Raw genomic sequence first — 72,089 nt, 5'->3', positions numbered from 1 at the left:
CAATTTCCCTTATCCTATTTTCTACTTGGCACAGTGTTGTCGCCTCTAAGACTGGAATACAAACATCTATGCATGACTCCACACACACAGGGATTGCATTAAATGCTAAGACAATTGGAATTAATTGGTACTGGACTTTTCTTTAAGTTCCTGGAGCAGCTCAATTCACTTGAAAGATTGTGTCTTGTTCCACCCTCCCTGTAATTAAAGAATGGGGGGGTGGCTTGAAAGAAACAGGGGAGAGGATATCTCTAGATATCCCTAGACACTTATCTCCTTTCTCTCTCTGTTTCCGTCTTTTTTTTTTTTTTTTTTCTTTTAGTAACAGATCTTTATTTTATGATGGCTACTAAAATATCACAAAGAAAAGGCTTGTATTTCAGTTTCATGGTCCCACATTGGGTTCTAAAGAAGTCTACAGAATCATTTGTAATGCAAAGGGGTTTTAGCCTTTTTAGGCTAGATTTTCAGCATTCAGAATCTCTAGTCTGGCTGCCTAACTTAAACAGTTGAATTATCAGAACTCTGCAGTGCTATTCTTGGAGAAACAGGGGGACTCTGGAGAACTTTCAGAAATGTTGGAAAAACAAAGCATATCTAGCAATACTGTCTGTAAATGTGAATAACAACATGGGGGAAAAAAATCTATACCGCATTCTACATTAGGAAATACATTTTAAGAAGAGAGAGGGTAAATTCTTTAGCATACTTTTTAGAAAGCTACAGCTTCTAGTAGCCCACATTTAATTAAATACCTTTCATTCCTCCTTCCCCCCCCCTTTCAAAATAGTATCACACAACTGTTAGTCATTGAATTTTAAGGATGATTTGTTTCAGAAAAAAAATGAGCTATTTTCACATAGCAGCTAAAACTACAGTATCTAACCAACTTTGCATCATGCGTGAATTCTCAAGATCAAGGTAGATGTGCAAGAAATCCCTAGTCAATTGAGTCATTTGCCCTCTGACATTCTTCATTTGAAATATTTCATCAACAGAATAAGTTTGATTTTTTTGTCAGCATTTTTGTTTTTGGACCTGATTTTAATAGTAAAGCCATGAGAAGTTCTTGAAAAATTAGATTATCAGCAAGAAAGACAAAAATATAAGAAAAGTTCTGAACAATCTAATACTTTCCTGACAAGAATGTTTCCATATCCTGAACTTGATTGAATTCACCTGGAACACTTTCTCTATCATTCATATCATACTTTCCTGTAGAAACTATTTTTTCCTTTAAACATTTGTATTTCTACTAGACTATAATAAAATGTGCCACATGCTTTCTCCTTATGGAATATTAGAATAGATAGCTTTATTGTCTCCTATATGTTCATCTCATGCAAACAATTTAAATTGCTTTCTCAGAAAACACTTCAGTATGTTCAGTATCTGTAAGAGAAGTTTGCAGCCATTAAATTGAAGTACTATAGATATGAATTCCTAGCAGCACAATGAAATTCATGGACTTCAAGAATCTGTACTTCGGATAATAGGGATGTTATCTTCCTTGTAAGGTGTGTTGCCCTGGCAAGAAAAACATTATTATATAGATGACAAAAGAATAAGGACTTGGTGTCTGATTTTTGGCACCTATACATGAGACTTTTAGACTCAGAAATGAACATTTCTGGAGACTTATATATATCCAGACCCATTTGTGCTAAGCAACCACATGTTAACACAATATCTCAGAGTTTGTTGTAAGTATGAGTTATTTTTAAATGTCATTAAATGAGCACAGAGCATGAAATAGCGTAGCCAACCTTAGCTAACATCATACCACTTCAGATGGAGAATTGCATGTCTGAGGGCATCATCATTCAGTGAATGTTATAATGTGTGTGGCATTTTGTAGGAGAGGTCTGACATTGCAGGGAGCCTTCAACAATGTGTTTGCCAGTAGTCAAACGCTGAAGAGAAAACCTTAAACAGCTCATGAGTCACATGCTGTTCATAAGCATGGAAGATCCACAAATCAAGAGATCAAGGTCATTTATTTGTTAAATGTAAAGTCTACCAAAAAAAGACATACTCTTCCCAACTCCAAGTATGTGAACAGAAGGAACTGCTAAGATCAAACTGTGGCACTCAAACTGTTTAGGAATGCCTTTTTAGCAACCCCTTCTAAAGCACACCCTATACGCTGAAGCAATATATCACAGCTATACTGTCAGGCAGGTAAGAGGGCATCCCTGGACAAGCTAGGTAAGTGGGCCTACATGAGTAGTGGGCCTACGTTGTGAACCACATGAGGTTCAACAAGTCCAAGTGCAAGGTGCTGCACCTAGGTCAGGGCAATCCCAGACATGAGTACATAATGGGAAGAAGAACTCATCGAGAGCAGCCCTGCAGAGAAGGACTTGGGGGTTCTGGTGGACAAAAGGCTTGAGCCAGCAGTGTGCACTTGTAGCCCAGAAGGCCAACTGCATGCTGGGCTGCATCAACAGGTTGAGGGAGGTGATTGCTCTCTTCTGTTCTGCCCTTGCAAGGCCCCATTTGGAGCACTGCATCCAGGTCTGGGGCTCCCAGCACAAGAACAATGTTGATCTTTAGAACATGTGCAGAGGAGGGCCACAAAGTTGATTAGAGGGCTGGAGCACCTCTCCCAAGAAGAAAGGCTGAGAGAGCTGGGGCTGTTCAGCCTGAAAAAGAGAAGGCTGCGGGGAGACTTCATTGCAGCCTTTCAGTACTTGAAGGGGGCTTATAGAAAAGATGGAGAGCAACTTTTTACTTATGAAGATAATAGGACAAGGGGGGGTGGTTTTAAACTAAAAGAGGGGAGATTTTTAAATCAACGTCCCCTCTAATTCAGATCTAGATCCTTGTCTGAAATCTAATAAAGATGAATTCAGTTTTCAGTGTCAATCTATGGACTTCATCAACTAGATGAGAGAGACCCTCCATGGCATAAAAATAACGATCACTCATCAGCAGCACCCACAGATACCTCACATGCCAGCTTCAGCTCAAATGCACAGTTTTACCATTGTTTATGTCTCCAGGTTCTTTACCATATTCCCAAAGTTTTCTTCTTAGGATATATGAGGGTTTGTCAAACTGTCAACAGATCCTTCCTCATCTCCACTCTGTGTCATTGAATTCCTGCTAGCATCAATCTTTAAAGGCACATATTATTATTCCTTCCCATTCAGACTACTTTTAAAGCTCCATATATCAAATGTATCAAGAGATAGCTGTGAATTCTGATTCTCATTTGTCAGCATATTACAGTAAGGGGAAAAAAAGAAAAAAAAATACCAATGCATTAAGGAGGGAAAGGGAAAAAGGAACTGGGCTGCATCATGGGAGGACCAATGAATTATGATACTTCTTCAGAATTAAGTAGATTCAAATTCAACCAGAGGAAAAAAAAAAAAAAAATCTGCATCTTCCACCTTTTGACTGGTTCTAGAATCCACTTTCTAAAACTTTCTTCTCTTTATTTTTCTAAAATAAAGGCAGCTATATAAAACTACTTATCATGAATGTCAGTAAGTTTGAGAATCTTTCCAGCCCTCCTCTGTTGTTTATTCCATGTGCTTTTGGCAGCACACGGGACAGTGTTGTTAACATGGGAGCATGTCAAGAATATGGACTCACTGGCATTCGTTTACAAAATGAAAACAGAGGCTTTCTCATCCAGAAAATGCTGCAGCTGCTACCAGCACTGTGGTAACTTCTAACAGCAACAGCAATGCAGTATGTAATGTCAGCTCAAGATGAGAAGCTATAACACTGAAAAGAAATTCTTTGAATACGAATCCCTCTGTACTCCTGACAGCCCTGCCCTGACTTTGCAGCAATGAGAGTGCCAAGCAGCCCAGCCATGACACCAACTACATTTTGTCAAGGCAGTAGAAAAAAAGAGAAACAAGAAGGAGTGATCTGTGCAGAGCCCACATCTGCTGCAGCGTAAGCGTAAGGTAAGTTTAAAGTCCCCTTGCCTTCTGCAAAGCATAGTCTAAACCATTTTGACCTATCCACAACATGGTGTCAAGAGCATTTATAACCTCACTTTTCTTTCAGTATCTGTCAATGCTGACTTTAAATTTTTATCATCTGTTCTCTATCACCCCTTGAGAATTTGACATTTTATTCAAATATTTTTTCATTGAATTAAAAAAAAAAAAAAGACAAATGAATGGTGGAGAGAAGGAAAAAAAGCTGTGGAGTTGGGGAGAATAAAATACTTGTAATATTTGTCCAGGATGAAGTGGATTCAGATTGAAATCTTCTTCTCTGCTAATGGGATTTGAGTCCAAACACCAGCTCCTACAAGACTACCAGAACTACCACAAAGTGTGGTACCTGTATCTACTTGAGCACAGAATAGAAAAAGATGTTTTCCAAACAAGCGCCTTGTCAGCAGGCTATGTGATATGTTTCACTATTGGTGTCAGCTTTTGAACTGGAAAAAATAAAACTTTCAAAATTATTATTTGAAGAGAAAGGGAAATTGGCAGAAATAAAAATAATGTAAGCATGTCCTACTGACCATGTCGATGTCACACAGCCCTTGATGAAGCCTTGACCTTTTGAATCTTCGCTGCCCAACTCCGATTCTATTAAACTAAGTCGTCAGAAAAGACAATAGATCAAGAGTTTTAAAGCTCCATAGATGGTCTTTATTTCCCAGAACAGGCCTCACGGCTTTGCAACGCAGTTCTGTGAGCTCACCTTGAACAATTTATCAAGTTTAATGTAACTGATATAGTCTTTAACTTTACTATGTAACTAGCAAAGACAGTACAACAGTGTGACCTCAAAGGCTTTCTAGTCCTTCTAATTTACAGAAAGATCTCCAGAGGATCCTTAGAGCAGAAAATGCTAGAATGGAGGAACATTTCTTTCAGATATGCTCAGCATCACCACAGATTATTACATGTCTGAGACACCTGACTGTACGGGGTCACTGTCTTCATCTGTTGTTTTATAAACAAGTCACTCCCAAGGTGACAAAAGCAACAACCCATTTCAAAATAAGACATAGCCAGAAAATAAATAAATAAATAAAATTTGAAAATCAGAATCCAGTAAGAGTTTTCAGAAGCCAGAAGAGCAAATATAATGCTGTCTAGGTGCTGCTTAACACGTTTCAAAGCCCTTTACAGAGCAGTAGTCTGTGTTTTCCTCATCTGTTTCAAAACATATTTGGCAGTGTCACAGAGTTCAACAGTTTGTGAAAGTGGTTTTACTGGTGGGAAAATGGAGCTTGGAGAGGTATAATGGCCTGCCCAGTTTTATCAGTGACAGAGCTAAGAACATATCTAACCCTGCATTTCTGCCTAGTGTTCTGGCTGCCATACTTAAATTGATATCAGTAAAAATTATATGAAATAGTTGAAAAGGCAAGCCTTATTACCTTTGTAATAATCTCCAGTTCATGGGAAGGAGGGGGCTTACTGAATCTTCTAATCTCATTGTTCTATTAACACTCTTAGCACCGCTATAACACATTCAGCTGCTAATAGAAGTTAACACTGCTAGCAAAACTAACAAATCATGAAAAATATGAAAATGTAACAATTTCACCAAATATTCCAAAGGGAAACAGTGGCATAAACAATGAATTCTGCAGAGGGAACTGATTTATGGTCTCTAAGGGTTATGTTTACAATATGATATATTTATTTAGAACTATAATACTCTAAATACATCTACAGATGCAGCCAGGATATATTTCTTCAAATATTTATGTATCTCTGGGTGCCTTCCAAATCTGGGCATCCTTGGATTTAAGTCCCCCCATACATCTATAATAAGTAGTAGCTAACATACAATATCTTAGTGTTAACACAGACTGCAAAACCCAGCTAAGAAGCACAGTAAATCCCTGGAAAGTTAGTACATGCACAGCCATCTTCTCTGCAGGACAGACTGGAACCAGTAGACTTGATTTAAGCCCATGTAGCAAAACCTACCCCACACTGTAATCACAAACTAGGTAGCCTGCTACACACACACTTCTGCTGTAAAAACACACACATCTTCTCTAAGATGAGGCAAACTGGTTTATGTGAAGACCCAAAGGATCCAAGTATTTGTACAGTGAACATATCTGCCCTGAGACTTCCACATGCTACAAAGGATGAAGTACATGGTAAAATAAGCAATCTTTTCACCAGGATGTGTTGACAGTTAACTTTCTTTTTAAGTGCTGTGCTCTGAAGGACACTAAATAATCTCATTTCTGACAGTGGCACACACTAACAAGGCAAATAACAGAGGAACGGCGCCGAAAAGCTGAGTGATTTAAATAGTGATTCAGTCTGATGTGAACTGTAATGAAATAATTTTCACTCCCGGTTGCTTTCTGTGACTATTTGAGACTGAAATTTCAAAAGGTTAAAAGCTTGCACTTGGCATCAGATCCTCATATCAGCTCATGTCCCTATCCTGTGTGCTCACTGGGTAATAAGGGCGCAAAGGGCTGGTCTCCACAATTGGTGGGTGGCTATGGCTACACTGTCCTGCTGTCAGACCTTGCAGTACTCCTGTGTGCTTGCTCTTCAGTGCAGGACTATGGGCTGGTCATCAGCAATTTCCCCAATGCAACCAGAGCCTTTCCTATCATTGCTCTCTAAAGGATTTAAATAAGAGATATGAATAAGTATATTAATCCTGCTCTTTATTCCATGAATGTCAGTGTAATGAGGGTTATGTTTCATTTTTCTTTGGTTATTTAAATAATGTACCTAATTCCCTTTCTAATGGCATTTTATACAGAACATGTGTGAACTGGAAAACTATACATTTGTGTTTACTTTTCATCATATAAACAGGAAACTAATTTTGCTGTCTCCTCTAGAATGTAATTTGATGAATACCTAACTAGTTTTGAATTCTCTATCTTATTAGTATTTTTTCTACTAAAACTTCAGGAATTGAAGAAATAAAACTTTGTTTATCTTATTAATGCACATACTAAGTTAAGGCATTTTTCCCACTTGCACTAAACCATCAAGGCTGGGTTTTGGACAGTATAAGACTGTAATCATCTCTCCCAGAGAAAAGAAAGGAGATCTCCAGGGAGACCTTATAGCATCCTTCCAGTACCTAAGCTGGGGGAGAACTCTTTGTCAGAGAGTGGAATGATATGACAAGGAGTAATGGGTTTAAACTAAAAGAGAGTAGATTTAGATTAGATACAATAGGGTGGTGAGGCAGTGGAAGAGTGCTCTGTCAACATTGTGGTAGGTGTCAGCTGCAGATAATCTAATCAGAAAGAAATAGATGAGGCCTTCTTCAGGCAACTGCTGGACCTCGTATTTTCAAGAAAGGTAAAGCTGGTCAGGGATGGGAATACTAGGGTCAACCTTGGCTGCAATTACCATGAGGTAGTGGAGTTTCAGGAACCTTAGCAGGAGTAACTAAGTAAATAGCAGGATCACAACCCTGGACTTCATGAGAGCAGACTGTGGCCTTTTCAGGGCCTGCTTGGAAGAATCCCATGTATGCAGCCTGGAGAAAAAGGAGTCCAGGAGAGTGGGATGATTTTCAAAGATCACATTCTCCAAGCCCAAGACCTAGTCCACTCAAGTCAACCAAAGGAGGTAGCAGGTGGCCTGCATGGATGCACAAGGAGGTACTGACAAACACATCTGCAAACTTTGCAGAAAAAGGCCTGGGTCCTGGTGACCACAAACTTGAACATGAGCCCACATGTTCTGGACTGTTTTGTAGCCAAGAGCGTTCTGGACTGCATTAGGAAAAACATCACCAGCAAGCTGACAGATGATGCTTCCTTTCCACTCAGCACTGGTGAGACACATCTGTAGTGCTGGGTCCAGTTCAAGACAGACAAAGACATGCTGTAGTGAGCCTCACACAGCATCACAAGGATGTTTAAGGGACTGGAACATCTCTTTGACAATGGGAGAGGTAAAACTTTGGGAGAGTTGGAGCTGAGCAGCCTGGAGGAGGCACGGGGGGAATGGTATCAATCTTACTTCCTCACAAGGCAGTAATGGAGATGGAGCCAGATTTCTCAGGGATATATCCAGTGACAGGAAAAGACGTAATGGGCACAAACTGAAATACAGAAAAGTCCACTTAAATATTAGGAAACACTTTTTTTCTGGAAGCGCAATCAAACTCTGGAGCAGGTTACCCAGAGAGACTGTGGAATCTCCATCCTTGGAGATACTAAAATCCCTGCTGAACAATGCAATAAATAACCTGCTTAATCTGACACTGCTTTGAGCAGCAGGGTTGGATTAGATAATCTCCAGAGGTGCCTTCCTAAATCAGACATCCCATGATTTTGTGATCCCACTACCAGACCACTGTATTCATTTACTTGAGGTATGTGCAAAATATAAAGTTTCACTCTTTAAGGGGCATGTTATCAGTTTCACTGGGGTAGTAATTACTGAAAACAAAAGATCCCAGCCCAAGGTTACTGTACTTGCCTTCACCATTATAAAAAAAATAAAGAAATAAAGTAAAAAATCTCAAGCTTGTTCAGATTTTAGTTTAAATTGCTCCAAAGTCCAAAGTAGCATTATTAAAACGAAAATACCTCTCAATGGACTATTCTCTTGACCTGTCCCATTCTCATGATCTTTCCAGAAGGTAATAGTCTTCATTTAACCTTGACTGCACAAGCAAATTGCACTCTTTGAAGCTGAATTGTTGGAAGTACAAATAGTCCAGAGCATCCACTCCAGCCTTGCCAAATTTGTTGCAGTTTTGCTCAAAGTCTGCACTAGCTCTGCTCTGAGCTGCAGTGACCCACGCAGGCATGACAGTTTGTGTTTGCACCTGGGAACAACACGTTCTCTGAGGCTTGGCAAGATCAATAATCCCCTGAAAGATGGCTGAATGAATAACAGTAATTTATCTGTAATCATATTACTTCAATTCAGAGACTGACTGGGTTACTCAACCTACTGAAACACAGTCCATTCTAACTAGCTATTACACATTTCTTAACTCTTTTAAAGTGTAAAATTGAGACAAGCATTTAGAAAGCTTCTAACTGGACTAATAACTAATGTGCAAACCTTTAATCCATTAACTAACAGATTTTCTTACATGAATCCTGAAAGAACACTGCACAAAGGAAGCTTGTTGTTTCAGCAGGTTTTTTTTATCAGATAGGAGCCATTCTCCAGATCCTTCTAACAGATGTTAACACTAGCACTATGCACCATCAATGGTAGCAAAACTTCTCAGGTACACAGTAGTTGTAAACTCTCATCAAGAGCTGTGAAGTTGACAGAAGTCAACAAGACTGAGATCACGTTGAAGAGAGTGACCTTTCGGGAAAGGTGCAAATAATTCCTGGAGCTCTCTGCAACCAAACCTGGATTGTGTACATTGGTGACTACATGTCTGGCACTATAAGAAACTCTGTCTCATTGACATCCAAATTAACAAGCCAGTTTAGAGGAAAAGCAAACAGAAAATTGTGTTTATGTGTAAGACACATGAAAGAACAAGTTAAAGCTTAAATGGCATGGGTGATGGCAGTCAGCTCAGTGAAGGGCAAGCAGACACAGACACAGCTCCTGTTCTTTATAGTACCAAAGAGGTATATAAGATTTAGAGCCATTCATTTAGGCAGAACAGTGAAGCTGCTGCACCTGGCTCCCACCTCCTAGGGATACTTCTGAATCCGTTTAAAATAACCAGAATTTGTAGAAAAATATGTAAAACATCTTCCCACACACATACAAGTGTGATTTAAATCATTTCTTTAATTATGTAGAATTTACAAATAATTGAAGTTCCAATCCTTCATTCAATGCTGAAAGCCAATAATGAGAAGGGGGTCTATAAAGCTCAGAAAGCTCTGTAAAGACACTGTTTCTATACATTTAAGTATTTTCTTTCAACTGTATCTCAGAGGCGTGTTTCTGCGGAGTTGAGTCAGTGGCGAACAACATGAATTTTCACATTGTCCTATTAATCTACCTATTTTCTTCCTGCTAGGAATGAACTAATCCAGAGCTGGAAAGTATTATATACTTGGGGCAAAGTGATAACTCAACTAACATCTGTAGGTGTTTCAATACTATTAACACAGATTTATTAATATATTTGTTCACAAAAGTATGATATTTTTAGAACAATAAATAAAAGCAAATACGTAGGAAGACATCTTTGGTTTTCATAAAATTTTACCAGTGCCGTAAGCCTGCTTTAAATTATTAGCTGACTGCATCTTACTCATATACTTGAACATATTTCAGCAACACCAGGAAACCCTTTTCTACCTTAGTGATGCTCCTGAACTGTGAGTGTCAGACATTTCACTAAAACTGCCTCCTCCTACAAGTAATCTTCCCCATCTCAGGTGAAGGGACTAGAAAACTGACTGAGGAGCAACTGAGGGTACTGGGGTTGGTTTGTCTGGAGGAGACTGAGAAAAAATGTCATTGATCTCTACAACTACTTGAAAGAAATTTGTAGTAAGGCAGGTTCTAGTCTCCAGACTTTGTTTCTTGAAGCTCCAGAAGAAATAAATAAATGGAAAATAACTCTTCAAATGCAAATCTTAAGGGGTCTGCTGCTAACATTTAGTTTCCAATTGAGTTTGTGTGGGGTATAAATTCAGGCCAAAATTGTTAGCCTTTGGACAAGCACCCAATGATTGCATCATTCTCTATTAACTTTTTCATTTCACCTCAGACCCAACCAAAAAGTTAGTTTCCTGCGTATTTTTCAGTTGGACTTCAGTATAACCTCAGCAGCTTCTGACCTTGCAAAAGCCAAATCACACATGTATGTCTGTGATCTCACATGGCATCCACACTTTCCTTCCACATAGGACCAGACTACTTAGATACACTCCCTCAGAGCTCTAGACATCATTATTTAAACTTGGGGTTTGAGTTACTGAAATGTATCCCTTTGCCAGAAAAAGGATTTTGCAAGACAGATGCCTGAAAATTACACCTGTGCCCCGCAAAACACTCAAGGAGCCTGAGCAGGCCTTTTTGCAAAGCTCTAATTTATAAGATTTTCCAGTTAACGCCTAAGCCCTTTGTGACCACAAACTACTTGATGTAAGACAAAGACATTTTAGAAAGATTACTAAATCAATCATTTTTATTTTGCAACAGCATAAGTGATGCTGATGTAAGACGCATACATGCTACCTCCTTTCTCAGTTTCGATGCGTGAATGTTACAGATTCTTAAGAAACAGGATTTTCTTGGCGAGAAAACAGTTAGCTCTTCATGAAAGCCTTGTCTGAATGGGTGATTCTCAAGGCTTGACAGCCTGCTGATTCAGTGCAGCATGAAGTCTCAGTGGAATCTATAGCAGGGCACTGGACAGCTTTGCAATCAAAAATGCCTTTATAAACAAAATGGAGGTAACAAATTGAGATAGCTGCATACGGATTTGTCTTCTAATCTGTCATGGGTTTAAAAATAAAAGTGGATACTATTTTGTTTTACTGTCAGCATATCAGATACAAAATAACACTACTGTTAGTAATATGATGCATTTAATGGGTCTTATACTTTCTCCTGCACTGCAGAAATCTCTTTCTGCTACCTGCACATGCAGACTCCTAAGCACCGGTACAGGCCTCCAGGCAATGCCACCAGGCAAAAAAAACCTAAGAGCAATACCTCCATAATGCCTCCTTCCTGAGTGATCATCTTTTGAATCAACTCTTGAATCAATATTTACCCATTTATACAGCAAAAGGATGGACAACCAGAAGTGTCAACTCTCTATAGGCCCCACTGGGACCGTGGGGGCCTAGGATATGTGGGGGGAAAGAAGTATGTGCCGAAGTTACTGTTATCAGAGGCTTTTGAACATTTCCTGCTGCAATGGGTCCTGAACATATTTAATAAAGAAACAGGTCTTCTAGGAATTTCACACCCCCAGGGCATGTGTCAGAAGTCCAGAGTAGCCTAACACATCCGTGTCAAAGTACAAACTTCTCTACTAGCTCCCACAGGTTCAAAGCAGAAGGAAATTGAGCACTGTGAGCTCTGCTATAGTCAGCAACTCTCTCCTCAGCACTCAAAAAAAAAGACAGTGAGGACCTGTGACCATATAATATGTGCTCTGAACAACCCTAATGCAGCAGCATGGCTGATATTCTTTCAGAAGTCATGACCACCATTGCATATCTTTCACCAAAGCACAGCTACTGCACAGCCACAGCTGGTTTTGAACAATAGAGTAAGCTATCCTCAGCATTTTAAAGGTAAAGAAAATGTTTAAAAGTAAAGAAAATTTCTATTCCAATAGCACCTCTTAAAATCTACTTTCAAAGAGGAAACTTTCAAGATGTTGCTATTTAAGATTTCACAAGCAGTATGTTTTTTGTTTTTGTTTTTTCCCCCTTGAACGGATACATAAGGAGTTGTCCCTATTGCAGCTGGAAGTGTTCCTCTGCTCTGGATTTCAGGCTGACAGATAATGCCATTCACTAACATCCCAATTATATGACAGTCTCTACAGACTTCATTGAGTTCAGTCATAAATTCCCACACCTGTTTTGCTGCCTTCATGCATAGGAGAAAAAATAAGCAGGTCAAGTCATAAGGTCCAAAAATATCTCAGATGATCTTAGGTGATAGTATCTTAGATCCAGCAGCATGGGGTATTATTTCCAAAAAATAATAGTAAGTTCAATATGTCAAACTCTATACATTACACACTGGCAGCAGGGAGAAACTCTAGGTTGCATACTAAGCCCATTTGCAGCATAAACACAGCATAAACCACTTCATTCTTTGAATGTAAGCAGGGTAATTGCATCATTGGAGGATGTGTAGAACAAGCCAAGAGATGGCCTGAATTAAACTTTGAGAAGCTACAGTAAAAAGTGAATTACAGAGTGATCAAACTTAAAGGTAAAGACCTAGATAAAGATAATAATGAAGATGGAAAGAAAGAGGAGACAAATGATGAAAGAAACAGAGAAGGCTGAAGTCTTCAATACCTCCTGTACTTCTCTTCTGTCTTTTCAGAAAATGTTCAGAATGATTAGCACAATTAGCTTGAATAAGAGGAGAGAAGTACAGGCAAAAAGAGGGATAGAGCAGGGTATTTAAATGTCAGATGAATTCAAGTCAGCGGGGCCTACTGAAATTCACCCTAGAGTGCTTAAGGAACTAGCTAAAGCAATCTCCAAACCATTAATAATTATCTTCAAGAACTCATTGAAAATTAAGAGTTCCCAAAGACCTGAGGAGAGACAAGTAACTGAATAACTTTTAAAAGTGGAAAGGAGGAAGTTGGGGATTTGTAGACAAGGTGGCATTGAACTGACACCTGGAAAGATACAGGGACAAATTATTAATAATCTGTTTTTAAGATTTTCAAGCATAATAAGCAGAAAAGAAACAGACAACACAGATTTGTCAAGAGCAGATCATATAAGACCAAACTCATTAGCTTCTTTGACAGAATACGCTGGTTTTGTGGAGTGTGGAGAAGCTGTATATGTGATACAATTTGACCTCTGTAAGGCTTTTGAGATACTGTATCACAGCATTCTCCTACATGAGTCAGGAAAACAGAGTCATAATTAGACTAGTGAAAGGTGAATGCATTATCCTGTGTACTCTGAAAAGGTTTGCTATCACTTTGGGAAGGCACTTTACTAGAGGCCTAGCTGAAGCTTGCTTCTGTTTAATAACTTCACTCAAGACTTGCAAGATGAAATAACGAATCCAGCTATAAAACCTGTGCTATGGTTGAGAACTAGCTCACTGGGATTCATCTGGGATGAAAATCTTAAAGTAAGTAATGATCTTGATCAAGGGAAGAAATTGTTTGAAATCAATAGGATGTACTATAACACAGAATGCAAAGTGGATTTAGGAAGGAAGAAAAAATACACAAATACAAAATGTGCAATAACTGGCAAATAATCTGGGCTCTGTAACAGACTCTGGGCTAAGTGTGAGTAAACAACATGTCCCCAAAACAGCAAGTGTCTTTCTGAGATGTACTAACAGGAGCATTGTGAGTACAACAAGGTCAATCATTATTACACTTGACTTGTCTCAGTACAGACACAGCCTTACTGAAGTTCTTAATCCCATTCTCCACTACACTTGAGGAAAAAAAAAATGTAAACTAGATGGAAAGATCCCAAAGAGGGCAAAAATAATAAGAGGGTTATAAACATGACTTATCAAGGTGGAAGGAAGTGATAGAGGAGACTACATAAGACCCTGCTTAATTTCCTTCACTATAAAAATGCATTATAAACTTGATGGTTATCTATTGTTCTCTGCATTTTCCTATGAAGTACAGATTTTTAGCAAGAATTAAAATAGGCTAGATATGAGGTAGGACTTTATAACTGTAATGCAAAACAAGCACTAGAACAGGTTATAGATAGGGAAGTTGTGGAATATCTACCAGAAATTTTTTAAATATGGATTAGAAAAACATCTGCCAGTGAACCTTTAAACAGAGGCTGGACTAGATAAGCAACTTGAGGTCCTTAAATTTCTGTGTGGCTGAGCCAGGAATCCTGATGAAATTTGTGCTTGACATGGACAAGAATTTCAGTCTCAGGACACTCTCTCATCTCTAAAATAAAGGCACTTTGTTTTCTGGAGCTTGTTGAGAGCTGTACCAAAGTCAGTAGTGAAAAGGATAGTTCTTCTGGGATACAAATTCTACTCCCATTTTTCTGGTGTTTTTGTTTGTTTGTGGTTGTGTGGTGTTTTTTGTTGTTGTTTTTGTTATTGTTTTGTTTTGTTTTGTTTTCCTGTGGCTATAGATATAATTCAGTGCAACATAGTCTGGGAAGAAGATTGAAGCTTATGTATTCTTCATGTGGGGCCTAAATGACACTAAAATCTTTAAAGTTTTTTTCTGCTTTCTGTGTTATATGAATGCAATAAAATGCTTATACAATTTTGGGGAAGTCACCTGAAGATCACATTTGCATCACCCTTTAAAGGCTGTATTTTCAAATGAAGACACAAAGGAAGGTTTGCAGGCCCAAAAGCTTGTTTCAATTTTTCAATTACTTATTTGTCCAATAAAATATATTACTTCTTACTACAAATTTTGTCTTATTGATGTCCTCTGACAATCTCACCAATAACACTGAATTTAGATTGTTAATACATGCTAAATTACTGTGGCCTCCATAGTTTCAAATATCTAAATGATACAAAATGAAAAGTGATGCCATACGCATAATTGCATTGCTGTGCTTTGACAAAAAAAAAAAAAAAAAAAATGCCCATGTAGCCCTTTGCATTAGTTGCACCCTTTTCGTTAACCACAACAGCTACTGAAATTATCATAGTAGAAATCCCATTTTTTTCTTACCAGGGATCTTAGAAAAGCTGTCTTCTGCTATCTCATTATTCCTTATTCCATTCAGATCTATCCATGTTCTAGACTTTTGGAGGGTGAGAAGAACCTAGACAAATATTTCTTCATCCATGTTCTTAGCCTACCTGAAAAACTGATCACTTTTTAACTATTTCTTTGCTAATCAAGCTTCTTATAGGGTATGCCAGCAACATACATTTTTCTTCAAGCAGTTGCATCTCTTTCTCATGCTGCTATATCCTCTAAACTGCTGCAACACAGTATTACTGGAAATTGCTACCATTATGTCTGGGCAATCAACTTCTTATGATTCTCTGGCTGGAAACCAATGCTGTATTCATAAGGCCTAACAGTTAACAATGATTTTTTATTAGAGGGTAGGTTCAAGGACTGGCAGCATAGTCTGCTGCTGTTATGCAAGGTCAGCCTTCTCAATTAAAGCTCTGTTAAATCTAACAGATTTGCCTCGTGTCTGTCATTTGTGGCTACCACTAAAACATCCTTTCTCTTGTTTTCTGTTGTTATCCATTCATAGACTATAAAAGTAAATTCTGCCTTGGAGACAAAACCACATATGAACAGCTGAAGACAGAATTTGGCCCTCTCTATTTTCAATCTGCCCCAAACCAGATTGTTTACTTGATTGACACTTTGTGAATTTTATTAATTACACGGTAGTTCTTCAGTCCTATTTTCTGAGCTGTGAACCGCATTTTTATTATTTTTTCCTAATGCTGTATTTTTCCCTATTGCACATAATTATTGTTACCTGTATTTTCTGCAACTGATGTGTTTCCTTTTCAGCCTCATTTCTGATATGCAGCCAACAGCAATGAACCAACAATGGCTCATTTTTCAGTAGAGGTCCTCAGACAGTATAAATCAGTGTTACTCCATTATCAATCAAAAATCTTCACTGTTGAGATATTTGAGACTAATTCTTGGATTCTACACATATACTTGTAATCTCTGTATCTGGAGAGCTTACCTCTTGTTTTTAGCGTGATGCAGTTATTTTCTCCTACCAAACTCTTCTTTATAATCAAAGCTGAATTAACGAGCAACAAATCTAACACAAATTTACCCTTAATCCAGATCAGCATAAGTAGACTACAGCCACTTTTTGTCATTTTATGTTGCTCTCAGAGTGACATGGACAAGGAACATGGGCAGTTCTAGACTGACCTCCAGAAAACCGCTTGAAATCCATGCCATAAAGTGACAAAAAACAAAACAACAACAACAAAAAAACCCTACTACAACTACTACTCTTTGCACTGCATACCCATTTGCCACTCAAAATTTGGTCTTTGAATACTTCTAGGAAGAAAAAAAAAAAAAAAAAGAAAAAAAAAAAAAAGACTACGGAAGTTTTGTTGCCCAGCCCTGAGGAAAGGGCAGTACAGCAGTGATAATCCAAAACAATTACAAGTTACCATCTGGTAGAGCACTTGTTTAGATAAACTTAATTGAAGCTGCAGGCAAATGCTAGTACATACCAGGAATTCTGCTTCAACAAACCACACCATCACCCTTGTCAGAAAACCTGCAAGTCATTTAGCATTTCAAGAAAATGTAAACTTGCACAAGACTGAGCCATGTGAATCCTGCAGAAATCAGAAACACAGAGAAAGATACACACAATAGGGGCAGGAGCTTTTTTTCCCCACTGAAACATAGGACTTGAGACTTAGTACATTTTTGGAAGTACTGCTTTGGGGCAGTGCTTGACTTCAGAAGATTAGACTTTGACCTCATGGGCAAGTCTTTTCACTTCTCACTGGTCTAGACGGTCTGAGATACAGACCTCCAGGAACATCCTCTCCTGCAAAACTCAAGGAAAGACCATTTATCTAGGATTTTAATGGGATGATAATTTGGTCTACATTCCTTGCTTAGAAGAGCCTATACCGGTACTAAGTCACCAACCTGACAAACCAACACATCTGTCCCTGTTTTATCTGGCAGAATTATTATTTTTTTTCAATTTAGGCCACAGTCATGAACCCCACACCTTATTTATAAATGCAAGAAGAGTTTTAAAAAGCAAACACACCTTTTCTGCAAAAGGCAGATCAGACAATGGATAAACACCTTAGCTGCATGGAATATGGAGTTTTATGGAGCATTCAGACCAGTTAGAGCAGTTTTCAAGCTACCATGTACCATGCTTTGAACTATTGAATGTTATACATGTAAAGGATTTGATGGAGGCTATAAAATGAATCTTTGATCATAATTAAAAAAAAAAAAAAAAAAAAAAGACTCCTAAATGGCATGAAAATCTCCACTTAGAGAATTCTGGTAACCTTTTCATTTTAACTTCCAGAGTTCAGAGGCTTAAATTATGTATTGCTGAGAGAAAAAGTATCTCCCTAAAGGAAGACAAATTAAGAGCCATACAGGTAGTCAAGTCATGCTACTGGTAACCAGACTGAGACAATTTTGACCATAGGAGGTGTTGACAAAGGCTTACACTTTTTAAGAATAACAGATAATACAATTTGAACAGCAGTGCAAAACCTTGCAAGCATTTCTTGAAAGTCCTTTTTAGTATTTATAAGTTTCTCCTATCCTTGATATTCTAATGGGAAAAAAGTGGGTTAACTAAAAGAGATATTTAGCATTGAGGCTACACATCTTAGTGAAAGAAATAAAAGGTTTCTTGTGAAACATTCTACAGGTTCCTCTCAATCTGTTGAGGTCAGATTTCTGCCTGACACTTGCTTAAAAGAAAAGGTTTCATGTGAAGGAAGCTTCTAGAAGCCCACAGGATCACACATGGATTATTTCCACAAGACTCCTTTCCATGGCTGTAGCTGTGTGAAGAAGAATGGGGTTGATGGCAAGCCTGTCTTGGCATGTTGGAGCAGGGTGTGGACATCTCAATATTCAAGATTACTCAATACCAGCACTGGTGGGAAGCCACACACACATTTCCACACCATGCCACTAGCAAAGCACCAGCTCCTTATACAGACATTTCTACCAAATGTTTTTCCCTGTGAGAACAGAACTAGTATATTGGTAAAGGACCAGTCTTTTTCCAATCAATTTTTGAAACTGATTTTATGAAAATAGTTGTACTGGTCCTTAATTTGTCCTTTTCTGACCCAGTAGAGCTGGCAGCCCTGACACAGTGTTTGGCACTAACTGTAGACAGAGCAGCTGTACCAGGCACAACTTAAATGGCTCCTAACAAGGAAAACATGGCTGATGACTCATCCCTGATTGCATTTTAATATGGAATCTCAGAGTTTTATCTTCTGTTCCTGGTGAAGCCAGCAAAACACAGCCACAAGCCTGTGTGAAGCAGCAGCAGTCTCTGTTTTCATGAGCTTCTACATTCTGCAAATACAAAATGTATTTTGAGCTGCTGAATCTAAATCTAGAAAGTGGGAATTTAGCTTCCTATGTTCAGTAATATTCCACGAATTTATGCTATTACACTAACTTTTCCATGTGTGGGATTCTGTAAACACGTAGGCTATGCACCAACCTTTACCATATTACAGACAACCCACCTGCTGTCAAAGTGCACTTGTCTCCCACAAGCTGGAAACTCAAGATCTATTGATGCTAAAACAAAGCTTCAGAATGATATCACCAAGAGTTTGAAAACGTTACTCATTGTCCATCTCCCTTCAGCACATGCCAAGCCATGAACCGCAAGAGAAAAGATGCCATGAGCATCAACACTTGTAGCTTAGGAAGTGAATTGCAACTGCCAGTTTACTTCTGTCAGCTCATCCCAACTCAGCATTGCCACATGGGAACGTGTTGAAGAAGAGAAAAGACAGAATGAAAGGGGAAAGAGGAAAGGAAAAAGGGGAAAAGAGAAACAGGAAGGGCAAGGATAAGGAAGCACCTGATCAGACTCTTTTCTACTGTGATTTGGATTGTGACCTTCCATAAAACTCACAAAACAGCTTATATTTTAGAAGAAAAATAAATAGGTGAAATATATATATTTATATATATATATTGTACCCATTCTTTTATATTTTTATCATTCTTTTATGTCCATTATATTATGCGGGTATAATATAAATGTGTCTGCAATATGAGAATCTGCTCATCTCCATGAATAAGCTAGGCCTAAGCATATATAATATTATAAAACTGAATCTTTCCAGGAATTGGATAATACAATCAGCTCAGTAAAACATTCTTGTGCAATGACTCTGTGCTGAAGGGATAGTAAACACAGTCAATATAAGACACAATTAAGGCAAAATTTATGCTAGAGCTTTAAATCACCTTGAAATGTTTTTGTCTGAAATATCTGCTGTATTTTAGAAACTGAAAGCTTTGGGCTTTATTTTTGGATATATAGCTATTTCATGGTTAAATTAAGAAAAATAAGTACTTTTAAAGTATCCTTCTTACATAGAGTAAATAGCAGAAAGACAAATAGCTTAATTGATCCTTTACCTAATTCAGCTACATGCCACACTCACTCTTCTTCTGAAAGCAATTACAGTATGTGCTCTAAAGCTTATGGATTGCACAGTGTTCTCCAAAACAGTGAGCTATATCATCTGTATCTTGTTTCAGGAACAGAATGGCTTTCACTTTGTTGAAGATTCTTCAATAAGGTAAAGAAATGAAATGAGCTGTTGACACACAACTGTTTTCCCTTGAAATCTATTTCATGTGAATTACTTGAGGTGTAGCTATATATACAATACCTGCTGAAGGATTTGTCACAAATAATTTGTAATCTTTCACAATATTATCAAGGGGATATCTTAATAAAAGGAAATTGTAAATGTGTGTATTTGAATGGCAGCACACTAAATGAAAACACAGCTGCATTACTAACAATGCACATTATGCTCCTGACACTAAGCTCCAGGTTATGAGGACATCTTTATTTCCTTATAAGTACTTTAAAAAGTAACCCTTTCCTAAAGTCTGAAGGAAAATATGGGCCCAATGTAGCACCTTACAGAAATTAAGAGCTGACAGTATTTAAGCCTCCTCTGAACAGCAGTGTAGGCTGAACAGTTAGAGAAATCTGTGCAGTTCTCTCTTTTTGGCTGAAGAGGCATCATTTAAGATATGGCTTGTTTTCTTACTGGGGTACACTGATGTCATGCCACAGTTTAACTAGACTACACTTAAGACTTGCTATCCTGTTCTTGAAAGATGGTCATTACTCTAAGCCTGCATAAAAGGGATTTTAAAGGAATCCATTATTACATATCTAATTATTTTTGAAATTTCACTGGAAAGAGTGCAAAGTTACTCAGGTCCACTTTTCTTAGAACAAGAAACATCTTCAGGCACAGCTATTTATTAATAATAAGTTGCATAGATATAATTTGTAAAAATCCTAGCTGCTGTTAAGGCATCAAACTAACAATTGAAATTGAGTTTCTACATGAAACATGCAACTCTGATACATTAATGATCATTTCCATAATCAACTGATGTAACTACATACATGTATGCACATTGCATACATCCTTTGTATGTAGTGATGAGGACACTGTATTAATATGTGGTATATTTAGATACAGCATCAACTTTTGTGCAGCTCAACTTTCTGGGTATGTCTCTGATCTTGCCAATAGCTTAATATTTCATTAAAAGTAATAGTTCAAAAAGGACATTGATCAGAGTTCCTTGTATCTGAGTCAGAATAATAACAATCAGGAAATAGTACAACTGAGAAGACTAAAATGAAATATAGGAATGCCACAGCAACAGAATTTTCATCAGTTTGTATTATTCAAGTTTGACTGCATATCAGCAAGACCATAAAAATCCAACTTTTACCTCCTATTTGTTCTTTTACGCTTTGTGAAGAATATGTGGTAACTGTAAAGAAGCAGAAAATAATCCCACCTCTGTGAAAAAGCCTTATGTTGTTATTAGATGCTGGTATCTATCCTCATTAACAGATGAAGTGACAGCAAAACCTTCCAGGATTTGGTTTGATTTGCTTTCCTTTGCCACCTTTGTTCAACACTTTTGCACTGAGCAAACAAAAATAATGGGACATATAACACAGAAAGCTTAGTGGTAAAACAAGAGTACTCAATAACTATGATGCAGTCATCATGAATATTATTAAAAAACAACAAAGTGATTTTCAAAAAGCCAAGAATGACAGCTCTTTTCCACTAAATGAGAGTGATTTTATTGTGTGAACTCATGTTTGTCACACCTTGGTCATTCTATTTCTTTGCTACTGTCATGCCCAAGGCTAACACACAACGGTATGGAAAGCAGACTGGAATAAATTCCTCCACATTTGGTGGATAGAGACCTAAGAAAAGAGCCTCTCAGTATCCGAGTCTGACTTTTCAAATATTTTGGACAACCTTCTACTGTCGTCTAAAATGTCAGATTGAAAAAAAGGCTCGGCAGGCAAAATTGAAATCCTGGCTGAGCATTTATTGTTCCACATTTCTGGGCACCAGTCAAGGTCAGATTTGTTGGTAAAGATAGCAGCTTGCAGGTGCTGCTAGTAGAAAGGATCACAGCACATTTCTGTGTCCTGTCCATGTCCACCTCACTCACAATGAACACAGACTGCAATACAGCACAAAATATGTTCAAGTGTGCTCTAAATAACAGCCTGTGCCTAAGTAATACTTCTGGGGAAAATAAATAAATAAATAAATAAATAATGGACGTGGGCTAATCCAGATTTAAGAACAGGCTTATAACCCTGTTTGACTGACAGGGCAGACAAATGCCAAGGATATTCTCTGTACAAGCCAAATGAAACAGAAAGAAGGGATGGGAAAGGTCAATGCAGTGGCATGTGTAATACACATGCGTACCAAATGAGTAATATATGCTCCAGAAAAGACTGCATTGCAGATACTAGCATTCACACAGAAAGCCACAGACAGAATTTAGCCCCATGAGCATTTTGGGAAAACAGTCAGTACCTCTCAGAACTGCAGAACTGCTTGCAGCAAGCCCAGATGATGGATCTATATATTAGTAGTTACCTGCTGCTGTAGGGCATAACAGTTCCACTAAATACTGAGCCATAAATTGACTTTTCCAGTGCTAAGTAGCGGTAGTATTTAAGATTTAATAATTCATTATTAATTACTAATTTTACTACCTATAATGTAATTGAGCTCAAGAATATTTATTTCCCCACAAACATTTCATTATCGTTTCTCTTTTTATAATCTTAGCACTCCTACAGTGATTATATGTCTTTTTGTAGGCTAAAAATGTTCTTCTGGTTTAAGTGTTCACCTCTCAAATAGCCATATACTCTTCCTGTTATTTCTCTTTTGTGCAAAGCACTGTAAAACAGGTACACATTTTCACTTCAGTGAGAACTGGTAGCTTCTAAAGCCTCTGTGAGTTTTACCAAAATGTTTCATATCTGACCAGCTAAAAAGCAGGGCATCCAAAATTAGTGGCCCCTTTAAAATACGTGTCACATTATTTCACCTTAAACATACCACTTCCCAGACCTCTGTTGAACTCTTCCTCCTGGGTCAGTATCTCATATGTGCATTGCTGGCAGCATTATAGCTTTCACCAAAGGCACAACTGCATAGAAAAGGAGTTCATTACCCAAAAGGAGTTCATTAACACCAAGGCCACAAATGCTACCTAAGGCTTTAATCCAGTGGCTACCCATGAAGCTTTTGTCCAGTGGTTACACATCGGATTCCCCAAAAGCTGGTGTTACTCCTTCCAACCCAACAATGTACAACTTGTGCCCTTCTCCTTAGCCAGAAACAATGATGCTTCCCTCACTGGCTCACTGTGCTAACTAGTACTACCCATCTGCTCCACAGGAATCAAGGTGCCAAGGAAAAAAAATTGCCTTAACCTTACGGCCTCTACCTCAAAGAAAATCAGAGGTAGCAGAGAGATTTGTAACATTTCCTTTGCAACTTTTAGAGTTTTTCAGCTAGTCACCTTTCTTAATTGTTTGTCAGTACCCAGTACCAAATATCTACTCACCTGTTTCATTTACTCACTAATATAGTAAGTCTATAAAACTGTGGTACAGCTTGTACCAAACTGGAACCTATCACCCAGACATGCAATTGGTCTAGCAATTTTCTGTATGTTGTTAGGGAGTATATGGTATCCTACACAAATCAAAATAGTAAAAGAAAATACTTTGTTACACTATGAATGAGAAACTCATACCAGGTTATCGCAACTAAGCAGAGTTTTAAAAGGATTTTGCAGGCACTGAGAAAATTTCAATAGTGAATATTTACGACGTGGAAAGGTGTATCAGTCTTAAAACCATGTAGTGAAAGTTTGACTTCTAACTCATGAGAAATACCTGGGCATTAACTATGGCTAACTTGTTATCCCACAAACTAATTGGCACCAGAGAGGACGCTTACACCTAATAACCCAAAGCAGCAGGGGAATTCCTATGCAAGGCTTTTCCCAAATTGGAGTACAGAAATAGCAGAAATGAGACCACAGTTTTTGTCTGAACAAATCCAAGAGAGGTTTCTTCCAGGCTCTGCAACACACACTGTAAAATGGCAAAGTACTAATGTGGTAGTAATATATCACTATTTCTACAGTCTTTAATGCAGATGAAATGATGGATTGTAACCATGATAAATACCAAAGAAAAGCTAACTAAAACAAAAAGTAGTTCTTAATGCATAACTACTTAAATAAGCCCAATGCATTTACTAAGACTTCACACATTTGCTGAATCCAAAATAATTCACTTTGTGTATTTTCATGGGTTTCACTCCTCATCCATGCTACCCTGCTACTGGTAAATTTGTCCAAGAAAGAGATTCAATATCTTTCTATGTCCAAGAAAGAGATTCAATATCCCTGGGGAGCTTCATCTATCCTTTCTGAGGCTGAGTGTTGCAATTTGTGAAGTAACAATAAAGTTCTTGTGGAATAGACTGTAGTGTATTTGTACATGTAAAAGAGGTCCCAATTCCACCTTTATATCTGTGTAAGTTAGAAGCAACTACAAAATAAAACTGATGCAAATAAGTTTGTGATCTGGAATCAAAAGTTCTCTTGAAATAACGAGTATTCTTTAATTTTCATTACATGGAGATCTGGAATTATTTATAATGTTGTTCATATTACAGAACCTGCCATGACTCTTATCGCCTTACTGTTGCATAAATTAATGTCTTTAAATAGTCATTTATGTGAGGGAGGATAGTCTCACATATTTTGTTAATTTCTTGCCATGCTTTTGCCTATTTACTGAATTCTGGTCCCATTTCTGTCTTTATTTATCTCCTACACTCACTTCTTTTCCAGAAAAATATATTAAAAATAAGTATTTTTATTTCTCATAAAGTAAAGAGAAAGGTAAAAAACATCACTCTAGTGAAGAAAAATTATCAGACAAATCTTGAGCATTTTTTTGTGCTCATTCTGCATTTTTTTTAATAAGAAAAATGCTGGTAGAAGCTCTTTTCTTTTCCCATATACTAAACACTACCAATCACACGGGTATTGATTCAGCCTGTGAAAATGTATTGTAATGCCAAGTTCACTTTTTTGCCTTCAGTCCCTACAATTCTTTTGCGATGAGCAAGAATACACTCACATTTCCCAGATCTAAAAGTATTTATATGGAAGCAATATGAGGAAAGAAAAGGTACAGGAGATGCCTCCTAACCCTTACCTGTCAGAGACAGAACTTTTGCTTTTGCAGTAGGCGTTTTGCCTTTCTTGATTTGTCACTTCTAGCTGGGATTTATCATCTCTGCCACTGACATGGGTTTGTTTACTGTCACCTCTTCACTCAAATTCTCACAAACGACTCTTTTTAAGAATGGCTTGTGAATTTGCTAAATAATGAAATCAGAATGCCTGTCGTCGCAAATGTCTACAAAGTTGTGAAGGCTGAAAGAGTGGTGAGAAACTGATACTAAACATACACATTTGAGCTAGTAACAAACAGGGCTCCACATTCCTGTCCTGGGCAGACCTGGATTGCAAAGCACTCCTGCTTCTGGAGCCATTTGGTTACTGGGTTCTACAGCCCAATGGTCATGAAACTACTGAGTGCCAGGCTTGAAGCTCAGTCAGCAAGACTGGTCCCTGGTTACAGATCCCAACCCCTCAAAGTCTGAATTCACATAGTCCCCCTGGCAGCATTAGCTTGTGGACAGAGGAGCTATACTTGTATCACTATCTTTAAAGTGTCAGATGTTTCTCAGCAGCGGAACTAAACTACCACAGCTATGCTGTTTTCAAAAGCATCCATCACATGGTTTTGGCCCATTCCAACTAACATTACTTCAAACATTTACTTGGCATCGCTAGAGGCTTAGAAGGTGCCTCAGACTAGTCCTGGTGGCAGTTTGGAAGTTGCTACCCTATTCTAGAGGATAAGAAAGTGTAATTGTAGAAACGTGGACTGTTCTACCACAAGCGGCCTGATGCTGCAACTAGCTTGCCAGTAGTGCAGCCTCTATCAGCAGATCTGTAGAGCAATGCAGCTCTGTGAGGTACTCCCAATGCCTACACTATACACCTACCTAGGTAACATGTGGAGCAAGGTCCTGTTTGCTGCTGTGGACCAAGTGGCCATCTGTAGCTGCAGGTGCATTCCTGATAATGTATTTTGACATTTAGTTTCAACTGAAAGGTTCAACTGAAATGCAGTTTATGTGCTCCAAGCACACTCTGCTCTGCAAACCAATACAGTGTGTAGAGTTCAGAAATGCACTTCCAAAAACATGGAAAGTATTCTTCCACAAAGAAATAACTCTTTCTTTTCTTTATTGACCATTGTGTTTGTGTTCATTCTAGAGCAATTTTTACCCATGTAGTTTCCTGCCTGCATTTGGTGTATTTGATGAAGTCAACTGCAAACCGCAAAATGCACATATAGAGTAGGTGGCCATTCTGAAGGCTTCAGGGATATGAAGGTGCACTTTGCACCTTGGAAAACAGAAATGTTAGGCACCATTTGGTGCTCACTGATCTCTTTTGCTTTCAGTGGTAAGTCTGGCCAAGTGTATGAACTATTTGAAGACTTAACACAGATATTCTGGGAAAGAAGTAAAATCATAACCCATTTCTACTTTACTAGGTAAGTTCTTAATACTTTTCAGTACACATTTTAGTACAGCATAGCATTAATTAAGATTTATATAATATATTGCTATTTTACTTAGAGGCTAGATGTACTTTGATGTAGAAATGATCTTAGAAGTTAACAATAATCTTCAAGTACAAAGAACATTCTGTTTAGGAGAGGATGTTTTATTATGCAAGGATGTGGCATTTTGACAGAAGAGGAATGACACATGTTTTGGAGAACCAGTTTTTTGTTTGTTTTTTTAATGATTTCTCTGAAGAGAATTTTTTGCCATTTTTGAGACAGATTATAGTGTCTAGAAATGATGATGTTGGAGTAAAATACAGGATTAAATAAGAGTGTTTTTCCTGAAGAATGCAAATAGAATATTTGCCATATGTAAAAATAATATTTCTGAATGGTTACGTGTCACCTCTCATCTTTTTGTTTCCAGTTTAATGACTAGGTGGCATTAATGGTGACATTTCTGGCATATATATTATATTAATGTTATCTCTTTGGTTTACAGATTCATTTAGGTACACAGAGATACCTGAATGTCCCTACATGTACATGCAAAATTCACATTCCACATGCAGAAATTGAAACTCCCTACTTATGACCATCACCGAAATGAAAGGACTCAGTATGAAGGAGATTTATAGAATCAAGCTCCCATATTTGTATTTCATCTGTTTTCCCTATTACATCTAGGAACAGAATAATCCTTACATCAAATCATTTGGAACTCATGTCAAAATAATGATGTCCAGGCAGACATAGGTGACATGATTACAGGGAAAAGTAAATGAAATGTCATGTCATAAATCCATTACATTTGAAAAGAAGGGAACTTGAGATGTCAGACTTCAAATTTCAAGGGGATCACTATCACTACTCCTCTAAGCTTTATCTTCATGACTTTGGTTCAAGCCTCCTTTTTATCAGTGTACATTGTATGACTTCAACAGTGTCATCAATATACATTGAGAAGAGAGTTTGGCTCAGAATTTTCAAGATTAATTTTGTAGCTTAAGATATGATAGTGCACAACCAAGACAACACATACAGTGAAAAAAAAAAAAAAAAAGTCTGAATGTCATTGCTGGCATGGAAATCTTCAGATTTAATGCAGTGTAGGTGACCCTTCTCTGAGATTGTGTAAATGACATCAGAATAAGGGAAGGATACTGTTCACATCAAACATAGCCTATTCTTTATCTACACTTTATAGATCAAGGGTGTTATTTCTGAATATTTTTTAAAAGTCAGTGTGATACAATGATGAATATGGGTAAGATTTGACTGGACCTTGTGAATTTAAATGAGACAGGTTTCCTGTCATGAACCCAGGAAAGTATGTGAAGAAATTACTTAGGGGGTAAATTTACACTGCATTTAGTACTAGTTCTACATTCCAAAGATTTATCTCAATGAAATAAGACAGCGTGTTGTAGTGAAGATTGCTACTGCAGAATTGCTAGAAAAATTATGTTGAAATTGACATTACATATATTTTCAGATACTTCATTGTGACAAATTTTCTGTAGAATATTTGTATTATAAAAAAAAAAAAAAAAAATCAGGTATGGTTTTATTCATCTTGGTATAATAAAGCTGTTCGCTGGAATACTTCTCTTTCCAGAAAACATGCATTAATTGTGTTGATACATTAACCATGGTTTATGAGAATACAATGGAATAGAATAGAATAGTTCATTTGGAAGGGACTTCAAAGATCATAGAATCATGGAATATCCCAATTTGAAAGGAACCCGCAAGGATCATTGAGTCCAACTCCTGAGTCCAACTTGAGTCAAAGATCCTTGAGTCCAACTGCCTAACCTTTCCAGTGCTAACCAAAATTTAAAGCACATTAATGAGGGCATCGTCTCTTAATGAGGGCAAATCTTTCTTGCATAGTGACAAGCAATACTGACAACCACCTCATACAAGGAAGCCTGTTCTAGCATTTGACCACCTTCGTGGTAAAGAAATTTTTCCTTATGTCCATTCTGAACCTCCTGTATTGGGTTTACGTGGACAGGTTTGATGGATGGACCCCTTGGTACAGAGCCACGTGGAAGCAGTTCTTGAAGAGCAACTGTCTGTGGGAAGCCCCTGCAGGATCAGTTTGGGAAGGATGGCATCCCATGGGAGGGATCCCACATGGAGCAGGGGCAGAGAATGACCGTAAAGGAGTGGTGGAGACGAAGCCTTACTGACTGATCGCAGCCCCCATTCCCTGTTTTCCTGCACTGCTTGGAGAGAGGACATAGGGCAGATGGGGGGGGGGAAGGTGTTTTTACTTTGGTTACCTACTGCTTTTGCTGTAAGTAATACATTACATTAATCTCCCCATGCTGAGTCTGTTTTGCCCATGACGGTTATTGTTGAGTGATCTCCCTGTCCTTATCTCAACTCTTCATCCCTTTTCATCTTATTTTCTCCCCCTTTCCTCTTGATAAGGGGGAGCAAGAGAGTGGTTGTGGTGGAGCTCAGCTGCCCAGCTGGGTAAAACCACCCCACCTCACCTGGTGCAGCTTTGTGCCAATGCTGCATGTCCTGTCATCTGTTACCAGGGAGAAGAGATCAGCATCTCTCTCTCCATTTCCCCTCCTCAAGAAGTTGCAGAGATAATTTATAACAATTAATTTCTTAGACACTTTTCACTGTTACTATGTCTAAAAGAAAAAAAAAAAAACTTCTACCTATTCTGCTATAGGTTTAACTCAGTCCATTCTAAACAATGGATATGTAAAACTTCTGTATCATTTTGAAAGTATTCAGTTGGAATTAGATTTTTCTGACCTTTTTAAGGGAAAAGTGTCCAGGAGTCACTGGACAATTCCTCCTTGCTTATGAGCTAAGCTTTTCAGTCAAGCCTTTCAATTTGAATGGGATGATGGAATATTTTTGACAAATATTCCCACTTCTCAAATAGAATCATAGAATCATAGAATATCCTGAGTTGGAAGGGACCCTTAAGGATCATCAAGTCCAACTCTTGACACCGCACAGGTCTACCCAAATGTTCAGACCATGTGCCTAAGTTCACAGTCCAATCTCTTCTTAAATTCACACAGGCTCAGTGCAGTGACCACTTCCCTGGGGAGCCTGTTCCAGTATGCAACCACCCTCTCTGTGAAGAACCCCCTCCTGACGTCCAGCCTAAATTTCCCCTGCCTCAGTAAAATATTTTCAACAAAAGCTATTCCGCTGGTTCTACCTGCCACCTATAAAAATAATTAAGGATCTGTTTACAGTTTTATTTCTCATTTTAAAAAACAGCACATTTCAACTAACATTTAAAGAACTTGTCATTTCGACTTATGACCTGAGTGAATAGCATGTGTTGCTGCTATACCTACATACAATCCTTGGCAACATTCACATTTGCTTCTGGGCTCAATTCCAAATAATGCAGTTTAAAAATAGTGTAAATAGATGTTCCTACAGATTTTTTCTCCATTACTTTACAATATTTTACCTCCACTTTCAGTATAAGTTTTTTTTTTTTTTTAAAAAATCATCGTTTCAATGGCCTCGGCTCAAAGTAAAACACAGCTACTGCCAACTTTAACCCATCCTACAGCTGCAAATAGCTGAGATGGTTGTTTTCCATAACATAGATCAGTGATGTTAAATGTCTGATTTCCACAGGCTCCTTAATAATAAGATTAAAACATCCATTTAGATAATTAGATGAACATGTACATACAACTACCTCACTAACACGTGCCATTGTGCAACACCAGATGCTCAGAAACCAACTCTCTCAAGGACTTGCTTGAACCAGGACAAAGCTAGGGCAGGTTCCCTAACCCACACACTGATGTTTCCCTTAATTAGAAATAAGCCCAGCTTAGCAATAGTTACAAAAAATATCATGCCTAAATAATGTTTTATGTGATACAGATATTTCACCAGCTCCTTTTTGAATTTCACTAGGCAGGAAGGCTAGACTACTGGAAGAGAGGCATTGTTTTATTTGGCACCATCTAAGGGCAGGGCAGAATTTCACCTATACCAGCACAGTATCCAGTCCTGGTGCTGCTGTGGCTGTTCTTCAGCTTCCCAGAGAGAGATTTTTGCAAAGTCTTAGGTGTTTCTTCAAGATTGAGCAATCATGATATAAAAGTTTCTCTACTCCTCTTCTTTCAGTACCTTTGAAGTTGGGGAGGCGGCAACATCTGCCAAAGTGCATCAGACAAATTGGCACTCACAGTTGAGCAGTGGTGCTCTCCTACATTTGTTTTCAGAGGTTGATGCAAATGCAGTATGAATAGTTAACTATGATGAATCTATCTACTCATAAAGATTAATTGGTTCTATTTGCTGCTTCTGCTATTGTTATTTAAAGAATCAACAACCTAATTTTCATTAATATTTTGCAGAAAAGGATATGATTTAGACTACTGTTAGTATTCACCCATCTCCCTCAAGAAAACTGCTGAAGATAAAATTACAAATGTGTAGGTAATTTATTTGCTCAGCCATGTGTATCAAAACAAAATATTTTTCTCTGCATATTCTGACCAACTAACCACCCAGTAATATTTTAAGACTGTGTACTATCAAAATTAAATACATTTTCATAACTACATTTGTCAGGATCATAGCTCAATGTGTTTTCTTTGCACAAAACATAAATTTAGTGAGATGGTAAAGCTAAAGGGTACCTTTGCCTTGGGAATTAATCAACGGCCTATGTGGAACATGCAGATTGAATTCCTTTTTGCTAAAATAATGGTGAATATGGAATTTTTCCATGTTTTAAAAATTAATCCTTCTTCAAGGAACAGATGCAGACAATTTAAATGAGGAGAGTCAGAATAATCAACAACAGCATATGCATAAAGCAACACACCCTCTAGGTCCACAACAGCATGGGACACAGGCAATAAAGGTTCAGACAGGTTTTACTGAGCAAGGAGGAGATGTTCTTTGGAAATGATAGACAGCATGAATAAAACCTCAGCTGTAACTCTGTGATTCTAGGTGGAAAATGAGAAGGTCACTGAACTATCAGCTCTATTTGTTGTTTTATTAATAACCACTCACTAGAATATTTTTTTTTAAATGTGCATAAAGATCCCTTTGCTAGGTCAAGGTAATCAGGATCATCCAAGTGCAGTTGTGAAAGACTGTAAAATGAGACACATGGTGCCACAGGCGAATCCACTAAAAATGGACAACTAATCAAAATTAACCAAGCCAAATGCAAGGTATGCAAATTAACCATGATTTCCTTCATTAGCAATTACATTTATTTTGCTTTTCCATGTAACAGACCTTATTACCTCTCCTAGGTACAGTTAGTTGTCCTAATTTCTTTCAGTAGGCAGCTTTGTCTTGAAGCTGGAGTCAGGCATGCCACTTTCCTCTAATCAGAAACAGTGAGGCAAGAAAGAACAACTAATCTTGCCTACAACTTTTTGTACAACAAATAATGCATTTTTACAGCCTCCCATGAGAACTCATAGGGATAAGGTTTAGTGGGCTATCAACACACTTCATAACTCATATTGCTTTGCATTAATCATCAGCTTACATTAAAAAGGCCACCTGTCCTTGCCTGTTTGTTCCCTACAATGAAAAATGTTCCTCTATATCGCAGTTGTTCAATTAACCTGTATATTCGTTACAACTTTCTGCACATTAACATCTCCTCATACTCAAAAGTCTGCAACCACTAAACCTACAACTCTTCTTGTCAGAGTTTATGCCTCTGTTTTCAGGTTATGAGGCAAATGAACCGAACTAAATGACACAAACACATTAGTTCTGTGCTGAACCTGTGACCATTTAAAGACCAAAATATATTTGAGGTCTGAAATGTTCTGATAAGAGTCTTAAAGTTCCACATTCCAGTCTGGACTAGATGGCAAGATGCCATAAATTTATCAAACTTCTAATGGAAATTCTAGCTCAGTTTCCTATGCTCAAGCAATCTGGATAGACATTTTCTGAATGAGTTTTTCAGTACATAAAAAAAAAAAAAAAAAAAAAAAAAAAAAATCTCAGCAACACAGGCACCCAAACACTGATCTGAAGTCTTCCAAACATTAAAAGGAGGAGGGCATTAGACCTTACATCTGTATTGTTCTGCTTGATCTCCAGCCTGAACAAGAAGATGTTACTGATGTATGCATCTTCAGGAATATAGCTTTAGGGTGACAGAAATCTGAAATTATGAAAAGTCTAAAACCAACAGGAAAATACAGTGGTGTGTGCTCCTCCACACCACCCTCCAGCCCCCACAACAGTAGTAGAGCTCATCCTGATAACCAGAAGAGGTCCTTGTAAGACTTGGTCAGTTACCAAGGCCATTTGTGGCCTAATATTTGTTCTGTGCCATAGGAGAGAGAGAAAGGCAAGCAACAGAATTATGATGCAGAATAAAGGTTAAAAAAAAAAAAAAAAAAAAAAAAAAAAAAAAAAAAGGTGAATTAAGACATGGCACAAGGAAGGGGATCAAAGGATGCTTTGTGTGTAATAACCTGGAATAGATCCTGCAACTCACAGCGGCCAATTGCAAGTTTTATTTTGATGTGATTTAACAGCTATTGGAGAAGCTTGCATCAGCAGATTTTGTTATTATAGCTTCTGATAATTTTAGCAGATAGAGAACTAGAGGTGGATGCTAATTATTTTGTTTGTGTAAGAACTGGCTTTTTTGTTGTTGTTTATAAATGCATATGATCTAAGAGCAATTTGCCAAGATATGAAGTAGTAATGGGAGATATTATTGCTCATGTAAATATTTGTAAAATATACAAAAGAGATTTATTCCTTAATGTGGCAATCCTAGCAGTTCACCAATTCAAAGAGAGCTCTAAAGCCAGCATATGTATGCTGCTAGTTAGGTATTCACAGCAAACTGCAAATAAAATGTTGTTCAAACTACAGAGGGGAGAAGATGCCTCCTCCTTCTTTTCATGGTTACAATATGAAACACTGCAGAGGAGGGGGAGAATGAGACAAGACAGGAGAAATAACAGAACACTCCATGAGAGGTACTCTGCTTTCTGTTCCTACTTTAACACTTTTCCTTTACACTTCACATGGATATAGAGGTAAGAAGATATAGGGCAGATATATCTTCATACATCATTTCAGTAAGTGATTAATATCAGCTAAAAACACATCAGTCTTCTTTACAATAAAATCCCAAATTCAGTCCTCTGTGATGTGAGACACTTTACGAACACCCAGCTAGAAACATAAGGAACTGTTGAAGATTTTTTATTTTATTTTCTCTCACTTTTTTTTTTTTTTTTTTTTTTTTTTTTTTTAAGTTCAAGAAACCAAATGAAAGTGTATCTGATAGTTTGATTTTGATTTACTTGTATTTACTTGATTGACCAGTAGCTACACTTTCCCTTCTTTGATGATAATAACCCTACCAATTTCTGGTTCTACTTGAAGAATCACCATTTTAAATTTAAACTTACTTGATCATATTAATCAACCCCTCCAAAATTTTGGTCTTCAGTTAGATTTATTTTTTTTTTTTTTTTTTAGGTAAAGAATACATATGAACACTTAGGCTTTTAATGAAAATCATCTAACAGGTGATATAGCAAAATAGTCTACATTATATAAAATCTTTTACAGCATCAATGGGACTAACTTGGGTTCTATTTCAGAGGTAGGGCTTCATCCCTAGGTATAACTAACTCAAATGTAAAAATAATGTTACTTTTGTATTTTATTTGATTTTCTTTTTTTTTCCTCTAGGTCTCTCATTTAGCAGGAACTATACTGTCATCATTCTGCTCTTCATTTTACAGACATCTCCATCTACAAAAAGTTCAACAAACTGTACCTGGACTGTACCTGTACTGAACCTGAAGAAAAATGTGAAGTATTGAAAAACACTGAGTGCTGTCTTAATCACTACTCTGAGGAGGGTGGCTCCATCCCGAGTACTGTTTCATTCATTAGTGTGGTGCAGAGGCCAGCTTCATCATGGTTCACGGCCTCATGCCCAACACTGTGTTAATACAAATGGCTTGTGGATAGGAGTTGTGCTCAACCATACCAAAGAGAAGGTAGATCCAAGGTAGGGTTTCATTCCCTTGCCCTTAATGCACACCTCCTGATGACTCAGCTCTGGGAACTGCTGAGCAACAGTGGATAAGAGAGCACGATCTGCACAAAGGAATGTATAAAATCTGGATGTCACACTGACCATCTTATGCTTAAATCCTGAAATGTTCCTCTCACAGAAGTGAAGGAACTTCAGGAAGTTAGAATGGTACAAAACAAGGCAAGGAACGGTTATAATCATTGTGAAATGATATTCCTGTTCTTGAGTTGATGGACTGGAAGGCTGGAGGTCAATGTTTAGCAGATGGGTGTTCTTTAGTTCAACATGAGAAAAGCAGAGAATTACACTGGGATTGGAGAAAAGGGGGAAAAAAAAAAATAGAAGCCCTGCTGCTGCTACTGTGACAGGCAATGACTGCTCCATGTAGCCATTGTAGTCTCTGGCTGGAGGGGGAGATGCTGGCACCACACCAGAAGCTCTTCAGATCCCTTTTTAGCCCCAGAAAAGCATTATCCCAGAATTACAGCTGGGTAACAAGCATAAATCTAGATGTACTTCAGCATAAGATTATAAAAAAGGTGCAATGGAAATAACAGATGGAAATGTACTGTCCACCACCATTAAAATTGGAGGTAAGGGCATGTTCCTAATATAAAATCATAATTTCAGCAGACAGCTGCCAAGGCCAGAGGTGTTACAGCTGTTTATAGCAACTCAGAGCCTATAACATTCTCCTGAAGATGAACAGAGGTCTGCTTTTACTTAGAACAAAATACTCATGATATAATAAATATAGCAGGACAAATGCTCATGTAGCATTAAATAAGCACAACCTCAAAAAACTGAGGTACATTTACAGCAGCTAAGGACTTGTACATGACTTCTTCTCACAACATTATCCAGATTTATTGCTTGTGAGTGACAAAGGATCAATCTTTAATCAAAAGCAGAAGTCTAGAAGTGAATTAAAATTAATACTAACATACAACTATAAAGTAATTTCACATATTGCAAAAATACAGGAGATATGGAATACAGACAGCAGTGTTCAGCAGTTTTCATTTGAGCTCCTATATATATTCATTAAAGTGGTTTTACCATTATTTCATCAAAAAAGCTTGAGATTTGAAAGAACAATAAAACTTATTTTTCCATCATTTGGTGTTAAGCCAAATAACCCAGAGACCAGCCTCTTGTACCTGGACTCTGTACAACTGAGTCTGTAGTTCAGGGAAACCATTCAACATAACACAGGTATAAGAAAACATGGAGTTCCCTTTGCCATAGGAGATTTACTTTACAGACCACTGAAAGTTGTAAACATGAGTGGGTAAAAAAGCTCCCATGAACATTGGTAGGGTGGAGGGGAACAGATCCACAGCATTCTGTCTTTCCTACTTCTTCCACAAAAAGCTGAGTGCATGAAGGAAGGAATGAATAGACATATGACATGTTTGTGCTATTAAAAAGGGGATGGTAGATTATCACCAACTATATATATATTGGGGGGGGAGGGGGGGGTGCATCTTTAGACTTCTCAGTTCCTTTAAAATACAATTGCTATGATTAAAACCTTTGTATTGCTATTAATTCTGTCCTAAGTCCAAAATCCTACAGCACTGCCTGAGCAGGTGACAAATAGTAGTTAATACTAAACAGTAATTATAACAACATTAATGAGGGTTTTTTCTTCATTTACCCAACAATTATTAAGCCCAGATGGACACACTGTGAAACTAACACTCAAAATATTTTACAAAATAATAAACACCAACTTAAAAACATCACAAAATATTTCAGAAGCTCTGACAATATAACAAACGGTTATTGGGGGAAAAAAAAGTTTTAGAATGAATAGGTTACGCTCTTCCACTAGAATATTTGAGTATATGAAAGAAATTAATTCCAAGCAAATTATGCACATCAGGGCCATAAGCCCTGCTACATAAATTTGCTTCTCTCTAAAGTAGATGACCCATGCACTGAAGTCAAAGGCATAAATGTGATATCTGAAGTCAATCACATATTTGTACCGGGAGGGTTTCAGTGTCAGAGATCCTGCCTGAAAGACTACAGACACAGTAAGTTAAATTTGATTCAAAGAAATCGTTTAGTTTTATTTAAAAAAAAAAATAATAATACTTTTTTTCTTTCATTGAAGAATATAAATAAGAATTTAAACAGAATAAAAGAATATTTTATTTTCTAAGAGCATTTTCCAGTTTCTTGATTTATAAAAGAAAGATTTTGCATGTGATTCCTAGAGTATCTTTATTTCATCACTTTCAGTACTCACTCACATTAATACTCCAGGCTGTGATGCAGAGCAGCTGAGGCAGCAGTTCATATCTTGCTCTGTCATTCTTTCTGCATAAATGGTAACCTCTAAAAAAAAAGTCTAGGATAATAAGTGGGTGCCTTAAAGTGCTAAATCATTAAAACTAAACCTATCATTTCATAAATCAGTATGTAAGCCATGTATATGAAGAGGTCCACAAACAGGTAGCAAAGACTTTTCTGAGAAAAATAAAAAAAAAAAAAAATAGGGGGGAGAATAAAGAAAGTAAACCTCCTATCATTTTAAAAAGATTGTTAGAAAGTAATCTAAAGAATGAGGAAAAAAAAAAAAAAAAAAAAAACACTCATTTTCAACCCTATTAGAATTGTAGCTTGTTCTCTTCATGTGACTATTCCATGACCTAATTTTCATAAATTTCATCTCCACTTTCATCTTCAACATCTCCTAAGCAGTATTGCTCCTTTTGACTAAGAGACCTTGTTTAAAGAAACAATTTAGAAATTACATCATTCACCCTCCATCCCATTATTCAATATAGCTGTAATCATGTTGCCCCAAACCTATTTGTCCCATATTCAATAATCTTTTATCTTTTCCACTTGAACAGATCCTTCATGCTCTTGCACAGTCAAGAGTAATACCGTTCTTCCCAATCATGACTGCCTGCATTTTAATTTTCCCCTACTATTAAAATGACAGAAATAATCATTTAGCAAAATACACTTTTCTATTCTTTAGAACTACCCCCTTAAGACCTGCTTCAACAGATGACTTTATTAAAATATAACTCATTTATCTATTCCTTTTCTTCCTTTAGAGTAGAGAAGAGCATCTGGGGATAACACTGTACTATGTTAACTTTTAGAGGTGTATTTTGGAATATCAAGAGCAAGTGTCCAAAAGCAATTGTTTTTATGATCATTTAAAATCCTCAAAATAATTTTAGAAAGAAAAAATCTTTAAAACACTTTTTTGTACAGAAATTATAAATATTTTTTTCAAGTGAAGTGCATAATACCATCATAAATATGTACATGTATGCGTGTGCTATAAAATTACAAAGATATACTAAAGTTATTTTTTTTTTTTTTTAAGCCTGGAGGATATAGACATTCCCCTTGCACGCACGCACAATTAGTCAGTTGCCTGACTTCCTTCCCATAGTTTACAGTACTACCTATATACGTGAGCCCCAGCTTCAAAGTAAACTGAATACCTGAAGAATTACGTGCAATGAAGTACTGGGCTTACATGAATAGGTGTTGGTAGCGGGGGGCTGCAGGGGTCACCTCTGTGAGCAGAGCCCAGCAGCTGCCCCATGTCAGATCAGAGCCAGCTCCATCTGGATCCAAAAGGCACCTGGTCCTGGCCAGAACTGAGACAATGAGCAAAGTTGGTTGGGGCCTCTGGGAGAGCAGATTTTAAAACAGGAAAAAACTGCTGCACAACAGCAGCTGGGAGATAGGAGTGAGAATCAGCCCTGCAGACCCCAAGGTCAGTGCAGCAGGAGGGCAGGAGGTGCTCCAGCAGGATCCAAAAGGGACCCACTGCTGGCCAGAGCCGAGCCACTGAATGATGTTGGATGGGCCTCTGGGAGAGCAGATTTAATAAAGGGGGGAGCGAGGGGAGAACTGCTGCACAACAGCAGCTGAGAAACAGTCCTGCACACCCCAAGGACAGTGCAGAAGGAGGGCAGGAGGTGCTCCAGGCACACAGCAGCAGTTCCCCTGTGGCTCATGGAGAAGCCCACACGCCTGCCCAAAGGCCCGTGTAGAGGTGGAGCAGGCTGTCCCCCTGCAGCCCATGGCTCCCATAGAGAACAGATCTCTACACTGCAGCCCGTGGAGGAGCCCACGATGGAGCAGGTGGATGTGGCCTGGAGGAGGCTGCAGCCCATGGAGAGTCCCCACAGGAGCAGGCCCCGGGCCGGAGCTGCAGCCCATGGAGAGGAGCCCACACTGGAGCAGGGGGTCTGGGGGGAGCTGCCACCCATGGCGGACCCATGCTGGAGCAGTTTGCTCCTGGGGAATGGACCATGTGGGTATGGACATGGTATGGAGCCATGTGGGAGCAGGTCTTGAAGAGCTGCTGCTTGTGGGAAGCCCCCGCAGGATCAGTTTGGGAAGGACGGCATCCTGTGGGAGGGACCCCACATGGGGCAGGGGAAGAGAGTGACCGTGAAGGAGCAGTGGAGATGACGAAGTGTCAGGGACTGACCGCAGCCCCAGTTCCCCATTCTCCTGTGCCACTCAGGGGGAGGAAACAGAAGAAGGTGGATGGGGGAGCAGGATTTTTAGTTTGCTTTGAGATTCTCCGTGTTCTACTCCGTTATCAATAGGCAATGAATTACATTAATCTCCCTTCTGTTGAGTTTGTTTTGCAATTGCTGGAATTGGTGAGTGATCATCCTGTCTGTATCTCAACCGTTGAGCCTTTTTTCATCATTTTCTCTCCAATTTCCTTGGAGAAGGAGGAGTGATAGAGCAGTATGCTGGAGTTTAGATAGCCATCAGTTTGAAACTACTGCAGCTGAATGGCATGCAGAAGATACAGATAGTTCTGCAGATTTAGGGCTTCGGAAGCAATTTCTCTTTTGGGCACAGGCTGTGCTCACCACCTGGTAACAAGCAGTTCCCCCAGGGAGGCTGCCCAAGCTACACCACCCTCTGAAAGCTGACTGAAAAGTGCAACAGCTTTTACTGTGCTGCACTCAGGGCTTTTTCAACCCCAAATGGATTCATGTATGTGTCCTGGTTTCAGTTAGAACAGAATTAATTTTCTTCCTAGTAGCTGGTGGAATGCTGTGTTTTGGCTTAGGATGAGAAGAGTGCTGATAACACCCCGATGTTTTAATTGTTGCAGAGCAGTGCTTATACCAAGCCAAGGACACCTCAGCCTTTCGCTCTGCCCTGCCAACAGGCAGGCTGGGGGTGCAGTAAGAGCTGGGAGGGGACAGACCCAGGACAGGTGACCCAAACTAGCCAAAGGGGTATTCCATACCATCTGATGTCATGCTAAACAATAAATAGGGGTGGCTAGCCGGGGGAAGGGGGCCGGACTGCTCGGGGTTAAGCTGGGCATCGGTCAGCAGGTGGTGAGCAATTGCATTGTGCATCACTTGTTTGTACATATTATTAGTAGTAGTACTATTATCATCATTGTATTATTATTATTATTATTATTATTTTCCTGTCTTATTAAACTGTCTTTATCTCAACTCACGGGCTTCACTTTCCATTTCTCTCCCCCGTCCCAGAGAGGGAGGGGGGAGGGTGAGCGAACGGCTGCGTGGTGTTTAGCTGCCAGCCGGGTTAAACCACGACAGTATGCTTCCTTCTGGCTATGGCAGCCAGGGTTGGATAAGAAGAATAAAGCACTTAAATTCCTTTAGAGCTGTAAAAGCTAGCATTTCACACACATTGAACTCTTTTTGCATATCCCTATTACAGTGGTTGAGGAAGTTAAGGTAGCAATACAGTTGCTACAATACAGCAGGTTGCTGATAAGGCAACCTGCAAATGGCTCATTTACTTTGCATCCCTCCTTCCCCTTTCATCTTCTAATGACTCTGAATTTAGCCAGAAGTCCATTTGTTTTAGTCATTTCTCATTAAGAACATACTCAAGAGCAATACAATCTTCATCATTAAATTTTCTCCCTGTTCCAAAATGACTTCAGTTCTTGCCCATGTGTCTTCCCCAGAGACAACTTTACATAAGCTTAGGGTCACTTCTGTCCTTCCTTCAAGCCCTTCCTAAAAATGACCACTTGGTCATTGGTTTTGTGAAATACTTATGACAAAAAATGGAAAACATTGAATCATAGAATCCTAGAATATCACAAGTTGGAAGGGTCACACAAGAATCTTCAAGTCCAACTCCTGACTTGGCACACGAGTATGTAAAAATTAAAGCCTATGTCTGAGAGCATTGTCCAAATGCTTCTTGAACTCTGGCAGGCTCAGTGCCATGACCACTGCCCAGGGGAGACTGTTTTGGTGCCTAACCACCCTCTCAATGAACCTTCCCCTGATATCCAATCCAAACATCTGATGCAGATTCACGTCATTCCTTTGGCTGGTCACCAGAGAGCAGAGATCGGGTCCTTCCCCTCCCCTCCCAAGGAATCTGTAGGCCACGAGGCCTCCTCTCAGTCTGCTCTTCTCCAGGCTAAACAAACCAAGTCACTTCAGCCGCTCCTCATACATCTTCCCCTCCAGACCTTTCACAATCTTTATATCCTTCTTTTGGACACACTTTTTCTTTTATGCCATTCTGATACTGTAGCACCCAGAACTGCACACAGTATTTTAGGTGAAACCACACCAGTGCAGAGCTGAGTCACTTCACTGGACTGGTTGGCTATGCTGTCTCTGATGCACTCGAGAATACAGTTGGCCCTTTTGGCTGTCAGGGCACACTGTTGACCCATGTTCATCTTGCCGTCAACCAAAAACCCCGATGCCTTTCTGCAGGGGCTGTTCTCCAGCCTTTGGCCAGGGCAGAACCCGACACTCGCTCTTGTTAAATTTCTTGGTGATCACCCATACCTCTAGTTTAAGATCTCACTGCAAGGCCACTCCACCCTCAAGGGAGTCAACAGCTCCTCCTACCTGAGTATTATCTGAAAACTTACTTAGACATTTGAATCCTACATACAGGTAATTTATAATAACATTAAAGAGAACTAACCCTAAAATAAACTAAGTCACTACTATATTACAAACACATGACCACTGATCATTTATGTCAAATCCAAGGGTATATTCTTTTGTACTGAGACATTTCATCAAGTTATGTTTTCTCTTGGGCAAGGTACAGATTGCTTTGTGGTGCATTATATTGTGCTTTTCCCACACACATCCTTCTCCAAAAAAAAGAAAAAAGCCATCAGATCTGTTCTTCCGCCTCCATACAGCTGGTACAAAATGTTCAGCTGGACACAAGATAAGGTAAAAGAAGGACAAGAACCAGAGGCAGATGAAGTTATAGGGCTCCCAGATGATAGCACCACAGTATTGATTTATGTTTTATAAACAATGCTGAAGAAAGGCAAAACAGATACCTATGATACCTAGAATTTATAAGTGCCTTAGGAAATAATTGTTATTAGCTTGCACTGAACCCAAATATAAGCATACTAAAATAATGTAACCAACAACAACGTGCAAGTATTATGCCAAACCCAATATACAATAAACAGTATGTGAACAACCTGACCATCAAAGGGGTAAAGCCAAGGAATTGCAGACAGAAAAACAGAAGAGCAAAATTTGTTGATAAAGAATGAATTTAGTGACATTTAGTTTTGAAGTTGAAAAATGGCCTAATTTGTCAATCTTCTAAATATTCCTATCAACATAATATCTAATTCTCTGACTTAGATAGATAGATACATAAAAATATATATTCACCTACAACATTTTGCTTGTTTGTTTCTGAAAGCTGTACTACATGACGAAGGGATGCCACTATTTTGAGAATCACACATTTCTTTCTGGCTCCAGTTATACTGTTTTTTAACGTCACACTATGTTTCACATGATGAGCTTTGAAGTTCAGTAAGGTTTTCTAAAATCAGATTACCATCACTGTAGGGGAAGAGGAACCATTGTAGCCAGGGTTACAAAATGCTTTCTAAAGCTGTCCTTCTGAGAATATTGTTAATCTTGAACATGCAAATAAAGAACAGCAGGAAATAAAAGAATAATTGGATCCCCATCAGGAGTGAATGAATGGCACAATTCTTTAACCACATTTTTCATACTCATTAATTGAGCAATGGCTATGAAATAGTCATCTGCTAATATGTCCTTATATACTTTGTTACTAACATTATCATCAAGCAGTTGTGTATGTTATTCACTGACAAGCTAAGTACTCTGAAACCTATTGGGATATGGGGACACAACAGCAGCATTCAAAATCTATTCTCAGTGAGATAAAGAAAAACACAGAAGGGTTGGAAACACATTAAAAGAACCAACAAGATAATGAATATCTTGCACCTGAGGATGTAAACTTGAGCACTCTTCCCAGCATAGTGCCCATGATGCTCTCCCACCTCCTGCTTGTCCTCCTTTTTCCCATTTGTGGGGGAGGAGGAGAGGAGTGGGAGTCTCCAGCCACACTAGAATGACTGGCTGAGCTGCCCAGAAGATACCTCTATGACCTACTTCTGTCAGAAGGAACTATGTTGACTGTTTGAATTGCTTATTTTGACTGTAATGAGACTGGAAACTCTCCTATGCCTAACTGAATAGTTACATCCAGAGCCCAACAAACCCTAGCACAGTGACAGCAACAAACAATAAACACATCCACAGTATGGATGTGGCCAGAGAAAATGCTGATGTTGGCTATATAGACAGCATACTTGAATATCCATGCAAGAGCCATTCACAGCATATCTGACACAAACTGCTGACTTCAGTCTCATTCTGGAGGGGACACCAAACACTGCCTCCTTGTGAACAGCTTTGCTTCGTTAGAGCAATGAATGAGAAAGGGAATGACTCCCCCACTCCCACAGGTGATGGCTGGAAAGCAGAGTTGCAGAATAGAGCATTGTGAACTGTCCCTGCCTGCGCTGTCCTGCTGTAGATAAGCCAAAGACTCCTGGCTGCAAGCTTGAAAAATCAAGTATTAAGATACATGCTAAACAAGCAAACAGGCTAGCTCTGCTACCTCTGGGATAGCTGCTACCTTACACAGTCCCTGAGGCATCAGCAAGGGAGGATTTGCTGAAGTGAAGAAAAATAAAAGTCTAAATCAAGTGACATAGGTGTGATAAATTAGTAGGGGTTTGTTCATTGTCCTTGAGAATTTAAAGAATCTACTGAGGAGATAAGGTTTCACAACTCACGGCATTGTAACATGGGGACAAAGCAAGACATCCTGTTTTGTCCCCACCTGAACACAAGCACAACGCATGATCACCGGAGGAAGAACAACGACCCCCAACAACAGACTGCGCAATCTCAGGACAGGTCTCGACAAGTCGACAAGTCGACAGGTCTCGACAGGTCTCGACAAGTTTCGACAAGCCGGAACTTCAATGCTATAAAACAGCGACACTGGAAAGGGGAAGTTGCGTGCCGTGGTGGAGCAGAGACTCCCCAGCCGCCCAGCGCTGTTTTGCTTGTGTCTGCTTACTTGATTAATAAAATAATTTCAATAGACCAGTAAATTGTGTGGTCTAATTTATAACAATAGGTGTATACATTGTGGTTTGCCAGGTAATTTTTATTTTTTTTTTCCCCTGTCTGCTGAAAATCCTGCCAGGAAAAAAAAAAAAAATGTCAGAGGTACTTCTCTCTTGAAAGTCCAGACTTAGTATTTGGCTCTGTTTACTAGCAGAGCCTTCTTCTGCACAGATCTGACCTTTCTGTGCTGGACAGGTCAACAGCTGTGTTCCATACGAGCTCTCCCAGTTTCATCTTTCACAGTAAAAAACAAAAACTTCCTTGCCCTTTGCCTGTTTCAGACATGCCTTTTGTTACTAGACGTGAGAAAGCTAAGAAATAGGAAATGAGAGTACACTTATAACATTTTTAATTACCATATAAATCTATTCTATCAACCAAAAACTGCTTCCATGCTCAACACAGGGGAAGGACTGAGACAAACAGGAGTTATTTAACATGCACATAATCAATAACACATGATCTTTGGGTATGGGCATGCACTGTAAGTCAGTGGAGATGGTTAAAAAAGTCAAGCCTCCCTTAAACAGGTGTTCCATTCTGTTTTTTAAATTAAAAAAAAAAAAAAGCTAGCTTGTGACACTAATTTCAGAAAAGATAAGGATCTCAAGGTGTCACAGAAGCTATAGTAGGATGGAGTGCCCATACTTCTTGCCAACACAAAGTCAATTACCACACATTCCTTTCAAAGGCAACTTCTTCAAGTATTACCATCCTGTTAATTTACTGTCACACTGGCTTCCGCAGTTATCTATGCATTGTTGAGATGATGGTCAAGCCTCCAGCAGCCAATGTTATCTCCATCTGGTGTATAGGAAGACAGATTTGTTGTACTGCGGGAAAGGGGAACTCTGACTCTAAACTTGTGGTGTGCTGCTTTATTTCAAATATAAAAATTAATAGGGCAAGAAGCAAAATAAGAAAGGACCAAGCAACAACATATAAAAACTTCAGTGAAGAGATTTAAAGGATTTAGTGTTTTTTAATGAACAGAAGCGCTTTGAAATCAGATCATCATCTTCATAGAAAGTAACACCAGAAATAATTATCACACCCCAGGTGATCACAGATGAGCTAGGAAAGACAAGTTACATAGGTCATTCCCCTCCCCCCTCCTTCCTACACTGCACCAACAAATATACAAACAAGGAAAAAAAGCCTAGTACAATGGCTACAAAGAGTGCTTGGAGAGCTGCCTGAGTATCCATGGACTGGCACATCTCTGTGCCAGACCACGTGATTGCAATTTGAGCTCTATAGTGCATGTTCTGTAGATCAGAGGATGCATTCATTACTGGGCACATGCTGCTGCTGCAAAGTAGTGACAAAGCCTACCTCATTAGGTGTTTATCACTGCTGGTCTGGCTCCAGAAGCCTGGACCAGAAAGACAAAGATAAATCTCCTCAACTATACTGCTCTTTCTACCACCAATGAAGGTAAAGATTTACCCTGATACAGGCACACAGTAAGAAGTGATGTAGGTTGAATTTTAGCTCAAATTTAGTTGCAAATTTCTTACTGCCATGTTACAAGAAGGTAACAGCATAAAAGTCCTCATTTCTATTATACGAAATGTTTTCATCTGTTCATTATACAAAGAAGGTATAACTGCATACTGGTTTAAAACAACAATTAAAAAAATAGGCTAGAACAAAAATCTGAACAACACCCTCTGATTTCTGGAGTATTTTTTTTTTTTTTTTTTTTTACTTAAGCCATTCCATATTGTTTTCCTCTCATTTTATGTTTACAGAATCTATATTCTAGATCTAGTTGAAGCAAGTCTGATGTAGCCAATTTATTTACTAAGATTTCTGTTTGTTATGTTTTAATGGTAGTGACCTTTACTGTAGTCTGCACAAAGGCACAGATCTTCATGCATGCCAAGATCTAATTTTATCTCCAAAATTTAATATGCAGAATTAAACTGAGTAAAACTTAGCTGAGTAAGTAGGTAAGCCTGACATACAATCATCTAAGCTATTTTAACATTATCCTTAAGTGGTTAAGTGTGCAAATCTGTGATCGCAATAATTATATTTTGAGGTAAATCAGATTTAAGCAAAAGCAGGTGGGGAAAAAATGGCTCAGCATCTTAATGTCTACAAGCATACATTTTATATTTTATTTTAATGGTAAACCATAACATTTAAGAAACCTAATCATCATGCAAGAGCTGACAAAAATAGTACAGCACTCTTTGCTGCTGAGACATGAAATGCGTTGTCTTGCCCACTCACACTTCCCCCCACCCCCATTTTTTATTTTTTTGTTTCCCCACCAGTGTTAGGGTTATTTAGACTCAAGTTTGCTCAAGAACCTGCTAATTTCTACCTACTAGGATTAGTTTCATGAACCATACAATTAATGGAAGCAGAGTTCTTAATAATTTGTGTCTCGGTGGCTATCCCTTGTGTGGATTTCATTCTGTATAATTAGCACAGAATTCGGATGAGAAACTTCTTTCAGTTGAGTAGTAGGTTCTCCTCTTTCTGTCTGCTTTTTTTTTTTTTTTTTTTTTAAATAAAACTCCTAGAAATACAGTATTTTGTGAATCTGTGAAATTTGGTTGAAATTAGCCAATAGATTAAAGACATTGAAGAACAGAAAGAACAAATAAAGTGTGTGTATAGCTCCATATATATATACACATTTACAAAACATGGTCACGGAAGTCTTCTGCCCTTGGGAAACCAAGCTAAATCGTGATTCTCTCGTTGGACAAGCGAGATGCCAGACTATGGCCTTCTGCGATTTGCTAGTTATTTAAATGGTAGTTTGAAACATGCATTACAAGCAACACCTTTGGCAAGTGGGGCTCCATTCTCAGGAAAGCAAGGCCCTATTTTATTCATGAGTCTCCTTCACTAATGAAGGATCTTCAAAGCAAACAATCAGTACCTGACCATAACACAAAAATGCTTCTTTTTCCAGCAAGATTTTCACTTCACCTTCTAATGCTGTCAGCTTCCAAACAGACACCTACAGCTCATTGAAAGTCCTCTCAGAACACAAATAGGTCACAGCTCATTTCTGGATGCATGCCTTTTCTCTGTACTCAATTAACCTCTTCCTCTCATACCATCAGGAACTGAAGATTTGAACTGACTCTTTCACAGCCCCATGGGAGTCTCAGCTTTCTCTGTCTCCTCTTCTCTCCTGGATGTCAAAGGTTATAGTAAAGAGGAAATTTCTTCCTTAATGACCTCCAGTCTTATCAATAGATTGAGTTGTAATAAAACAATAAGGATTCTATCCAGGTAAGCAACTGTCCATCTTTGAGCTCCATTTCCTAATTTTGAACAATTGAGTGACAAGAACAAAAGAAAATGAAATTTGCCAGAATTACCTGCCATAGTTCCACTCCAAAAGATTCAAAGCCGATCTGTACAAATAACGCTCACTCACAAAATTGAATGCATTTCAACTTACTGTTAGGATGTAAGGTGGAGGAAAGAAAATTAGTCGATGAGGAAAAAGCACGGAAAGGGAGAAAAATAAGTAGTACGGTGTTGCTAGGTTTTCATTGTTCTCTAAAGAAAATAAATACAGACTTAAAAATTACCCAAAAAAAAAAAAGTTTTTCCATAAGCAACATGCTTACTGACAATTGCTTGGTTCAAAGGATATTTCCTTTTGCACATAAACTATTTTTTTTACAAAGAAATAAAAAGAATTTAAAGATTGAAGTCATGAACAGAATACAATCACTGGTGGCTATCCATGAATTAAAATTGACTACACAAAAGGAAATATGTAAAATCATTTTTCTTCCCTGAAACCCTATACTCTGAGCTCCATGTCTTCCACACTAGACTCAATGAAGTTACTGGCCTGTGGGCAGAGAAGGAAAGCCTTTTTTTTTTTTTTTTTTTTCCTTCTTTTCATACTTCTCTGCCTTGCTCAAGATAATATTGTAATGCTGTTAGTGATTATACAGGGGAATATGAAACCCTGATTTTAGGAAGGAAATGAAGGAGATGTAATTTTTCATCTGTTTTGTTAATACAAAATTGGACTGAGAAATGCATGCTGAAACACATTGTAATTATGAAGGAGAATTGCTTTAATGGCAATTATAGTCCAAAAAGAGATGTGCTCTGAACTTTCTAAGTTGCTTTCTGAAATACTTTTGGCTATATTTACTCCTAATAGTCAAATATGCATGCATGCAAAAATCACATATGGTCTTTACTGATCATATAATAGATTTGATGTGATATGATATACATACATACTCATACACACATAATACAGTTTTATGTGAAAAGATCCAGTGGGAAGACCTACCTTCCCTGGGTCTATTCTGTTGTTTGCACAAAAAAAAAAAAAAAAAAAAAAAAAAAAAAAAAAAACACACAATAGGAAGAAGTTTCACATCACTTGAAATTAATATATATATTATATGTATTATATATAATATATATTATAATATATATATACACACACACACATATGAATTCTCAAGCAGAATTAAATGTTTTTAAAAATTGAGTGAGGCTGGGAAACATAAGTCACCCATTTCTAATGTTAAACTACTGCTGACATTAAATTAGTTCCAGTTTCGCAGTTTCCTCCTAAACCAGTACTGGTTCATCAATATCATACCTTAAAATGTACCTAAAAATGAACTGGAGTATTGCTTACATCATTAAAAACAGCTACATATATATCTTTGCAAGTATAAGGAATTTTATAATATACATATGTGTATATTATAAGAAAAGAGCTTCTAAAATTGAGTACATGTGAGAGCTTACCAGAAGGTAGCTGATTCTATGAAGGGCATCCAAGTTTTAGAGGCTGAGAAAGCTGACAAAAAAAAAAATCAAGAATATTTATACTGAAAATTATTCTTTCCTTTTTGACCTAACTTTATCCTAATCTAATTGCTTAATAGTTGGTACAACGTTGAATACAAAGAGATGAAATTAACATGTTGCATCATACTGACAGAGGTTTCTCAAAACTCCACTGAGACACTCCCTGAGTCACGGACATTATTCTTTCCACAGTGTGTTCCCAATTTTAATTGTTTAAGCAGCTGTATTTTGCACAAAGGGCAAGATCCAAACTGGTACTGGCACACTACAGATACAAAATTGGCAGAAACTGTGTGCCTAAATCCTAAATTTGCATTGCGCATGCACAAAGCCTGTTTAGGCATATGAAAGGCTGCAGGTTTTTACATTTCCTTGCAAATCTCTGGGCATTCAAAAATCTGTTCTTGAATATATGTAGTCACCATCATCCTTGCTAAATGGACCATCTTTCTAGGCACTTCTCTTTTTTTTTTCCCCCAAGGTTCCTTACTCCCAGACATTAAGTCCTTACTCCCAGACATTAAGTCAAGCTCACGCTTGCTTTCTCTCCTTGAAAATTCCTCCTTGGATTCTTTTAAATCTGATGTCCAGTTTCAAGAGGAATGAATAAGAATGAGCTCTTGGGATGTGTAAGGGGATGGCATAGATAATTTTCTAACAGCAGGTAATATAGAGTTGATTTTCTCTGACTGCGAAGAGAATTTAACCCCAGACTCCCTGTTTCAGTCCCCTGCTGCCTTTACTGTCACAGAACCATCACTGACTCCATGTTGAAATGAAAGGACAAGCCTGTAATCTCTGTGGGATGCCTTTGGAAACTATGATATTCCAGTTTTACACTGCACCTAACTGAAGGCAGCAAACACATGCCTTAGTTTCAGAGAAAAAAATAAAATAAAATAATAATAATAATAATAAATAGAATTTCAGAAATTAAGCTGGTATTTCCATTGGTTAATTTTGAAGACCTCATCTCAGCATGTTCGAGGTCATGAATTTCATTCACTGAGCTATCACTGTGCCATCTCATCTCAAAGCCTATAAGATATGGCCCAAATTCCCTTAAAATCTCTCAAAATAAGGACTCTGTATATTTTCCATTGACTACTGGGACAAGTGTGTTAGTTAAGATCTACCTGTACATGCTGCTAGATTAATTTCTGTCTCATGAATCTTACTTCTATCATACACAATTTGCATATCTACATGTAGTTAGCTGAAGCCAAAATTCTCATCCTTCCCAAAATGTCTCATTGCCTTTGGGTGTATATTCTTCTGTTTTTCCCCAGATAAAAAATTCATCTGTGTAAACCTAAAGCCCTCTATACCTTCAAAAATGTGTTACACCTCAGGTGTTGAACATGATCCAGACAGCAGCAGGAGGAAACTGTCTCCCCAAAGGAGGTGCTGAACACACACAAAGACTAGTTCAGTTTGCTAAAAAGAGCTGCCAGAACCCTGCTGTTACGTTCATTATAAAATATAACTATGCATATATATAAATGTATATACAGATATATTTGGCATCAATCACATTTCCAGAAATGCCAGAAATGTCGTCTTTTATATGTGATGCAGAGCGTTCTTCCCCCCCCCCCCCCCCGCCCCTTTCCTTTTAATGTATTTAATTCCTCATTTTTCTCCTGAAATGAAAGAAAAACTAATACATCCATCCTGTTGTTTCTTCTCTTTGCTCAGCAGTTTCCAAAGCAACAGGTCTACGCAATTCTTTTTCTGCTTCTTTGGACTGGGGGAATCTGTCCTAGGGCATCAACCATGTGGCTAAACTGAGATTTATTTTTTTTTTTTTAAACTCAATTCAATATTCTGCTGAGAGTTTTTGTGTTCCCTGAATGAAGTATTAAAATTTCCTTAGCTCTTTCTAACCCACCAAAAAAACTTGTTCTCTTGCTAAAGGTCTGATAGGATTTAACCCAGTGATGGATATCGTTGTCTGTTTTTGCTGGTTCTAGCACAAGTTGTGTCATTTTGCATTTACCACACATTTAACGTATGCATTCGGTACATAGAAATTCAGCTCTATAAATCATCTGCTTTAGTATTTTAACCCTCCAGTGCCTCTGGCTTTTCCTTTATTGCTAGAACATAATTTGTGGCAATGTGTTAGACTGTGTATGAGCATCTAATTTAAAAAGCCATCCTGTTTGCTTTTAGATCAATAGACTGTTCATATTCTGTTCTCTTCCTGCCCATAGCTACTAGGAAAAAAAAAAAAAAAAAATCACACAATGAATGTCACCTTTTTGTCTTTTTTGTGCATATTGCACAGGTGATGACAGACTCTCTGCCCAGCTGTGTAGCAGGCTATATTTCTTGCACATTTTCCCATATGTTTACGGCATTGGGAAATCACTTCAGCTGGTGTCAATTGCCACTACAGTCTGTTTTGTTGGAATCTGACTTCCCATTTCAGTTACGCTGCTGCCACAGGACTCTCCCTCTCATATGCCTGTAACTGCTACCCGCACTTAATGCGGCATGCTGCTTCACGCTCCACAGTCCAAAAACCATGCTGCTGGAAGCTGCCATACAAAAATGTTAGTATCATATTCACAAAAATACTGATCACATTCATGAGAATCATGGGACTGCTGGCTCTAAGAAGATAAAAATAACCCAGCCTAGTAGATGTGCTATTGGTTTCAAAATTATGAGACAGGAAAAACAAAATGACATTTTATTTTGGGGGATTTATAGCTTTTGATTATTTAACTTACAGCCTTCGCATCTTCCAAGGTTTTTTCTACAAATTTAAAGACTAGGTCTTCCAAAATGACAGCAGAGAAGTTCAGATAACTGCCTTATTCAGAGGATGGATCAAACACAAAATATTATGAAACCCCTTAGAATATTACAAGCACTAAGGTCACTGAAATCTACGTGGAAATTGGAGGCAGCTTGCCTTTCTTTACTAGATGAATACAGAAAGTGGAGATATCACTTCTGCCACTCCACAAAGGAATATAATCAAGAGCAATCTGGCTGTAGATCATCTTTTCCACAAGAAGGACTTGTTTTCTTTTTTGCAAATATTTCCATTATACCTTTCATCAGAAGAAGACACCAGTTCCAAACACCTTGCTTTTCTTTCTATCCAGTTCAAAAATCAGCAATTAATATTTCCTCCAGATGGAATACTTTTTCATTTTGTTTCATGAAACACTACAGAGGAGCAATATAAGCCTGTCCAGGCCTTCCATATGTCTTACCCTCTGTGCTCTATTAGATTCCAACATCTATATTTTCTTTTTGAACCACATGAAATAAGATAAAAAGCATTTTCCTTTAGTGTTCTCACACCTTTATAATATATCTATATATTTGCTAAAAAAGAAAAAAAAAAAAAAAAAAAAAAGGCCAGCTGATAAATATTTCTGTATTGTTGTTATCAGTGTGTTTTGTTATCTGTCACTTCCATCCTTAGGAGCTGACTGTTTGCAGCAGGAATGCAGGTCTGAGCATTGTCTTAACTGCTTATGGTAACAAATCCTTCTAGTAGTAGGCCTTTGTTTCCATAGCAACTGTCTAATAATTTGCCAGATAACATTTATGTGATAAACAAGCCTAGAAATCATTGTTGACTCACATTAGAAGAAATCCTATACATTTTGTGCTGCACTCTCAGAGGCAGCATTTGCACTGCGCGGCTGTGAGGTTTCGTATTTCACATTAGGAGGCACTCAATCTTCTCCAAGAAGTAATAGGATTAAGCAATTTCCCCAAGCATCATAGAATATTCAACACAACTCATTTTAATGTGATCAGGATAAAGGCAACATCCTCTGCATCTGTCACCACACTACGTGTTCACAATTAATTAAGAAATGCATCTGCAAGCACTGCCTCATTTAAAAGGGTTCCTTGAACAACAACAAAAATAATAATAATAATAATAAAGAAAAAGCAGCCAAGCACACATGTAATTCCTAGAACTTTAAAATTTTGTTTAAAAATTAAATATAGACATTGAAATGAAATAAAAATCCTGAGCCATATCATAGTTCCTTACTGGCTTTTTGATTTACCTCTTGCCATTTCTTTATAAAGCCGGTATGTGCAATCATACTGGGAATCTGAAGTGAGTAGAAACAGCATATTTGCTACAGTGAGAAAGTGATACTGGCAACACGGCACAGTACAGTGGCAGAGGAAGCTACATGGAAATACAAATTCCCCTCATTCATTGTCTTCAAAAAATAACACTTCAGTGGAGCAAGACTGTCCCAAGTAACAGTTGTACATGACTGAAGAACAGAGCTGCCTGGCAGGTTGGGAAATACGTATGCCAACAAAGAACTGAAATGAATGCCCAACTCGCTTTGAAGACAATTAAGTTGACTATCCTATCTGGCATAGAAACATAGAAGTCTGCAGATGCCCATCACAGTCAAGTTCATTTGACTAGCAATCTGCTTCCATTCTACTATGCCTTCTCTGGTTAACATTTATGTCATAATACAAACAAACCCCACTGATAATCACTGCTGACTCATATGTTTTACTGTGTTAACACTTTTAGAATTTCTGCAAAACCAGTTTGCTAATTTTATTGTTTCACCTTTTCAACATGGAGTCCAAACCCTATTTGTTGTGACACTGTCAACCTCAGCAAAACATAGTAGTCAGGGAGGTCATTTGATATGCGTTGCAACTCAGGAGAGTTCCCTTTTAGTTTCCTCCAGCTTCTGATAGTGAAACTCATACCATAACACATTTATAAAACAAAACACAATCATTTAGCATTTGAAGTGAGAACCACTGAAATTCCTTAGCCCACATTACACAAGAGGTCAGATTAGTTTAATCATCATTTTCCCTTTTGTTTTTTAAATCTCTGCATCTTAAAAGTATATCTATGTACGCATTTCAACATGAAAAATCTGGTTTATAATTCCTCAGTGCCTGCAATTAGAGTTGAATAAATTATTTATTCAGAATATGTACCATCAAACATGTTTCTCAAGAGTTTATCTGAGTTTTGCTCTGGCCAATTTATTCTTTGTGGTAGAAATCGTATATAACCAACATAATTGGCCTTTGAATTTCTGAGTCAGAATCTCAACATATAAAGTCACAATAGACCAAACCCAGTGATCAAATACTAGTAGGTTTTACAAAGTTTTGATCAGAGCCCCTTTGGAATAGTATCTTTCAGAACAAACAAGTCACAGCTATTCAAAGTTCTTATAATGTGCATTGTTGCACAAGATCACAATAATATACTCTATTTCCTAACTGCGTAGTTGCATAGATTAGCCAAAATAAAAAAGAAAGATGCCTAAAGAAATTGTATATATTTTGAATTTTATCCATTATATAAATAATAGCCTTGAATATTCAAGTAACTGATTTGAATGATATAGATGACAGCTTTTTGGCTTTATCTTAAAATCTTTGTTAAAATCAGCATGAAGTTTAATTTCCAACTCATGAATCTCAGTGCATCTTTTATGTGGAGTACACTGATCTTTTTACAAGTGCTATGTAGACCTCAGATAACCTGCTTCTGTTGTTTGATGTATCAAATATCTTTATCATTGTTTCATTTTGTAGTGGAAATGATAGATGATTACAAAAGGAGACAGAAGAATGTAGGCATTCAAGTACTGTGTGTTAAAAGTTTTTATATCACTTTTTTAATACAACAATTGATCAAAGATCAAATGGTTGAATTATTGCTATCTCTCCCTATAAAGGTCAGGAGTTCATTCCTCTCATACTGCTCTGAAACCAATAGACTGGATTCAGCCTTTTCCTTTTGATTAGAAAACCTTTGAGCAGATGCCTAATTTTAAGAATAAAATTCAAGCAAAATCAACAATCTTCCCCTGTCATGGTTTTGAAAACAGTATATATACTTGCATACATGTCCACAATTCAAAACGTTTAGTTTACAGTCCTACAGGTAAAAGATATTGTTCCATTTCATGAAACATGTCCCACTCAAGAGTGCACAGAGCTGTCTCTCTATGAGCTCACTCCACAAAACTTCAGTGTTACAGAATATGTATTTATAGGATTTAAGGCTAATCAGTCTCCATCAAATGCCACGCAGTTTCTTTGCGATGGGGGGATATATTGCTTTGCATTGCAATATGTTTGCTTAGCTCATCCAGTTGCAATTGGACCAGCTTTCAGTTCTACAAAAGTATGTAACATTCACACAAACACACACACACAAAAAAAAAAGGCAAATTTGAGCCAAGCATTTAGCCAAGCACAAAAAGAAAACTAAACAACAACAAAACTTTCATCTCTTTAATATATCAAAAGCTTTTTAACATAGGCATGCCGAAAATTTTGTAAATATTTTTCAACTTTGAACTAGTTTTGTAACTGACATTATAGGCATTTGCTATACATGGATATTTTATGGTAAGTTTATTATGCCATGTCTGTCTGCCAAAGTGTGCACTTGACAGACAAATCATTTTACAGTACAATAAGTAAGGTAGAACACTTCATATCTGAGTGTTTTGCCTTGGATTGTCAACCAGTGTCAGCTAACAGCTGTGTTTTGAAAGAAATCCCTCTGAGCTATTTCTTGTACCTAATCTCCAGCAAGCCGCAGGTTCCCCACAACAAGGTGAAGTTTCACCTGCTGTCATCCATCCCCACCCTACCTCCTGTCACTAATCGGTGAGCCATCATCTCACTCAATTTCTGTTCACTTCTTTCTAATTGGGTTATATGTTGTTCATACTGGCATGAATTGAACATGTGATACTGCCATCCTGAAACACTTCAGTCTTTGAGATCCTGTATTGAGTAGTTAATTCATGCATTCTAGTATGTAGTGTGGAGGCAGAGATGCAACTAAACTGTATCACTTGCACAGTACAACAGTAGGAAATATGGAAGAGAACATGGAAGGAATATGGCTTATTACTGGCTTAGTTTACAATAAGCAGGAGAGACGCTCAAAATGGGGGAAAAAAAAAAAAAGAAAAGTTGCTCTTAGGATTTAATGCCTTGACCTAATTTGGATAAATTCAGAGATCAGAGATCTGATAATCTAAGACATTAAATCTTCTCCCCAGTGCACTATTATTTTGAACAGAAAATTTTTTCTTGCGAACTGTGATCACAGGATACAGAATGGGAAGAAAAAAAAAAAAAGTGATTTATCAAAAGCTAGTAAAAACATGATAGTTCTAAATAGATAAATTTGGGATTATGCCCAGACACAAAACAAAAATCAGAGTACTCAAATTTCATATATACCCTTCTATTGCAGATTAGAAATTTCTAGTAGTAAAGAAGTTTAACTGGAAGAGACTAGAAAAAGGAGGAAACAAGTGGAGGGAGCCCAATTTCAGTTAACATCAGAACACAGATTTACCTTACAGATCTAACATCCACAGTGAAATTTTCAGATGGGCTTAAGTGCTTTCATAGCCTTCTATTTCCAAGCCTATCAAGTAGCCAACTGTTCAAGTCATCAGGTCCATCTGTATGGAAGAACGCTTGTCTGTGCTCATAATCTAAAACAATATAATCATGCCTACCACTTTTTTTGACATTTCAACTAGTATCCAACCACTGCAACTTATCTTCTCAATGACATGGCTGATCTCTGCACATCAAGTCCATCCTCTGCTACATACATTTCCTGAAACACTAAGTTCACAATTTGTGACCATGACTATTAAGTTTAGCCTTTATAAAATGAATGAGTTTTATTTCTCCTCAGGTAGAAAACTAAATCTTTTCGAGACCTGCACATTCCTCCCAGAGAATAAGAAGCTGACCATCAACCTTCTCCTAATACTGATTCCTTAATGAGCAAGCAGAAAGTGTCTTCTGGACAAAATAATTCTGAAAATGTCAATGTTGCTTTTTAGAGTTGTTCAGCTTTCTCAGGACTCTGAAATTCTCTCTTTCAGCAGACAGTCACACTTGCAGCACTCAAATCATTCATATGTGCATGAAAAGAGTATAAAAAGAAGTTCAGGCAATTTCTGAAACCAAGTAATTACCAAATTATACTGAATATAATTAAAAAGCTGCATTTATTTAGCCACATATAACAAGGGGATCTTAAAAGATGTCTGTATATTCTACTTAAATAAAATACAATTACTGGAAGGTGTGTGCGCTGAGCTCTGTAGTTGCAGTTCCTTGAGTGGATTTTTTTTCGGAGTGTCACTGGCTGGCATATTTTCTTATTACTGCATTAAAAATCCAGATCTGAAATAACTAATGATAATAATAAGTATTTTTATTATTATTACGATAAAGAACAGAAATCAGAGCTGAACATCACATTCACACATTGTTTCACCAGGAGTTGAGTACCTGCATGCCCTTTGAGCATTTAAAAATGTCACCCCCTAACACAGAGAGAGAAATGTTGGAAATCTTCACCATTTCTGATTAAAATACCGTCTCACAGCCCTCCTGCTCACTGAATCTGATTAGTTATTTTGTGTGATGCCTGGATTTTTATGAAAGTCAATAAACTGAGAAACAGCAAAGAAAGGTTAATGTGATAGTGCCTTTAGGTTATTTAGCAGTATCATTCTATAGTTAAAATATTATGATAAAAAATAATCCAATAAATATACTTATTTAGTTTTAGTTTTCATGCTTCAATCTATCTTCCATTGAGGAGTCAGACTGTTGGCTGTGCTGAAGAGAGATAAGAGGAAGATGCTAAATTACCACTGATGTTTCTTGTTTCCTCCTAAATAGTCACTTGTGACCACTGTTGATATCTTGTTATAGCATTTACTTTCTGCCACCCAGATAAAGAGGGAAAAGAAGCCACTTTGTGGTGAGGCATGGTCTGATGGTAACAAGGTTGAAGAGCTCTGATGATAAATGAATGCCAGCAGATGCAAGAACCGTATAGACAAGATAGATGATGAAGTCCACTAAGTCATAAATACCATTCAAAATTTGTCTAGGCTGACTGAAAGTCTTTTGAGTTACATTTTTATTTTAGGGTACTCCTATTTAGCATAGCTTTTGAAGGGATGCTCTACTGATAGCAGAAAAAAAGCTCATTCAAAATAACTTCTGATTTTTTTTTTTCCTCATTTCCTAGCCCCAGAAAGTTTTAAGAGAGGGGAGATTTAGATTAAATACATTAAGATGAAGTTGTTTACTCAGAGGGTGGTCAGGCGCTGGAAGAGGTTGCCCACAGAAGCTGTGGTTGTCACATCACTGGAGGCTAGGTTGGACACATCCTGGACAACCTGACCTAGTTGGAAGTGTCCCTGCCTGTGGCAGGGGGGTTGGAACTAGATGGTCTTTAAGGTCCCTTCCAACCCAAACCATTCTATGATTATATGATTCTACGAAAGTTCTGACATACCATAACTTCGTCTAATTATTTTGCATTTTCAAAGTCTAAAACAATATTTGGAGGCCTCTGAAATGCATTAGTTATAATTCCAGTCTTTACCTGGTCTAGAGTGTTGAGGGAGACAAGCTTTCAGGCACACAGGAGTGACAAATTATTCCAATAACCTTTTAGATCATTATCAAAAGGCACGGAGAACAGAATGATATCTGTGAAGGAGCCACCTCCCCTCCTGAGGGAAGGAAATAAAGGTAGCTGAATAATGAAAACAAACATTCATGAAAAAAAAATAGGATTTAACAATTCAAATATGATATTCTTCTTATTAATGTGATGATAATATTCATTGTTCATGAACATTAAGGTGATTGCTCAAAACTATTATTTTTTTTAATGTTATTTTCTCTCAGCTATTTTGTTTTCTGAACATTTTTATCACATTTAATAAAATTTTATTAAAAGCCACCTGTATATATCACTACCTGAAATTCCTAGCTTTGCCTTTTTTTTCCTCTCTCTCTTTTTTTTTTTTTTAATAAAATAAATTTGCAGCCTTTAGGGACTCAGGGAAAGATTGCTAAAAAACGTGAGCTCTCAGGAGTCCAAAATATATATAGTAAATAAAACTGTTTCAGCTGTATATATATATATTTTTTTTTTTAAAAGTGACTACCTGCAGGATACTTGGGATCTGTTTCATGACATTTAAATTTTAGTGCTGTCTATTTACTGAAGTGCCAAGAAGAATTTTAAGCCTGTGAAAAAACACAGTTTTCCTGACAAAGCACGTGCACAGCCCTTGCAATACCTAATTCACAATGTTACTTGTGAGGCAGAGCCAGTCCATTATTTCTATTGATTTTGGTGGAATTTAGGATTTTCCCCTCCTCCTATTTTGGACTGGCTCTCTTCTCACTAACAGCCAGCTTAGAGATTGGACAATTACTTATTAGTTGTAAAAGGGATACAGTCTCAAACCATAGAGATTTCCCTGTCACTAATATTGCTGAGAAATATAAAGGAATCAAAAAACTAAAAATAACTTGCAGTAGTATAATGTGTTATTGTGTGAGATTATTAGTGGAACAAGTAAAATAAATAAATAATAGCCAGCTGTTACATTATTTCTATCTTCTGTGCTCTCCTTCACAGTATGAAATAGCCTATAGTTTAAATTCTCCCTTCTTGAATAAAAGTCACGTAAATGAGCACCACCCCAGCACCAAATGAGCCACTATTTAGACAAGCATTGGACTTCCAGTGAAGACATATGAAAACCTATAGAAATGGCCAGGACTCTGATAGTGTATCTTTACTATTAAGTAGTCTGTTAGTTTGCTAGCTGCACTGCTTGCTGCCTTTGCCTGGTATCTCTTTCATTTTCTAACAAGCTCCAAGTGTTTGCAGAGATCTGAAATGACTATTCAGGTTTAGCTCCTGTATGCATTGCTTGCATGATTATTTCATTATTTCGAAGCATGCAGACCTCTGTGGAAATTGCCTTTTGTGGCTCAGAGTTTGTCCAGTCTAAAATCACAGGGCATACCCTTATTTAAAGATGACACACTTTATTAGCTTTCATTTAACATCTGCTTGTGCTGCAGACAGTTGTTTTTTTTTAAAAAAAAAAAAAAAAAAAAAAAAAAAAAAGAAAAAAACACATTATGTAATTAGCTCTGATTTTATCGATTGCCTGTTGATGTGTGTTACTAACAGCAAATTTGATAAGGCTAGTGCAGGCAAGACTGCAATCATCGTGCAAGAAATTTAGAAAGTGACTGCCACCCATAGACTAAAAGTAACATAACACAATAGATGTCTGTAAAGAGCTGCAGGACCAAGAATTAGAAACCACATCAGGCAGGCAAGAAAAGCTTCTCCTGCAGGCTTTCACTATTGCTGCCATTTACAAATGGCACTGCACAGAAATTTATTGGACACAGGAAACTAAACATCCTTGATATGGTTTTATAAATTTACTATCAGGGTCACTGCTAAGGTGAAAAATGCCCAAGCTTGACCTACCAAACAGCTATAGTGTTAGACAGACAGAGTATTTTCAAAACCACATAATTAATTTAAATGTGCTCTGTCCCACATGCAAAGCTTAGCTTTAAAATAAATGAAGAAATAAATGTGCCTGAACTGCATTTTTTGGTGTGCCAGTGGAGCAGCAGACAGTGAGTGTCTTGGACACTTAATAGAGCTTTTCAGGACTCACTCTGCTTTTAGAGCCTCACGCAGTTTGCCAGCGTATACCATCACTTCCTTGTGCAGTAAGCTGGAGCTGTGCAAGTGACAAGGCTTGTGAACAAGTCACACTAACTAGGCACAAAGCAGGCCAGGCAAGGTTTCACATGGTGCTCTCCTCACTTAGGTACTAATGTCTCACCACAGTATAAGATTTGGTTCCCTTGCTGTCAAAGCATGCAGAAAGTTATGCTAGTCATATCTGGGGGGACAGAAGGTTGCTGAATTTTAGGTTTCCAGGCATTTTTGCTGAGTGCAAAACCAGAGCTTGAAGAAGTCTAGCTTGTAAAGGAAAACTGGAAGAGAAAAAAAACTATAGATGAGAAGGTATTTTCTAGCTTTGGCTATACTAGACTACACTGATACTTTCATTAAGCTTTAAAATTTTATATAGCAGTGTTACTGGTCCCATGATACAAATGATTTTGGAGAGCTTTATTTCAGGATGTTTATGATTGATGTACCATAGCAGGGAAAATTAAGGAAAGATACTCTTGGTGGAAATATCCCATCTAGAAAGTCTGTATAAAAACAAGGAAGCAACTGCTTCTCTTTGCAGTATCATCTGCAAAACGAACCTTCATCAGAACTAGTGAACTAAAACATATTGAAAAGAGTTAGTTCAATAAAAGTGCAGATGACCAACTATAATGCCTGTACCTAGCTCTAGGTCATATGCAGCTATTTCTTCCTCTTCTTCCTTTGCACCACTTCAAGGCCTGTGCCAAATGATAATGTTTTTCTTCCCATTTGAGACACAATGTCTATATGGACAAAATACTGTTGTGACAACAAATGAGTGCAACCAGTAACAATTTTCAATTGATGCAGAAGCTGCCAATGTTAGAGAAGTATTTCCTTTTTTTTTTTTTCTGCCCCCAAATGAGATAAAGATAGAAGAGCAGAACTGAACTTTTCCACTAATTTAGTTGACCCCCAGCTAGCAGATTTACAGCTAGCATCGCAGAAGCCATAGCGTGAATGGAAGACACTTCCACGTAATTTTCAGGAGGCTTTTCAAAACATTTAACAGCAATACAAAATACTAAAGAGGGAGTCTTGGGGGAAGAAAAGCACATAATTACAATCATGCGGGAAGAGTTTTTGCATAGTTTCACTTTTTATGGATCAGTAAAAATTACACTGAGCATCATATGGCACATGAAGGAGATTTTAATTCCCAGGCTCTGATTCCTAGGACAGGTCTGTTCCTTTTCATCTCATTCAGTGAATCGACAATTTTCAGAGTTGTCATCACAAAGGGATCTTAAATGATATACCAGAGTTAGGATTCAAACACACCACAACCTTCTGCCTTTCCATGAAAGGATAACAGGGACACACAAGATAAAAAGTACATAAATTGATCCAAACTTTCTTCATGCCATTGTTGGAAGTCTCATGCAAGGTGAGAGGTGGTAAGAGAGAGACCTAATCAGCCTCGGACAGCTGGTAGCCCCATCACTTGAATGCAGCTAACAGCTTGTGCAAGAAGGGCTGATAATACTTGTACATTATCCAGTACAGATCATACACTTTGCAAAGTCACCAGTAACTGGTACAACCATGACGATACTTCTGATTACACTGAAAAAGCCATCACAGTAAGACCTCTTACAGTTTTGGTTCTTTTTCCCCTACTAATGACCATATTCAGTAGAATCATAGAATTGTTAAGGTTAGAAAAGACCTCCAAGATCACCTGGTCTAACCATCCCCCTACCACTGATATCACCCACTAAACTACATCTTTAAGCACCACGTCCATCCTTTCCTTAAACACACCCAGGGAGGGTGACTCTACCACCTCCCCGGGCAACCTGTTCCAATGCCTGACCACTCTTTCTGAGAACTTTCTCCTAATTTCCAACCTGAACGCCCCCTGGTGCAACTTGATACCATTCCCTCTAGTCCCATCACTAATTACCAGAGAAAATAGGCCAACCCCCAGCTCTCCACTAGTTGCTTTCAGGTAGTTGTAGAGAGCAATAAGGTCTCTTCCCTCTGGAGAAGAGCATCCTCTTTTCCCGACTAAACAACACCAGTTCCCTCAGCTGCTCTTCATAAGACTTGTAAGTCTTACGTAAGATAGTACTACATCTGCTGTGCAAATGCAATCATCCAGTAAGTTTGATTCCTACGTAGTAGGATCCTTGCAACTGTGATTAACCTGAATAAGCGGTTGTCCTATAAAAAGGATACTTATAACAAAACAAGAACAAAAAATAAAAATAAGGTGCATTTCAAAGATACATGCTTAAAACAGAAACCTTATAAAGAATACAAACACCACCGAATAATCCCCTGAGAAATTCATGTGCACATTAGCTTTTAATTTTCTCTTAATCCTTATTTGCAAACTTCATATTAAGGAACAAAGCCCAGAAATTCCTGTCTGATAGTTAGCACTAAGCCAAAGAGAACTATGAAAACATAAATTGATATTTCCATTAAACAGAAAGCATTTCCTTTCAAATTCAGAACAGCAACTTTCTTTGGAGATGCTACTATCTGACAAACTGGCCTAGTGCATATACAGGCATTGGAAAAACTTTCTTACTGAAGTATAGTTCCAGTGCCAGGTACACCAGCCTGTGTATATGTACATAGACAACTCCCTTCTGTCAGGTCCAGTGCTTTTCCCAGTTAAGGGGACTACAAACAATACATTTAGCAGGAATGTCTGTTATGTGAATATCATACAGATCCCTTGTAACATTTATAATACTTACACGTTTAGTCTTTCACTTTTTAATACTCTAAATTTACATAAATCCAGCAGCAACATTGCACCATTCCCAGTAGTAACACTGGAGCATTTGCACTGCCCTAAGTGACTGTAAAGAGTTGTAGTATTGTGCAAATGTGTCACTACTTCATCAATTCCTACGATGTATTTCTCCTGTCACATTTTAAAGCCGATGGTGACATGAGTCCAAACAAATTAAGTTTTGCCAACTGTGTTAGCCTTTTGCCATTGCAGTGCTGTCTCCTGAATGTAGATCAGGCTAAATAATCCTCAAGGCACCATTAACTATACTATATTTGGGAAAATAACTCTCTTGTTTCCTCAACAATATCAGTATATTTAATTTAACTTGAAGGCAACAAGTAAAAAAAGAACTAGACTAGCCAGAAAGTGAGCATTTCACATTCTGTACTGAAATAGGATACATTTAAAAGTGAGAAGTGGGATTAGACACATCTGTTATAGACAGCAGTTCACACAACAATCATTTGCAAGGCAACTGGAACCGCACGAGCAACTCTTGCTTCTGCAACGGAAAACATTGAACTTGTAAGTGAACCAAATGAGTGGTATGAGCCATTCATCTCAGAAACTGGCTTTTCCTCACATTTGGGTTATTCTACCCACTCTGCTATTGCAAGACCATATGTCTTCAAAACACATTAAACCAAAGCTGAAAGGGACCACTTATTTTATATGCAAAGTAATACGTGCTTCATATCAGCTTACATAAATCTTCATGTAATAAAAGCATATTAAACTATAGGATATAGCAGAGAGGATTTGGGGTAGGAGAAGCAGCTCTAAGATAAAGAAGGGGAAAGGTGGAGAAAGAATACTGGTAGCTGAACTGCCAATGATGACTAATGCAAGTACAGAGCCATTTCCTCCCCAGTGGCGTATCCCTGGTGGATCACTTTTGATCACCCATTAGAAACACTGAGAGGTAGAGCAGGATCTGCAATGCCAGGCTGTACAGAAACCAGGGACTGCTGATAACATTGTTCTTTACTTAAAGGGACATCAGGCAGTTCTTCAAGCTAGGGTATATGCAATGGGCTGGGTCTGGTTTTGAAAGGAAGACCTTGCTTTTAACACAGTAGGGAGAGAAGTGACAACTGACTGTGATAATCAGTAAGTGGTGGACAGCACAGGCAACGTAACTTGAGCAAACCAAGTAACTGATGCAGCTGGGAGACTGTTCATATCAAATTCTGCAACACGGTGAGGTAGAGCTGACTCCTATTCCGAGAAGGAGCAGATGTCATTTTAGAGACTTTTTTATTTAAAAAGAAGTTATGTCTGGCATCAAAGAGTTTTAAAGCCTACACAGAGCTCAGGCAGCCCTCTGGAGACAAGTCCCCAGTCACCCAGTACAGTGTGTGAAGGTCTCAGAGTATCACTGGAGCAATAATTTCAGTCTTTTGGGCAGAGACTGTTTTGTGATACGAGCTAGCAGAGCACTGGCATATCAACTAAATAGCAAGGACAAGTTTCTGAGCATGCTGTGTGCAATAACTTCATCTGCAGGGTTGACATGGCCACAGAGCATTTAAATATGGGGGGTTGGAGGTGGAAGAGGAAATATATGAAGTTCAGAGCTGCAAAATAGTTCCCTCTGAGAGCAAGTCCACAAATGGAACAATTTCCCTTGACAGCTTTTGTGATACACCATGTATGAGACAGGTTATATATCAACCCCAGCCTACCTTTATGGGAAACATTTTGTTTTCATGGTACATTTAGCTAATACTGAATTATAATTGAGCTCATGTGATACTACCTATTATGCAAATACATTCATTATGATTCATGGCATTACAATAGGTAGTAAATGAATTGATAATTACATGACACTTAAAACAAATAGCATAACACTTTGCAAAATCACAGCTAAATGTTACTTTTTACAACATATTATGTTTGTATCCTACTCTTGCAACAGACTGTAAGAGGTCTGGAATAGGAGTGGCAATGCGGTATCTGCAACAAATTGACTGCAGTGTACTTTATTAGCAAGGAAGTGCTACTATGTGTTTTAGATGCAATGAAGATGTTTAATTAGAAAGCTGCCTAATGTACACTCGATGTCTTGTCATCCAGCTGTTGACCACAGGGAACCACAGAGTTCAGTTAATATGAACTAGATGACTTTTTACCCCTCTGAGATGATAAATATATGATAAACATGCAGAAAGTTCCATATAGCTTTTTACAGCACAGGCATTGTTAAAGATTAAAAAAAAAGTCAGATAAAAGGCAAAATAAAATGAAACAGTTCCTGGATTTTACAACAGGATATAGAGGTTATTTTTTGCCCTACATATCTAAATGTTAAGAATCTGGAGACTGAAATGGAATTGGTGATGTGGAAGACTTGTCTTTAATCAAAAGGTGAAGTACAACCAGATCTACGACTGCACCAAACCTTTGACGAATCATAAAATATGATTAGGGTAAGAAAGAAGTGGCATCTCTTCCCATATAATACAATATGGGCTAGAGACAAGTTTTGCTTGATTTCTTTGGGGGACCAAAATAAGAAATGCCAAAATAAACATTGCAAACAAATCTGCAGCTGCCGCAGGAGGGTAGAGATACACTGACAAAGATTTCAGTGGAGCTGAGAAGCAGTGGCAGCTTGTGCTGCACCGCCTGGGCAGGTAGATAAAGAACTTCACTTTCTTGCCTAGTGCAGATGGCTGCTTCTGCAAGTGTAGCCTATACATCTAACTTAGGCACACACTACAGTTAACCATCCAAAACCCAAACCCATTATCTCCTCAATGACTGATTTTTTTTGTCTTATCTTGCATGTCTGCTGCGAAGCCTTTTAGTATGATTTGAAGAGTTTGAAATTGTTACTCCTACTCTTTCAAAAGTAAATAGTAAGAAAATAAAAATAATAAAAAAAACTGTCATTCTTAACATAACAAGAAGTATCAGAGAGATCAAATCAGACCCTGGTTTATTTGCTTACTCAGTGAGAATCAATTCTAATAACTTCTTTATAATTGAACTTACTGAACTTTCCAATGCCTTTCTCACTAATTATTGTAATTTCACACGTAAAAGCATACAACTACCAGCATTTTATACAAAAATGAAGCAAGATGTACTAAATTTGTGGACCTCTCCAACTCTGAGATTAACTTACATACAGAATATGCAAATGTCTGAATATTTCATTAAGCTTTCTGTTCATTTTGCAGCCCTCAGCAATTTTAAAGGAACATTGTGCTCTGTCAGTTTCATGCATTTTCTAATTGGGTTCTGATCCCTCTCCCTCCCCAAAAACACGTATAGGTGAAGCACCTCGCTTCTGGTACTTTATTATAAAGATCATCACTATTGATTTCCCATATGGCCATTCTATATGGCTGAAGAAAGACACCTGAAGTAGCAATCAGAAAGCAATCAATGAACGTTCATTCAACATCTGTCTTCCCATCTTTTATTTAGGCAGAGTGTAGTATTTAAAGGGACACCACCAAGCAAAACTTACACCCAATAAAAGGTTTATTAAAAAGTAAAAAACCTAGTTTCAGAGTCAACAAAAAATGGTTATGAGAGTTGGAGGAGGAACTCCAAAAGGATGCATACTTTTAAGCAAACACTCTCCTGGTTTTGCTGCTATGGTGGTGTGACACCTTGATGGTATGTACACAAGGGACAATGAAACTTGACCATAAACTGACTGAAAATGTAAGCAAAGTGGACAGGTTGCTCTCATCAGCTGATAAGGGTCAGATGACAAACACTAGCCACATTACAAGTAGGAAGTGTGAATCAGATTTCAAAAATCCTTCTCTTCAAGTAATTTAAGGGGTTTATTTGTCAGTATATTTTAATATACATTTAAATCCTTATGTATTACATCAAGGCATGTTTATTACCGAAACCTCATCAATTCTCAGAAGAAGACTGGCCTTGTAGACACAGTCCCCAGCAAAAGTAAGTGACCACCTGCACAAGCAAGAAACAGCAGCACCAGAGTAGATCACTTGCTCTTGCCATTGTCACCAAACAAGCAAGGCTGATATGTAGAAAAAGGAGGTAGAAAAATAGCCCTATCCAAGTGTAATTTGTAGAAGGTAGTTGCATCTTGAGTCTCAGAAGACCAAGCAGAAGTTTCATGATCTCCATACATGCTTTTTGTAATTTTCCAATAAATAAAATTGCACCAAGGCATTCAACAAACTTAATTAAGAAAGAAATATGATGAAAATGTCAAGTGTATTTGTTTTTTGTAAATTCAGATTCAATAATAGCTGGGAAATTGATATTGCTCATTTCTGAATTCCTGTGTACATCACAAACTTCAGACAACATGTTAATATTAATGGCTTTCTATTCTGCCTTCATGAGGTCACAGAAGGAAAATGGAGCAGAAACCATGTAAGACAGAACATGCAACTTGGACAGAAAGGCAAGGAAGGAAAAAGTAAGGAAAAAAAATAACGAAAAGGAAGGCAAAAAGGGGGGGGGGAGGTAAAAACACATAAAAGCATGACAGAGAAAAAAAAAAAGCTAGTTGTAAACAAGTCTACACATCATTTGCTGATGCCATCTCAATTTATTATCAATATTCCTCTGTGTTTAATTCTATATATAGCATATAATTTCCTTTACCTGGAAAACTATTTGAATAATAGAACTGTATAACCTTTGAAAGGAAAAAACATTTAAAGTGATGTATACTAAGACATTAAAGATCCATGTTGAAAACCTAAAATGAACGTGAGAGCTTCCCACACTCAGATGGCATAGGAGAGGTGAGAAAAGCACCTTGCAAGTTATGAAAGCAAACCATAATCTCCATAAGTCTCAGGACTTCTCAGGAGCTGGGAATGTGGGCAAAGAGGCAGAGGTCAACACAACTGCTTCTAAGGCAGATCCTGGCTTAAAAACTTGAGTCAAAACCACTTCTGTTTGGCTTGCTTCCAAAGTACGAAATGTGGTTTATTTAAAGAGATGCCTCAAAATAGAAACCTTCATGGTCCTGGCAGTATTCAGATAATATCTCATACATTAAATAGAGCAGAGATTTATTCTCTTCGTGTAATTTGACAAACACCAAAGTAATGCAAAGTAATACATGTTCTAGTTGAAAGAGGATATAGAACTTAGAGTAGACATATACAATTCTCTCCATAGTTGTTCTTTTTGTTCTTTTTAAACAATTCTGTAGAAGTTTTATGAGCATGAAGCCTTCTCCTCTCATTCCTGAACATCTTTACAACAGCAGCAAAGGTTTACTCCAGTGTAACCCCAGATAAGGACACAAAAATAGAGAGACAAAGTTTTGTGACATCTGTAGCCCTACCAATGCTTCTAGCAGCTTCAATTTGAGATTTATGCACTAATCAAAAGAGGTAATCAACAAACAATTGAATTAAGCTTTATAGAAGGTGATGAAACTGGCAGTAAGGAAGCAAACTACAGCGCTGCAAACAACATTACATAAAACAGCATTTGGAGCATACTGTAATGAACCTGCTGCCTCATTTCATTATGCTGCCACAGAAAGCAAAGAGCAAAAGGCCATTTGAGGAAGCCAAGGGGATGGATTCAGCACTGTGATGAGGTTCTTGTGCCTCCGTGATATTTAGTGAAGGGGAAAACTTAGTGACTTTCACAGCCAGGGGCAATTACCAGAGTCAAAAGCTGGTGAGGAGAAATGGCCCAGGGAGTTGATCATGGTGGGAAGTGCAGGTATGCAGTGGTCTGCCTGAAGGAAGACATGGAAAAAGCCCATGAGACAGACAGGAATTGGCCAAGTTGCTAGGGCCAACATCTAAGGCAAGAACAACAGCCTAAATGGAAAGCATTATTAAAAAAAAAATAATAATAATAATAATAATAATTGGAAAATACAGGGGCATTTGTTTCCACAATGACCAAAATTTTGGCTGGCAGAATTAGCATAAAAAATAATTACTCTCATGAGACCTCTGTACAAGGTAGGGTTCCTTCTCCTTTCAGCCTGAGATAATTAATAGAAGATGGAGATACCCTTATGTGTTTACTAGGCTGTTGCTGTACATGAGTGAAACATGCAGAGGCTGCCAACCGTACCAGGCCAATTCTATGATCTTTGCTCATTTTTCTTTAAGATTTTTATTCTTTTCATAAATATCAGGATATAGTTTTACCACAAGAAAATATCTACCAAGAGGTTGAAGAGTGTAAAATTAATGCATTCTGTAATATTAGTCATTTATCATTTATACGAAGTGTGTAATTGCTGAAAGCTGCTAACAGATTGCAGGTCAAGAGGGCCAAAATGTGTACTTCCCACACCACTGAGGAGAACAACTCATTGTGTTGTATTATGAACAACTCATAATATTCTAATTTGAAAATGCAAGATAAGATGCAGCTGCAGAACTAAAGTATCATCTCCCTAGTCTCTTCAAAGGAGCTGTGCTGATTTACACCAGCTGCTGCCTCTGGCCCCCATTTCACAGAATAAAATGCTTTCACTGCATTCAAGTTTTTGTCACTGGAGAAAACACCCTCATAGACATTTCTTTCACAGTTCTACTTTGCCAATGTTACAGGCAGAGCTATCCAGACACTAGATTAAAGCTCCCCAGAATGGCAGCAGGGACCACATAAAGCTTCCAACCCCTGCAGGACATTGGATTTGCCTGTCACAACAATTGGGAAAACAGTTGTGAAATTTCCTCCTGCGGCTGTTTAGGGGAAGGCATGGCTACAAGCAATGTGCTGGTTTTAGGACATGCAGTACCTTGCAGGAATTTGGAGCTGTCAGACAACGAGCAATCACCCAGAGCTCAGAGACTACAAGAGGATGCTTTGGCTAAACCTCTATCTAGCAGGGGCAGAGAATGAGGTGTTGTCTCGTCAGAGCAGATCTACGTTGTAATTCAGTGTGAGGGAAGTATGTTCAAGCAAATCTGAGCTAGTGTGATACCAGCTATCACTGGCGGAGTTGTCAACAGAACGAATACACACAATCCTAAATGTGAAGGTACTGCCCATATTCATCTTCCCTGCTAATGGTTGTCCAGGTAGCTTAGCTCTGGGCTTTCACTAAAGACCTACACCGAGACAGAGTACAGAGCACTTGTATTTGGCTCTGCCTGTAGAGCTATATAGCATTTTCTTTCATCTCCAGACTGTCCAACTTGTTTAAAGATAAATATCCTCTGGAAAAAAAAAAAAAAACAAAAAAAAAGAAAACACACCATGGATGATCCCCTTCTCCTCTTATAAACCACTTTCATTTTAGTGTTTGCAAATATCAAGGAAGTGTACAGTGAATATATCTAATATTGCAATTACAAGAAAAATGTACTTAAAAATACAGTTATTGTATCTTCTGTTGAAGATATCAGACAGTTAAGTACTGAAACAAGCTATGCATATTCATGCAGGCACAAACTAAAGATGTTCTTCTCTGTAGGACATTAACTGCAACTGTGTAGAGACAGGTTTAAAAAAAAAAAAAAAAAGAAAATAAGTAACAGTGACAGACTGAGTAGAACAGTGACACCAGTCTAAAATTCAGAGATTTAAATCAGCCCTTGCAAATTGTCCTAGGCTTTCTGACACTCCCCATGGAAAACTTTATTGTGGAGGCTAACATTTATTTTTCCTATTACTTTGTTAGTTTTGTTCATCTCAGCAGATATTAATATTGATACTAACATTACTCACATAAAACTACGTTTTAGAAGGCAAATATTACAAAGACCTAAGTAATGTGTTCAGCAGTTTATTTCTGTATTAACCCTTTGATTTATTCCTGCGATCATTCTGAAAGTCCCAGAGCCCCCTTCTGAGCAATATTACCTGTTTCATATTGGTGGCCTTTTTACTTTAATAAAAAAGTGGGACAAATAAGATGAAATCCCAAGAAATACACCTGAGATTTGTTTGGATTGATTCAGAGTGTGAATAACCACATGGGAACAACAGGACAAAGTCTTCCCCCATTCAAAGCAGGCAGCAAAGCAACAGAGCAGCAGAAAGGTCCCAGAGAATTGCTCTGATAATCCCTGACACTGCTACATGAAAAGAGGAGGTGGGTCCCATCTCAAACAAACATCTTGATAACTTGGAGGCCCAGACTACAGACACCTCTGGCAGCTACACTGAATGCTTCCTTCATCTGCATTACCATGCCTTTGTTTCGTGCTCATCTGATTATTCAATTGTTCCTTTCTTATTGCCTCAAACACTAGATTGTGAGCTCCCATGGGCACGGATATATCTTTGTTTCAGTCACTCAGAGCCTAATGTAGCAGGGCTTTGGATACTCCCCAACACCAGAGACGATAATATTGATCATTTTTCCTACTCCTAGACATGATGGTAATGGTTGTGTTAGAAATACGTAAGTACAGTAGACAGAGACAGATAGACTGACCTTTAGTCTTTACAAGGTCTTCACAAGCAGGCATGTAGACTGGGATATGAGGCTCTTGCAAAATATCAATTTCATCAGATTGGAATTGGACCTCTACAAAATCAATGCATCTTGGATAGACTTGTTCCAGTTTCACTGTCTTTAGTGATTTATGCTGAGGCATTTCACCTTTACAGTGATACTGTTCCATTTATTCCTGAATCTCATTTTTGTCTTATTTAATGACCATCTCAAGCAATTCCTTTTTGTATTTCTCACCTAATTCATACTTGACCTTTTCCAGATTTCCTTCCTTATAGCAATAAGCACACTTCAAAAGGTTTAGCAATCAAATCAAATAAGCTCCCAGGAGCTTTTCTGTGTTCCTAAACTTTGTTTCATTTACTCAAGCCTATTAAAGGAAGCATCCAGTATCCCAGATAGAGCTTTCCTTCTTTATCAATGGTCTTCTTCACCACACCTTTCAGAAGAGTTGAGAACAAAAGCCAACAAGCTACTGCCTGTGTCTGGTATCTACAGCTTTCATCCCTCCAGAGGCCTGCAGGTATCCATGAACTCCTTCCAGTTTCCCACCTCTAAGAGGAAAGTCAAAAACACCCCCTAGTATTGACAGGATACTTTTGTGCTCTACAGTTAGACTTCTTTCCCAAATACCTTTAATAAGTAAATG

This window comes from Aythya marila (genome assembly GCF_965140915.1).
Source record: "Aythya marila genome assembly, chromosome: 3".
NCBI lineage: Eukaryota > Metazoa > Chordata > Aves > Anseriformes > Anatidae > Aythya > Aythya marila.
Note: the sequence above shows the minus strand (reverse complement) of the source record.